Genomic DNA, 69976 nt, shown 5'->3' with positions numbered 1-69976 from the left:
CGCCCATTCACTGACAAGCTTTCCACTGCAGCTGGTGCTGTTGAAGATCTAAAAACATCATAAATATACTTACTCTGCTGACCAAAGGTTGATGAGGTGCCAAACCCCCCTGTTCCTCCACCAAAGGGAGTCCCAAACGACTTGTTGAACATGGTGTTCTCCTAGCAGGGCCGCATACGTTTTCTGCAGCGACAAACAGAATATACAAAAGTAATGAATCAAACGGTTCAGAAGCCCTTTTCACATTCTCTGCATCCTAACTGGTTTTAACTTGTCAGAACACAAATGTCCGACACAGTGGACATTAACCAGTCCTCAGGCTGCTGGCTCCCAGCTGTGAACACACACAGCGTCCATACTTTTGGAAATAACACTGTCCCCAGCAGCACGGTCTGCCGGGACCCGTCCCCTTTCCTGAACCTGCCACAGAGGTGCATGTGTGAATGGGTCAACACAGAACATTCTGAGCGGACTCCACCTGGTGTTCTAGCACATATCAAACAGACAGTATGTGTTCCAAAGAATTCTGTTGTTTATGGCTTTATCTGCACCAATGAAGTAGCATTAAGATTATTTTAATCGTAACAGAGCAGTAATCCACCTTAATCCATCCATTATTCTGCCTCCGTGTGTGTGTGTGTGTGTGTACATAAGAGTTAGTGCTTGTGTGTATTGTTCTTTGATATGCTGCTACTACAACTTAATTTCCCCAGATTAATAAAGTAAATCTTAATCTTAATTATTCATTTATCGAGACTTTTGAATTCTGAGAGGATGTGTTCGAATATAAAAAGTGTTCGTCTGGTCGAGCATCAAAATACAACAAACATGTTGAACACAGAGTTCACAATTATCAGAACCCTGAAAGAGCGGGGCTCGGCTGATCTGAACCGGGGGTCAGGGGGAAACATGACAGCGGCTCAGCTCCACTCTGGGCTCCAGCGCCACGTGCAGCCCACCGGGCCGACCATCACCTGGCCGCGGATCAAAACCAACACAACTTATGTCCGGCTAGTTACGAGTTTAAACTGGTTACTGGTAACTAAAACCGGTACGCGGGGGTTTGAACCAGGCGAGACCAGTTTCAAACCGAAACTCTGGCAGCTAGCACCGACCTGTTGTTAGCGTAATTTCCGCTCCTGCTAGCGGCCTGTTAGCTTAACTCATTCGCAGCACAGTTCACGGTATCAAGAAGCAGACTGTGTTACCGGGCAAAGGGAAAACTAACATCAACACACCTTCTCACTTCTGTCGTGATCACCGTGTTACTGACAGCTGCCACTTACACGTTACGTGCGTCGAGCTACCGTTAGCCAGCCAGCTAGCGCCCCTCCTAGCTAAACGTTAGCAAAACAAAAACAAGTCAGGGGCTGTCTGCGAGTCGGGGGTTCCTTCGCGGACTTTTACCTTTCACGGCGCTGCTTGAGCTTCTCAGTTCGGCCTCCCTCCCTCTGCAGTGAAGCTACGAGTCCAAAGTTTTCAGCAAATCGAAGCTTCGTTAGCTCAACATGAGCGGAGAGCTTTGTGAGCGAGGAGGGAAAGTGTCGACCTGCAGCCGTCACCACGCACTTTCATACGTCATGACGTACAGACGACGAACCCTGTTACAAAATGTTTAGTTCTTCTACTTCTTTATTTTTATTTTGATTATTATATTTTCTTCCGTACACTTTTTGGCTCAGCGCATCTTGGGCATACTTTGTGCTATTGAAACCGTTCAAATGTCAAAATGTTCAGTTATTGAGGACATGATGGGTCAACTTTTAGTTTTTTTCAGCTATTTAAAGTTTTTTAAAATATTCAGCTTTTTCAGAAAGAGAAGTCTATGAGAGAGTTCTTCAGAGTCTTCAGCTTTTAAAAGTTTTCAGCCCTGCATACTTTCAGCTACAGAAACCGTTCATATATCAAAATGTTCAGCTTCTTCTGCTCTTTTCAGCTATTACTTTTCAGAGTTCTGCTGTTTCTAGTTTATAGTTCAAATGGTTAACGGTTTTATACCAAGTGGTTTTGAGGTCTCCTCTGAGTTTAAACCTAATAAATTCTAAACATTAATAGAAGCATGCAAAGCAGCCATATTTGTAGTCTTTATCAGACTTTCTGTCATATTGATCATCCTTCAGCTGTATACTACTTCCACATTAAACTCACACAGCCTGAGCTTCTTATAGTCTCATGGTGTTATTCCACCCTCAGACCTTTCATATGGTATATTCACAGGCTATTCTTTAAGGTCATGACTTCATACTGTTCTTGTCTTCAGCTGTTTCTCTTTCATATCTTCATAATATTAAAACATTTTCTACTTTTCCAGATAAGAGCTTCATCTTTCTAAATTCTTAACTTTCAGCAAATTAAGTTCAGATTGCAGATTCTCCAGCAATTCAGAGCAATCGTTCACATCAGCGTTCAAAGCAATGCTTCAGCTGCGGCAATCAAACTTCCATTTTCTTCAGGAAATGCTTTTCTAGTTATTATTGCCATTAAAAATACTGTAATGTAATATTGTTAATCTGTACTGAAACTGACTTTTTGCATTTAACTGCCCAACAAAACCACGAACAACAGTAAAAAGGTCCTTTTGTGTGTTTGTGTGGATGTTTCTTTTTTATCCTACTTTTCATTTACTTCCTGGTGGAAAATATCTCCTCTCCTGACTCTCATTAAGAAAGTTGGCAGCCTCTCAGGAGTCAACAGGCAGGTGAACTTGTGCCAGTATCTGCAGCAGTTAAGGCCTTTTTGCAGTCCCTTCCATTTAAGGAATCCTTAAAGTGTTTACATACTTAGGAGTGACTGTCACCAAAACCCCAAACGACCTCCTTAAACCGGCAAAGCAAAATCGAGCAAGTCAGTTCTGGAAAACCCTGAATATCCATGGTTGGGAAGAAGAATGCAGCCATGATGATCGCATTGCTCCACTTTCTCCATCTCTTCCAGTCTGTGCTATTATACCTTAAACAGACTGGATTACTATACCTGTCATTTGGAGTTATAAGAATCTCTAAAACACACCATCAAAACTAAAGGATATGGGAGGTTTAGCTTTACCAAAATGTACGTTGTATTATTGGGCTGTGCCCTCCTGGAGACTCCTGCCCTGCATGGTTGTGTACAGAAAGTCACGTGCACCTTGCCCATACCTTATTTCACCTCCACCTCCTGGTCAATGCTAAAAAGTCTCGAGTTTGATAGGTTAGGCTCAGACTGAAGTGGAAATGAAGGGGGAAGTGCGACACTCCCAGGCCACCAATCCACTTTGGGTTTTTGCAGTGTGCTGGGACCTGGGAGCGGTCTATCAGGAAGACTGGCTGACACCTGCTCACCTGATGGTTGCGCTGAGCTGTCAGAGGTCTCTCCTTCCTTTTCCTCAGGATTTTGAGTTTTGTGAGTTTGGTTTGGTTTTGATTTGTTTTACACACAAACACTACACACACTACTGTTCTTTTTCTAACTTCGCTTTTCTAACTTTCACTAGGAAGGGGGCCCGCCGCAAACTCCCAGTGTCCAGGCCACTGGTGCCTTTGTGGGATTTGTTGCTGGTACTGGATGCCCTTTCAAACCACCCTTTTGAGCCTATTGAGGTGGTGGGGTTGAAATGTCTTTCAATTAAAACTGCGTTGCTTCTGGCACTGACCACTGCAAAGAGAGTGAGTGACTTACAGGCTTTGTCAGTCCATCCCTCGTGTCTGCAATTGGCCCCGGGGTGGGCTAAGGCTTGCTTGTGGCCTAACCCTGCTTTTGTGCCTAAAGTAATGGAGTCTTCTTACAGATGTCGAACTTTGGAATTGTTGGCTTTTCATCCTCCTCCATTCTCTTCCAAGGAGGACAAGCGACTTCACACCCTGTGCCCCGTACGGGCTCTGGGGGTGTATGTTGACAGAACAGCTGGGTTTAGGAGAACCGATCAGTTGTTTGTGTCCTGGGCCACTCCTCATAAGGGTAAGCCATTGTCCCGTCAAAGGCTGTCACACTGGATTGTAGAGGCCATTTTGGTTGCTTACTGGTGTAAGGGCTCTCAGCCTCCGTTGGGAGTGCGAGCCCACTCTACCAGAAGCATGGCCTCATCATGGGCCTTATTCAGGGGTGTGTCGGTTCAGGATATTTGCACAGCGGCAAGTTGGGCAATGCCTCACACGTTTGTGCGGTTTTATAGGCTTAATGTTGTGCATCAGTCACTGTCTCAGGCTGTGCTGGAGGCAGGTGTTACTGATCTGCGGTGAAGGTCTCTCTTTAGTCGTCAAGGGTCACGGCGTCAGGGAGCGGATGCAATTCGGGAGTGGGCTATATCTCCCATAGTGAAACACTGAGCGAAGTTAGAAAAAGAACGGAGGGTTACTTGCGTAATCCCTGGTTCTTTGATAACAGAGTTACCTCTCTTTGATAAGAGAGGTGTTTCACCAACACTTCCCTCCTTGCATGACACAGGACGAAATCTGCTTAGAATGAGTAGGAGGGGTTGGTCGGCCGTGTTAATAGAGGGGGCGGGGCCCCCAGTACAGCTCGGCCGGTCTGTCACATACAGACGTGATGTCATTGGAGCTTGCGTAGTTGAAGGCGTTTTCCCATAGAAACACCTCACTCTGTTATCAAAGAACCAGGGATTACGCAAGTAACCCTCCGATCTACTGATCTATGTACTAATGATTTTTCCTGAGTTTGTTTAAATACATTTTCTCAATCAGACACAGTCTTGTGTGGTCTCCGACCTATGAGCCAGGATGTGACGTCTATCACCACCTGATGCAGACCTGAATGACATAGCATCACTGGTTACTGTTTCAGTTTGTCTCAGAGTGGACCTGTTACTGCCTGGAAGTCTAAGAAACAACAAACTGTTGCTTGACATGTGAAGCTGAATACATGGCTTTGTCAGCTACTGCACACAAAGCCTGGATCTTGTAAAATAAATGAAATGGACAATGTCTTTAAATATGCACCACTGACAGTTTTAGAGGACAATCAGGGTGCTATTGCCCGTCCAAAGATGTAAGCATATTGATGTCAGATATCGTTTTGTCCGATCTGCACTCTGTGATGAACATCACTCTCCATTACTGTCCTACAGAGGACATGGTGGCTGATATATATATTAACTAAACCTGTGGTTAGAATCAGAATGGAGAAATGTGTGTGTTTTCTGTTTGGTGTATACATGAGTAACTGATATGGAAATATTGTATTGAATTTCTATGGTGTACTGAGAACAAGTGGGGGTGTAACACACTGGGGCACAATTATCAAGAAATGGCCACAGCTCTCCTCTTGTGCTGTGTGTGCATGCAGGCCAAAGTCTAACCTGGCTGCTCCAACACCAGCCAGCGGCCTACATGCTGCCCTCTTGCTACCCTTCAGCCCCCAGCCTGCCTGCTGGATTTCAGCCCTTGGCCTGCCAGATGCTACCCTCCAGCTATCAGGAATAGGTTGAAACAACCTCCCTGCCTTTGTATGACTATAGAGATTTGTTGTGTAAGTTCTGAAATTTTGTCATCCCTAAAGTACGAAGTGAATCGGGCAAGAAAGCTTTATTTAGGTGTCCAGCACCTACTACCTGCTTGGAATAAATTACAATCTTAACTTCAACTTCAAGCCCTTGTTACATTGAATGAGTTTAAAGCTTTGGTGAAATCCTTCCAGTCGATCACATGTGTATGTAAGTAATTCAAGTGAGCAAGTTATAATGTTTATCGTTTTTTATATAACTATGCTGCTGCCCTCTTGGCCAGGTCTCGCTTGAAAAAGAGTTCTTTGATCTCAAAGGGACTAACCTTGGCAAATGAAAGCTAAACAGAAAATAAATGATTAAAGCTCTGCCCAGAGGCCTTCACTGTTCCTCAGTTTCTGTTCCCCAGTCTCTGAACATTTGTCCCACTCTCACACATGTTACAATCACAGTTCTGGCTGCATCACTTCAGGATGAAGTAAAACAGGCTGACTTTTACTAACAGTATTTATTCAGAGTGTCACAACAAGGTGAACCTGACTATCAGTCTCTTCCTGCTCCATCAGTACAGACAAATAATGCAGACCTCACCAAAACCTCTCGGGTGGGAAAGTCATACATGTCAAACTCGAGGCCTGCGGGCCTAATCTGGCCCACTGCTCATTCTATCTGACCCACACATGATGTCAAAAATATATAAATTTATATAAAAATATATAATTCAGCGTAAATCAGTTTGTAAATGTAAATGTAAATTTTTATTTTCATTTCATATAAACTGAAATCTACTGAATCAAACCACAGTCATACTAACAAAAATAATTTATTTTGAGCAGCAAAACTTACAGCAAAGACCAAAGGTTGGCGCTCACACTCCGGCCGTTGTTGTTGAGAGAGTGCAGCTCCGAAATGTATTTGTTTACGGCTGTGAACAATAAAGGTGTTTCAAACTGAAAAGCAAAGAGGATGGTGAACACAGTCCCAAAGATGGACACAGCAGCAAGTCTTAGGGAGCTCGGTGGAAACAAAGCTGCCTGATGTGTGAAGAAAAAGTCGCCGTCCTGAAGGAAAATTAATCTCTTGTGAGTATTGGACTGAACAAGGAGAACAGGAGGATCAGAGAGACCAGAGGAGACACGAGGCACACAGCTACAGAGGAGGCTGACATGTCAGCACAGTCAACAAGATGCTGATGCAGCAGTTGAAGTAAATTTTGTGATGGTGAGTTAATCACCAAACATGGCCATAGATCAGGACAGGGACAGTGGGGACATGTCCACACTAAGGAGTGGTCCTGGGTCATTTTGAGTTTGACACCGCTGGTTTAAGGAATCCACAGCAGAGATGGTGCATGAGAACAGGTCTGATGGTCTGATCTCTGATGCCATAGATCAGAGAGCACAGACATCTGGGAAACAGGGAAATAAATATATACAATAATATATAAACACGCACAAACACTATCCTTGTTAAAATTCCTGACAGCGCCATGAACAGTGAGGTGAACATAGTTGTAGACAGAATGAGGCAGAGCTGCACCAGATGCAGCAGCAGAGTGTTACGAGCTTTTCTGGCAGAAGCTTTGTCTGTGGAGGCCGACCTGGCTGCAATGATTACACCAAAGTAGGAAAAAGAAATTGCAACACCAGCTGATACAAACAGGACACAAATGAAGGCTCTGTCATAATCTTTAGACCGAGGTCCAAGAAATATGTATACACCAGAGCAGAAGTCCTTCATCTGTAGATTCTCAAGGTCTTTAAAAGGAAATTCTAACAGCAGCAGAACCCGAGTGAGAATATTTAGAGAACCCAAGGCCCAGATTACAAAGATGGCCACACCTGTGTTCCTGATGGTGATGATGGTAGTGTGTCTCAGTGGGTAACACACAGCTACATATCTCTCCAAAGACATCACCAACAGTGTGAGAGGAGAGATGGTAGTGGTGAGACTGGCGAGCAAAATAAGGAAACCACAGACAGGATACGTCAGAATTAACCTACTCGCAGAAATCAAGTACAGTAAATGACCGAGAGCCATCTGAACAGTGTCTGCAAACAGAAGGTTATACAAGAGAACATAACGAGAGGTCTCACAAAACACTGGCTTACTCCTCAGTGTGAACAACATGGTCACATTGATGAAGAGGAACACACAGCACGGCAGCGTTGTCACAACAGCTCCAGTCACTCTCTCCAGTAACTGGACCTGTTGTCCGTCCGTGATGTTAGTCTGAGATCCAGATGTGTCTGACATGACAGAGAAAATCTAAGTCATGACGGTGTCAGTGGAAGACTAAAGCACAATGATGCAGTCAGAACTCCTACAGCAGTTTAGACAAACATCAACAAGAAGTCATGAAAACACAGAGTCCCTGAGCAGACAGCCGGCTGGTTCCACTCACAGCTTGGTTCCATGTGGCAGAGCTGCTCTGCAGGGTTAGATTAACCTTGCATGAGTTATGAAGTCTCTCTTCACTGTTCATTCACGTGACACACCACATGTTCACATGGTTACTGGGCCAATGGTGAATGATGTCACCTCTGTCCTTCTATTATCTAATATGGTGAGTGGTTCCTTGTTACTGTGGCTGTATGACATGATTAACTCTATCACATTAAAACAGCCTTTTTATCTGAAACTGGTGGAACCGTACAGATTTGTTTTTGACACCTATGCCAAAAAACATCACCACAAGCCCGAACATGGCTCTAAATTGCTTAATTGAAATGTCTTTCCACATTCTTAGGCTTCAGTGTCCAAAGAAAAAGGGGCATCAATTGGCCATTGAAGTGCTGCATCGAAAACAGAATCATTTTGTACATATAGCAGCACATTGTCTTTAACCGCTTTAAAGGCTGTCTGAACTACTGCCAACTCGCAACATAGACGCTGATCCATGTTTTGGGTCAGAGCACCCACATGTGCCAGCCTGCACTTGTCACTGATATGCTAAATACCATTCCAACGCTACCTATAAAGCATAGACTGTGTGTTTGTGAAAGAGAGCATGTGTGTGTAGGAAGAGCATGTGTGTTCACTGTTTATTGATCTAATGTTTGTTGATGAAGATTCTCAGTCATCCAGGTCATCATACGTAGAGAAGATTGGTGGAGGTGGAGTCAATGTTCTTGATGCTACTAAAGGTGATGTGACGTGGCTTTAGCAGTAAATCCAAACCTAGGTCCAAGGAAGTTATACAAAAACAAAACGCCTCACTTCGTCAAACGGTCTGGCTGTGGGGCCGTCACGAAGTTGACCCTTCGCCAACGCACAGGAAATAGATATTTTTGTGGCTGTATCTCCCTCATACCTCATCCTATGTGGAACTTTACAGTCATGCTGAACATGTGACTGCACAGACTGATATGCTGATATGCTACAGTCACTGCGCCACCTACTGGCCGGAGGACCTGTCTTTTGTATATGTGTGTTTTGGTGTCCTCTTCTGCCCTGCAGACCACAGCTCGTGCCAGTACCGGGGGAGAGAGGATGCGGACTTTGCTTTTTTGCTCTTCTCAAATTGTCTATTTTGATAAAATGATTTTTAACATGCCTTAATCTTTAATGACATTCAGTGTGAACAGCAAAGTAAGAGTTTCATTGTACAGGGAAACCTGGTTTCGTACTGTGTATATGACGCTTTGAATCTTGAATGAATATATACATATACATACATATATAAGATAAGATAATTCTTTATTAGTCCCCCACAGGAGAAAGTCACAGTGCTACAGCAGGTAAGATAGAAGCACACATTGAAAGAAGATATATATATTGTTTTGTTGCCTAGAGCTCTTTCGACATCAATGTTTATGTTGAGAAACATTAACAGTTAATCAGTTTAGAGCTGCCTAAGTATCTTATTTGTTTAATTATTATTTTAATATTCACTCACTTTACGAACCTTTAGTTTGTCCCCAACAGTTTGCAGCTAAATAAATATATTTAATGTTAGATAAAAACATCATAAAATGAGAGACAAAATCTCTGCAAGTGTTCTGGCGCAGATGTATTAACTATTTGCAAACATGGAAACTGTCAGTTTCCTTTCTGCTTCGTCACTACAGACAAATGATGCAGACCTTAGCAAAATATCTCTGGTTGGTATGAAAAAGGACTCAGTCAACAGCAGATATGAGAGCCGGGCCCCCCCTTAAACAAAGGCCCTCTTCAGTGGGGGACAATTCCAGAAGTGGCCCTGTCTCATTTTGAGTTTGACACCGCTGGTTTAAGGAACCGACAACAGAGATGGTGCATGAGAACAGGTCTGATGGTCTGATCTCTGATGCCATAGATCAGAGAGCACAGACATCTGGGAAACAGGGAAACACATACATACAAAACTGTATAAAGGCGCACAAACACTATCCTTGTTAAAATTCCTGAAAGTGCCATGAGCAGTGGACTGAACATAGTTGAAGACAGAATGAGGCAGAGCTGCACCAGATGCAGCAGCAGAGTGTTACGAGCTTTTCTGGCAGAAGCTTTGTCTGTGGAGGCCGACCTGGCTGCAATGATTACACCAAAGTAGGAAAAAGAAATTGCAACACCAGCTGATACAAACAGGACACAAATGAAGGCTCTGTCATAATCTTTAGACCGAGGTCCAAGACGTATGTATATGCCAGTGCAGAAGTCCTTCATCTGCAGACTCTCAAGGTCTTTAAAAGGAAATTCTAACAGCAGCAGGACCCGAGTGAGAACATTTAGAGAACTGAAGGCCCAGATTACAACGATGGCCACACCTGTGTTCCTGATGGTGATGATGGTAGTGTGTCTCAGTGGGTAACACACAGCTACATATCTCTCCAAAGACATCACCAACAGTGTGAGAGGAGAAATGGTAGTGGTGAGACTGGCGAGTAAAGTGAGGAAACCACAGACAGGATATGTCAGAAATAATCTACAGACAGCGAACAAGTACAGTAAATGACTGAGAGCCATCTGAACAGTGTCTGCAAACAGAAGGTTATACAAGAGAACATAACGAGAGGTCTCACAAAACACTGGCTTACTCCTCAGTGTGAACAACATGGTCACATTGATGAAGAGGAACACACAGCACGGCAGCGTTGTCACAACAGCTCCAGTCACTCTCTCCAGTAACTGGACCTGTTGTCCGTCCGTGATGTTAGTCTGAGATCCAGATGTGTCTGACATGACAGAGAAAATCTAAGTCATGACGGTGTCAGTGGAAGACTAAAGCACAATGATGCAGTCAGAACTCCTACAGCAGTTTAGACAAACATCAACAAGAAGTCATGAAAACACAGAGTCCCTGAGCAGACAGCCGGCTGGTTCCACTCACAGCTTGGTTCCATGTGGCAGAGCTGCTCTGCAGGGTTAGATTAACCTTGCATGAGTTATGAAGTCTCTCTTCACTGTTCATTCACGTGACACACCACATGTTCACATGGTTACTGGGCCAATGGTGAATGATGTCACCTCTGTCCTTCTATTATCTAATATGGTGAGTGGTTCCTTGTTACTGTGGCTGTATGACATGATTAACTCTATCACATTAAAACAGCCTTTTTATCTGAAACTGGTGGAACCGTACAGATTTGTTTTTGACACCTATGCCAAAAAACATCACCACAAGCCTGAACATGGCTCTAAATTGCTTAATTGAAATGTCTTTCCACATTCTTAGGCTTCGGTGTCCAAAGTCCTACTGCCAGCTCGCAACATAGACGCTGATTCCATGTTTTGGGTCAGAGCACCCACGTGTGCCAGCCTGCACTTGTCACTGACATGCTAAATACCATTCCAACGCTACCCATAAAGCATAGACTGTGTGTTTGTGAAAGAGAGCATGTATGTGTAGGAAGAGCATGTGTGTTCACTGTTTATTGATCTAATGTTTGTTGATGAAGATTCTCAGAGAAGATTGAAGCGAGGCGTCTGGACTTGTAGAGTAGTAGTCTAGTCTTGTAGAGTTTTCTTGAAGTTTCGCTGCTCATCCAAGCAGCTTCATCAGTTCTAACTGTTTGGTGGGGAAACATGGTTTATATGTGGTTACAGACCTATGTGGGTGGGTCTGGGTAAAACTTAAAAAAAAAACAGTAGCACTAAATGTTTCCATACTTACCTGTGATGTTCTGGCTGGAACAAGGAGAGAACCAACCTCAAAGTTGGTCAAAATCAAGACCAACGAAGTGGAACGGTTCACAGAACACATCAACGCAGTGAACAACAACATCAAGTTCACTCGGGAGGACACCAGGGACAACAATCTGGCCTTCTTGGACTGCACAGTACATATTGAGAAGGACAGGAGCCTCAATGTGGAAGTGTACAGGAAACCCACACACACGGACCAGTACCTGTTGTTTGATTCACACCACCCACTGGAACACAAACTGGGAGTCATCAGGACCCTGCAGCACAGAGCACAAACTGTACCCACCAGCTCAGAGGGGAAGAAGAAGGAGCAACACCACATCAGGAAGGCCCTGCAGACCTGTGGCTACCCCAAGTGGGCACTCATCAAAGCCACAAAAACAAGACCCCCCAACAAGAAGAAGGACAACAACCGGCGGAGAAAGAACATCTCCATTCCATATGTGTCAGGAGTATCAGAGAAACTCCGCAGGATCTTCAACAACCATGACATCCCGGTCCATTTCAAACCTATGACAACACTGAGACAGAGACTGGTTCACCCGAAGGATAAGATTCCCAGGGAGAAACACAGCAATGTGATATATGCAGTCCAGTGCAGTGAGGAATGCTCTGATCTGTACATTGGAGAAACTAAACAACCACTCCACAGAAGAATGGCTCAGCACAGGAGAGCCACCTCCTCAGGACAAGACTCAGCTGTTCACCTCCACCTCAAAGACAAAGGACACTCCTTTGAGGACAACAACGTTCACATTTTAGACAGGGAGGAAAGGTGGTATGAAAGAGGAGTCAAGGAAGCCATCTATGTTAAGCTGGAAAAACCTTCCCTTAACAGAGGTGGTGGCCTCAGACATCATCTTTCCACCACATACAATGCAGTGATTCCATCCATTCCCAGGAAGTTTGCACATACTCACAGTAAGAACAAAGGGCTGTCAACCAGTCCCCCTCCGGCAGTTTCATAGTCGTTAGCCAGTCGTTAGACACACCTGGCCCAGTCAGCCAGATCAATTCAATTCAATTCAGTTTTATTTATATAGCGCATATTACAATCAGACATTGTCTCAAAGCGCTTCACAGGAACCCCCCTAAGAGCACTGTGGCAAGGAAAAACTCTTTAAGAGGAAGAAACCTTGAGCAGGACCCGTCAACTTAAGGGGGAACCAGTCCTGCTGCTAGTCAGAGAGGATGAGGGAGAGAGAGAGAGAGAGAGAGAGAGAGGATGAAGGAGAAAGAGAGAGAGGGAGAGAGGAGCAAACATGATACAAACATGATACAGTACAGAGCAAACATGACAGCAAGATGAAACAGTGATTATATTGCAATAGATATCTATATATATCGTCGGTCCATAAGTAGGAATAGTAATTTGATAGTAAAGATGAGCAGCAGGGGCTAGTGAAGTCGATGAGCACAGGAGAGACTGCAGGTCAGTATGCAGGTCTTGAGACCTGCAAAGAGAGAGAGCGAGAGCGAGGCACAGAACTACAAGGAAGACAGTTAACACAGATTATGAGACGATATTACCCAGTATGATCCAGACTAAGGAGAGTGGAGGAGAGGTCAGAGGGTGTTCAGAGGATCGTGTTTGTGCCCCCCGACAACGTAGAGCAAGAGAGACTTCACGGGCCGGACTGCAGGTCATCATCCAGGTCTTGAGACCAGTGTGAGCCAGACTAAGGAGAGAAAAGGAGAGGTTAGAGGGTGAGAGGGAAACTGCTCAGTGGATCATGTTTGTGCCCCCCGACAACGTAGGCCTAGAGCAGCATAGCTGTGCTACACACTAGGTCTAAGGCTAACTGTACGCCTTACTAAACAGAAAAGTTTTAAGTCTAGTCTTAAAGGTGGAGGCAGTGTCTGCCTCTCGGACCCAGATTGGTAACTGGTTCCATAATAGCGGTGCCTGATAGCTGAAAGCTCGTCCTCCCATTCTACTTCTATGAATCCTAGGAACTACTAGTAAACCTGCACTCAGAGATCTGAGCGTCCTATTAGGAACATATGGTACAATCAGGTCCTGCAGATACAATGGAGCAAGTCCATGAAGAGCCTTGTAGGTTAGAAGAAGGATCTTGAAGTGTATTCTTGAGTCCACTGGGAGCCAGTGAAGAGACGCTAGGACAGGAGAGATATGATCCCTTTGGCTGCTTCCTGTCAGAACTCTAGCTGCTGCGTTCTGGATCAGCTGCAGACTGTTGATGGAGTAATGTGGACATCCTGACAATAAAGAGTTGCAGTAGTCCAGTCTTGAAGTGACAAAAGCATGGATGAGCTTTTCAGCATCACTCTGAGAGAGGATGCTCCTGATCTTAGTAATATTACGCAGGTGAAAGAAAGCGGTCCTGGAGACCTGCTTAATATGAGAGACAAACGACATGTCTTGATCAAAGATAACTCCAAGGTTCCTCACAGTCGTACTGGAGGCCAGAGTAATTCCATCCAGGGAGAAAGTATTATCTGATAAACTAGTTCTGAGATGTTTCGGTCCAAAAACAATGACCTCAGTCTTGTCCGAGTTTAATAGTAAAAAGTTGGAGGACATCCAGTCCTTTATGTCCTTTAGACACGCCTGTAGTCTGACTAGCGGCTCCGTTTCTTCAGGCTTCATGGATAAATACAGCTGGGTATCATCAGCATAACAATGAAAGTTTATGCCGTGCTTCTGGATGATGTATCCTAGAGGGAGCATGTAGAGGGTGAACAGGATCGGTCCGAGCACAGAACCCTGTGGAACACCGTGGTTAACCCTTGTACCTGTGGAAGAAACATCATTAACATGAACAAAGGGAAATCTGTCAGATAAATATGATTTAAACCAGCGCAGTGCTGTTCCTGTAATCCTGATCTCGTGTTCCAATCTGTGTAGCAGGATGCGATGGTCTACGGTGTCGAAGGCAGCACTGAGATCCAGTAGAACGAGTACAGAGACGAGACCCCGGTCCGATGCCATGAGGAGGTCATTGGTGACTTTAAGCAGTGCTGTTTCTGTGCTGTGATGGGCTCTGAAACCAGACTGGAAAGCATCAAACAGACTGTTACTACACAGGTGGTCGTTTAGCTGACTTACAACAGCTCTTTCGAGTAGTTTGGAGATAAAGGTGAGGTTGGAGATCGGTCTGTAGTTTCCTAAGATGTCCGGGTCCAGTGAAGATTTTTTCAGTATCGGAATGATCACAGCAGTTTTAAAAGCCTGTGGTACATATCCTGTTTCCAGAGACAAGTTGATCTGTCCTAATATAGACTCTCCGATCAGAGGAATAGCATCTTTGAGGAGCCGTGAAGGGATCGGATCCAGAAGACAGGTAGTAGGTTTAGACTTGCTGATGCTGGTGGTCAGCTCAGGGAGGCCGATGGGCGCGAAGCAGTCCAGAGTTAGATCAGGATCCGTTTCCAGAAGTGGCGGTGTGTCCTCAGCGGTCACAGAAAGATTGTGGTTGATTTGTCCTCTAATAGTGGTGATTTTATCGGTGAAGAAGCTCATGAAGTCTTCACTACTAAGAGCTGCAGGAATGCGAGGCTCCACAGAGCTGTGGCTCTTTGTCAGCCTGGCCACGGCGTTAAAGAGAAAGCGCGGGTTGTTCTTGTTTTCTTCTATTAGTGATGAATAGTAGGCTGTCCTGGCTTTACGAAGGGCCTTCTTATACGTCAGCAGACTGTCTCTCCAGATCCTCCGGGAGTCATCTGATTTAGAGGACTGCCACATCCTCTCCATCCTACGTGTAATCCGTTTCAGTGATCGGATGTTTGAGTTGTACCACGGAGCTAGCCTCTTCTGGTTTGTAGTTTTCTTCTTCTTCAGTGGAGCAATCCTGTTTAAGACTGAGTGTAGTGTGTCTGCAGTGTTGTTGACAAAGCGGTCCAGCTCTGCAGGAGTAACATTTAAGTTGGTACCCCCGTCAGTACTTGGGACTGTGGGGAGTACTGGTAGGATTGCTGTCCTAAACTGCTTTACGGCGTCTTCAGACAGACATCTGCTGTAGTAGACCTTTTCCTCAGGTGCTGGTAGGTCTGAAAGAGAGAAGTCAAAAGTTATTAATGAGTGATCTGAAAGAACAGGATTTTGAGACCACACTAGCAGGTTCTCAGCTTCCAGGCCGTAGGTGAGAACCAGGTCGAGGGTGTGACTGTGACAGTGTGTGGGTTCATTTACTAACTGAGAGAACCCAACTGAATCCAAGAGTGAGTTGAAGGCAATCTTCAGACTGTCGGAGTCGACGTCCATATGAATGTTAAAGTCACCCACTATGATGACTTTATCTGTGCTAAGCACTAAACTTGATAAGAAGTCTGAAAACTCCAGCAGGAACTCTGAATAAGCAGCAGCAGGTGGACGATACACTACGACGAGTAAAACAAATTCTGACTTCTTCCAGCTTCCGTGAGACAGGCTGAGAGTGAGACTCTCAAAAGAAGTATGAGTAGACTTAGGTTTAGGATTCATCTGAAGACTGGAGCGGTAGATTGCTGCCACTCCTCCTCCGCGACCTGTAACTCTAGGAACATGACAGTTAATATAACAGGACAGAGTTGATTCATTTAAAGCAACATATTCTTCACCCTGTAACCAAGTCTCAGTGAGACAAAGTATATCAGTGTGATGATCAATAATTAGATCATTAACTAAGAGCGACTTAGAGTGTAGGGATCGTATGTTAAACAATCCACACCTGAGTGTTCTGTTACCTTGTTCTATGTGTTTGTGTGTGTTAGTGTGTATTTTTATGAGGTTATTATGATTAATATATCTTAACTTGTGTGCTTGATGAACTGTGGGAGGACGTGTGACCGTCACCACTTCAATAACATTATTAAGCTTAGTGTTTCTATGTGTATTTGTGTTTAATGTGTTTCTAACTGAGGGCGGCAGTCCTCCAGAAGCAGCAGAGAGGTGTGTAGGACAGCGACTCTGCCTCCTGGCCTCGACCCTGGGTTGTCAGGTTGGTCTAATAAACTTGGCTATGTTGCTAGAAATCAGAGCTGCACCACCCTGGGTGGGATGGATGCCGTCTCTCCTAATAAGGCCAGGTTTCCCCCAGAAAGTTTCCCAGTTATCTATAAAGGCCACGTTATTTTCTGGACACCACCATGACAGCCAGCGACGGAGCGAGGACATGCGGCTAAACATGTCATCACTGGTCTGATTCGGGAGGGGACCAGAGAACGCTACGGAGTCCGACATGGTTTTAGCTAAATTACACACCGACTCAATATTAACTTTAGTGACCTCTGACTGGCGAAGCCGGGTGTCATTAACACCGACGTGAATTATAATCCTACTGTATTTATGCTTATCTCTCGCCAGCAGCTTCAGGCTACCCTCTATGTCGCCCGCTCTGGCCCCCGGGATGCACTTAACTATAGCCGCTGGTGTCGGCTTTACATGCCGCAGAACAGAGTCGCCAATAACCAGGGTCGGCTTCTCAGCGGGTGTGTCGCCGAGTGGGGAAAAACGGTTCGATATGTCAAGCGGCTGGTGGTGAACCACGGGCCTTTGTTTCGGGCTACGCTTCCTTCGAACCGCCACCCAACCTCTCTGACTTCCCGGCTGCTCAGGGGCTGCCGGGGTGCGGATAACATCAGCTAAGGCAGGCTGGTCCGCACAGGCTAACTGCTGCTGGCTAGCTGCTGTGGCTACAGGTCTATTATCTAACATGCGGAGCCGACCCTCTAACTCGCTTAGCCTCGCCTCCAAGACTGTGAATAAGCTACACTTTGTGCACACCTCATGCTCACTAAAGGAGGCAGAGGAGTAACTGAACATGTCACACACCGTGCAGTGAGCAGGAGAGGGAGATGCAGAGCGAGTGGAAGAAGCCATGCTAAGCGCTAATGCTAACCGCTAAGTTACGGTAAGCTTCGCTACAGTGGTAAACGAGAAGGGAACCCAGAAACTGGTGCACTTAACTCTAACACTACGGTGCTTGTGTATTACCACAATAAAAGCAAACACAATATGTCTAATGCAGAAAGTCCGTAGCACCAACAGCGCACACCAAGTGAACAAACAGGACAGTGTCGAAACAGGAAGTGACGCAGTACGTTACCCCAATCACAGGATCATCACAGGTAATTATGGAAACATTAATATTAAAATTAATATTTTTATGGGAGGACATATCTGAAGAGAAGGCCCAGCTCCAACAGGCCGTGGACTGTATAGACCACATGTCCTCTCCTCCTCTGGAGAATACGGAGGTTCGGCGGTTGTGTTCCTACCGCGTCTCACTGCTGCAAAAGCTAGGGGCCCTTTGGAACCAAACATAGAATTTACGGGAGCGTATGAAAGAAATTCTGGTCCTCACTGGTTTTCTGCCCGGACCCAGGAGGGTCCACCTCACCTTCCACGCTGGTCTTCTGCCCAGACCCTGGAGGGTCCGCGTCTCCATCTCTGGTGGACTTCCGCCCAGACCCTGGAGGGTCTGCGACCTTGTATCTGGCGTTCCCCCGCCGTTTCTCTCGACCCTGGGAAATCTCGGCCTTCTCAGCCTCTGGCCTTGCCTTCCAGGCCTGCCTGGCCTGCCCCCCAGACTTCGTCATGCATTGACTTCCCTTTCCTCATGTGTGCACCCTTCCCCCTCGTGTGATTACCTGCTCCACCCTAATGTGCCTCACCTGTGTCCTATTGTCTTCCCGCCCTCCTGTGTATAAAGCCTGTGTGTTTCCTTCCCCTTGTTGCCAGTTCGTTTTGTGAGTCTTCCATGCGACACAGCCGTCCAAGTAGCCTTTCCGCTCTTGTGATTTTCCCTACGTGGTTTCGAGTATGTTTTGGATTCTCTTTTGGATTGGATTTCACTACTGCTTTTTGCCTTTGCCCTTTTGGATACCTCTGCCTTGTGGACTGAACTCCTGTGTACCGAACCTTGCCAGTATTAAAACACTAAGTTGGCTTTCACCTCCGGCTCTGTCTGCATTTGTGTCCGCCAGTTTTACCCAGACCCACCCACTGAGGTCTGCAACCACATATAAACCATGTTTCCCCACCAAACAGTTAGAATTGATGTGTGTTTTCTGTGAGACGAATGTGCGCATGTGTCAAAATAGCGAGTCCAAGCACCCACCAGCAGAAAACATAAATCAGCACCCCAAACCCAAATGAAAAACAAAAGGGGCCAGGCTTAAACAGTTCACAAGAATGCCCAGTCTAAAAAGTCCAGGGTGCGGAACCCCGATTGGGCCAGGGAGAAAGACCACCAGAGACAAGGTTGCTGACCTTGCAATTCCTGCAATACAATGCACAGTGGAACACAGGTACTGTGTCCTTACTGTCCTCCATGTCCACTCTGTCAATTTGGCTACAATAGTCTATTACTCATGAGACGGGACCATAGTACGGACAGGACCCAGTTTATGCATCACTGCCCACTCATGCCCGAGATAATGTTAATCCTGCCTGTTCTCACAAGATTTTGGGTCGTGTGGGAATTCCCGCCCGCTGCAGGTCTCTACTCCCAAAGGTCCCTGTGCTGTGGAAGATGTCCTGCATAGTGCTGGTGCTGAAGACGACGCAGCCCAGTGGTTGCTCGGACTACGGACCAGTGGCACTGACATCACATATCATAAAGACCCTGGAGAGAGTCATTCTGAAACCAATCCAGTCTACTGTTAGGCCTCATCTGGACCCTCTCCAGTTCACCTACCAGCCACAGCTGGGAGTTTTTAACATTACATTAAATTACATCATCTATCTACTGAACTGTGTCTACACCCACCTGGACAAGCCAGTGAACACAGTAAGGGGCATGTTTTTTTTACTTCTCCAATGCCAGCAACACAATCAAGTCATGGATTGTAAACTATCTAACCAGGGTGTCTCTGACACAGTGGTCAGCAGCACCAGGGCCCACAGGAACAGTCCTCTCTTCCTTCCTCTTCACCCTCTATACCTATGACTTCAGCTACCACAACAACACTGGCCTGGTGATGTTGTTGCAGCAGTGTCAGACAGAAGGATGCTGTCTAAACTGTTTTTACTGCACACAGTATTCAAGTTGTTATATATATATATATGACTACAGTTTTGACTACAATTTGTATTATTTTATATTTCTAACCTGTTTCTGAGCATGGAGCACCTGGAATGTGAGCAATGTCTCACTGGGTTTAATAAAGTTTTTGATTCAGAATTGCTGCCATGTTAGTGGCTGCTAGACATTGTCTTGAACATGGAAATTATCTAAAGAGAACAATACTGACATACACAAGTTTATTTCAGTTGTAAGTTTGTACATTTTAACATGGAGGTCTGTGAGGATGGACTCAATTGCAGTTCATGTGTCAATGGTACGAAAAAGGGTTAAACATCCTGCTTGTCTCAAGCCACCAGCCTGCTTGCTGGATTTCAGCCCTTGGCCTGCCAGGTAGCCTTTTGTTCTAGTTGATGAAGCTGACGACTAGCCTTCAGTTTTTCAAACTGAAAAGCAAAGAGGATGGTGAACACAGTTCCAAAGATGGACACAGCAGCAAGTCTTAGGGAGCTCGGTGGAAACAAAGCTGCCTGATGTGTGAAGAAAAAGTCGCTGTGAGTACTGGACTGAACACGGAGAACAGAAGGATCAGAGAGACCAGAGGAGACACGAGGCACACAGCTACAGAGGAGGCTGACATGTCAGCACAGTCAACAAGATGCTGATGCAGCAGTTGAAGTATTTTTTGTGTAGGTTAATCACCAAACATGGCCATAGATCAGGACAGGGACAGTGGGGACATGTCCACATGAATATCCAGTGACCCCTTTGTACATGCTAATGATAGTAAGGAAAATTACAACTTCAAAGAGCTAAAGAGGGGATTACTCAAAATCAGCCCGAGGTGTAGGCCACTTTTCTGTGTTTCACAAAGAGGGTGAGAGAGCTGGGCCCCCCTTAAACAAAGGCCCTCGTCAGTGGAGGACAATGCCCGGAGTGGCCCTGGGTCATTTTGAGTTTGACACCGCTGGTTTAAGGAATCCACAGCAGAGATGGTGCATGAGAACAGGTCTGATGGTCTGATCTCTGATGCCGTAGATCAGAGAGCACAGACATCTGGGAAACAGGGAAACACATACATACAAAACTGTATAAAGGCGCAGAAACATTATCTTTGTTAAAATTCCTGATAGGGCAATGAGAAATGGACTGAAGATAGTTGAGAATAGAATGAGGCAGAGCTGCACCAGATGCAGCAGCAGAGTGTTACGAGCTTTTCTGGCAGAAGCTTTGTCTGTGGAGGCCGACCTGGCTGCAATGATTACACCAAAGTAGGAAAAAGAAATTGCAACACCAGCTGATATAAACAGGACACAAATGAAGGCTCTGTCATAATCATTAGACTGAGGCCCAAGAAGCATGGCAACATCAGAGCAGAAGTCCTTCATCTGCAGACTCTCAAGGTCTTTAAAAGGAAATTCTAACAGCAGCAGGACACGAGTGAGAATATTTAGAGAACCCAAGGCCCAGATTACAACGATGGCCACACCTGTGTTCCTGATGGTGATGATGGTAGTGTGTCTCAGTGGGTAACACACAGCTACATATCTCTCCAAAGACATCACCAACAGTGTGAGAGGAGAGATTGTAGTGGTGAGACTGGCGAGCAAAGTGAGGAAACCACAGACAGGATATGTCAGAAATAATGTACAGACAGCAATAAAGTACAGTAAATGACTGAGAGCCATCTGAACAGTGTCTGCAAACAGAAGGTTATACAAGAGAACATAACGAGAGGTCTCACAAAACACTGGCTTACTCCTCAGTGTGAACAACATGGTCACATTAATGAAGAGGAACACACAGCACGGCAGCGTTGTCACAACAGCTCCAGTCACTCTCTCCAGTAACTGGACCTGTTGTCCGTCCGTGATGTTAGTCTGAGATCCAGATGTGTCTGACATGACAGAGAAAATCTAAGTCATGACGGTGTCAGTGGAAGACTAAAGCACAATGATGCAGTCAGAACTCCTACAGCAGTTTAGACAAACATCAACAAGAAGTCATGAAAACACAGAGTCCCTGAGCAGACAGCCGGCTGGTTCCACTCACAGCTTGGTTCCATGTGGCAGAGCTGCTCTGCAGGGTTAGATTAACCTTGCATGAGTTATGAAGTCTCTCTTCACAGTTCATTCACGTGACACACCACATGTTCACATGGTTACTGGGCCAATGGTGACTGATGTCACCTCTTTCCTTCTATTATCTAATATTGTGAGTGGTTCCTTGTTACTGTGGCTGTATGACATGATTAACTCTATCACATTAAAACAGCCTTTTCCTTTGGACCTACAGTGTATCCCACACATCTGTGTTGTCCATAACAGCAACACTGAACAGTTTCAGATACATTCAGACCAGCCCTTCTAATCCAAGATCCAGGCCTCGCTCAAAATGACTTCAGTCACCTTTCATACCGATTGTGATGAACTGCAGCAGGTCGTCTTGACCACGTCTACATGACTAGAGCCTCTGAATTGCCGCCTGTTTCAGTCGCTCTTTGTTTCTCTCTTACTTCTTGTTGTTTCTGTTTTTTTTATTATATACCATTTGTACACCTGCAAGATTTTAACAGCTTCACTTAAAATGTTGGTTTGGAGAGTCTTTGTTTTTCTTTGGACTCTTGGAGACGATGAGATACTAGCCGTGTCTCCCTCTGTGATTATGGGCAACATGATAGACCAGCAAATAGGGCTAGCCAGGAGCCAGAGTCGACATTGGGAGAGTAGTCTGATGATTTTTCAGAGTCATGGCTACAGGCGGATATTCCGGACAATGTTTCCGTCAAGGGATTTCAGCTGGTTCGAGCTGACAGGGATTGCACAGAGAGCAGTATGCACAAAGGAGGTGGGCTTGCTGTTTTTGTTAACAAAAGATGGTGCAACCCTGATCATGTTACAATCAAGGACTGTATCTGTAGCTCGGACATTGAACTGCTAGTGGTTGGCCTCAGACCATATTATTTGCCCCGTCAGTTCTCACACACCATCGCTGTCGCCGTCTATGTTTCCCAAATTGCTGACCCGACGTCGGCCTGTGATGTCATCCACACGGCAAAACTACAGACTGAACACCCGACTGCTCTCATCATCATCTCTGGTGATTTTAACCACGTCTTCATAGACAAAACACCCCCTAAATTCACTCAGTATGTGACCTGTAAGACCAGTGAGAAGAGGACCCTGGACTTGCTGTATGTTAACGTGGAGGATGCATACAGCTCTACCCCCTCCCCCCTCTTAGAAGATCAGATCACAACTTGGTTCTCGTCGCCCCCTGTTATGTGCCCCTGGTTAAACGTTTGCCTGTGACCACAAGGACAGTGAGGAGATGGTCAGAGGACAGCTGTCTGGCACTGCAGGCTTTGAGGTAACGGACTGGGAGGTACTCTGTGGGCCTCATGGTGAGGACATTGATGGGTTTACAGTGTGCATCACAGACTACATTAATTTCTGTGTAGACTGCAACGTCACAATAAGAACTGTTAAGTGTTACCCAAACAACAAGCAAAAGACATAAAAGCCATCCTAAAAGAGAAAGTATGTAAATAAGTAAGCTTCCAGAAGTGGCAACAGGGAGGAGCAGAGGGCCATTCAGAGAGACCTGAAGGTGAAGATCAGAGAAGCTAAAGAAAACCACAGAAGGAAGAACAACATGAGGGAGGTCTGGAGTGGCATGACAACCATCACATGTTTCAGACCAGCTAGCAGAGGGAGCAATGGTGGAGTGGCCAATGAATGAAACCTGTTCTTATCAGATTTGACACTTTGGTCCTGGTCCCCACTGACTCTCCTGTTGACTGTTGGAATTTATAAATATTTTTTAGGCTTGTTTAAAACACTGTAGGCTATATAGATTATGACTCAGTTCCTGACTAAGAGTTGTATTTATGTGTGCTGTTTTCATTGATTATCGGTTAAACAAAAGGCCTTATTAGATTTATAATATCTACACAATATTTATAAGAGCTGGGATATTAGAGTTATAAAATGTGAAATGATTCAATACAAAGCATAGAATAAAGCTTTTATTTACCACACAGCACTCCCTTTCCTGATCAGTGTAATAATAAAACAATGTACAGTGGAACACAGGTGTTGTGTCCTTACCATCCTCCATGTCCACTATGTCAATTTGGCTACAACAGCCTACTACTCGTGAGACAGGACCATAGACCAGACGGGACCCGATACCTTTATACGTGACTGCCTGCTTCAGACAGAAGGAGGCCTGCGGGCCTAATCCAGCCAACTGCCCCGTTCTATCTGACACACACCCTGATGTCCAGAACATATATAATCCGGCATGAATCTGTTTTGTAAATGTAAGATTTTTATTTTCATTTCATATAAACTGAAACTACCCACAACATTCTACTGAATCAAACCACAGTCATACTAACAAAAATAATTTATTTTCAGCAGAAAAAATTACAGCAAAGATGAAAGGTTGGCGCTCACACTCCGGCCGTTGTTGGTGAGAGAGCGCAGCTCCGAAATGTATTTGTTTACGGCTGTGAACAATAAAGGTGTTTCAAACTGAAAAGCAAAGAGGATGGTGAACACAGTCCCAAAGATGGACACAGCAGCAAGTCTTAGGGAGCTCGGTGGAAACAAAGCTGCCTGATGTGTGAAGAAAAAGTCGGCATCCTAAAGGAAAATGAGAGAGACCAGAGGCACACAGCTACAGAGGAGGCTGACATGTCAGCACAGTCAGCAAGATGCTGATGCAGCAGTTGAAGTAAATTTTGTGATGGTGAGTTAATCACCAAACATGGCCATAGATCAGGACAGGGACAGTGGGGACATGTCCACATGAATATCCAGTGACCCCTTTGTACCTGCTAATGATAGTAAGGAAAATTACAACTTCAAAGAGCTAAAGAGGGGATTACTCAAAATCAGCCCGAGGTGTAGGCCACTTTTCTGTGTTTCCTAAAGAGGGTGAGAGAGCTGGGCCCCCCTTAAACAAAGGCCCTCGTCAGTGGAGGACAATGCCCGGAGTGGCCCTGGGTCATTTTGAGTTTGACACCGCTGGTTTAAGGAATCCACAGCAGAGATGGTGCATGAGAACAGGTCTGATGGTCTGATCTCTGATGCCATAGATCAGAGAGCACAGACATCTGGGAAACAGGGAAACACATACATACAAAACTGTATAAAGGCGCAGAAACACTAACCTTGTTAAAATTCCTGAAAGTGCCATGAGCAATGTACTGAACATAGTTGAAGACAGAATGAGGCAGAGCTGCACCAGATGCAGCAGCAGAGTGTTACGAGCTTTTCTGGCAGAAGCTTTGTCTGTGGAGGCCGACCTGGCTGCAATGATTACACCAAAGTAGGAAAAAGAAATTGCAACACCAGCTGATACAAACAGGACACAAATGAAGGCTCTGGAATAATCATTAGACCGAGGCCCAAGAAGCATGGCAACATCAGAGCAGAAGTCCTCCATCTGCAGACTCTCAAGGTCTTTAAAAGGAAATTCTAACAGCAGCAGGACACGAGTGAGAATATTCAGAGAACCCAAGGCCCAGATTACAACAATAGCCATACCTGTGTTCCTGATGGTGATGATGGTAGTGTGTCTCAGTGGGTAACACACAGCTACATATCTCTCCAAAGACATCACCAACAGTGTGAGAGGAGAGATGGTAGTAGTGAGATTGACGAGAAAATTAAGGAAACCACAGACAGGATATGTCAGAAGTAATGTACAGACAGCGAACAAGTACAGTATATGACCGAGAGCCATCTGAACAGTGTCTGCAAACAGAAGGTTATACAAGAGAACATAACGAGAGGTCTCACAAAACACTGGCTTACTCCTCAGTGTGAACAACATGGTCACATTAATGAAGAGGAACACACAGCATGGCAGCGTTGTCACAACAGCTCCAGTCACTCTCTCCAGTAACTGGACCTGTGGTACATCCGTGATGTTAGTCTGAGATCCAGATGTGTCTGACATGACAGAGAAAATCTAAGTCATGACGGGTTCAGTGGAAGACTAAAGCACAATGATGCAGTCAGAACTCCTACAGCAGTTTAGACAAACATCAACAAGAAGTCATGAAAACACAGTCCCTGAGCAGACAGCCGGCTGGTTCCACTCACAGCTTGGTTCCATGTGGCAGAGCTGCTCTGCAGGGTTAGATTAACCTTGCATGAGTTATGAAGTCTCTCATCACTGTTCATTCACGTGACACACCACATGTTCACATGGTTACTGGGCCAATGGTGACTGATGTCACCTCTGTCCTTCTATTATCTAATATGGTGAGTGGTTCCTTGTTACTGTGGCTGTATGACATGATTAACTCTATCACATTAAAACAGCCTTTTCCTTTGGACCTACAGTGTATCCCACACATCTGTGTGTCCATAACAGCAACACTGAACAGTTTTAGATACATTCAGACCAGCCCTTCTAATCCAAGATCCAGACCTCGTTCAAAATGACTTCAGTCACCTTTCGTACCCATTGTGACGAACTGCAGCAGGTCTGTTATGATAGAGATTGTCTGGACCCAAATGCAGACACAAATGATGATTGAGGTGAACTGAATGAGAGTTTTAATACAAAAACTAAAATCCAATGCACAAAACACAAATCAAAAGAGTAAAAGGAACTAACAAACCAAACACAAAGGAGATCCACTGGAACACACAGGAAACATGACCATGACCATAACTGACAAAAACAAAGACAACACAGGACTTGCATACAAGAGGACAAGGATCAAATTTTGTACCAGGACCTAAACACGCTTATTTCTGCTGGAAGTTCCCATGACCTCTCCTTGGGCCCATATCCCTGCAAGTCAACCCATGGCAGGCTCATGGCGCTTCAGAGGCGCCTCCAGATCTCGATTGGTCCTCTCTGTCTGGCCATTGGTTTGGGGGTGGAAGCCCAAGGAGAGGCTAGCTGTGGAGTCTTCAAAAGTAGCGCTAAACATCTTAGGAGTTAAAGAATTAAAAACACAGAAACAGCGCAAAGGAGCAGCGCTTGTAGAGGGTGCAGGCACAGAGAGGGAGAATAAAAGAAGGTAGATGGCCAGAGAGGAGCGTGCAACTAATTTCAGTTATCTGTCCATCCAATCCATATGACAATACAAGATCCAGGATATGACCTTTTTATTGCGTCTGCTCCAGAACACACCGTCAGCATGAGGTTGAAAGAGTCAATTACATTCAGAAAGTCTCTAACCAGAGGTTTGGTCTCACAGCAGAAATGTACGTAGAAATTACTGACAATCAAGAAGTGATCATATCTAAGTATGACATCCGACACAAAGTGTCCCAAACAAAGTTTCTGTTGAATGTTGGTGGCCAACAGACTACATCCGATAGACTCGTCCCCTTTCCTGAACCTGCCACGGCGGAGGTGCATGTGTGAATGGGTCAACACTGAACATTCTGAGCGGACTCCACCTGGTGTTCTGTGTGTTCTAGCACATTTCAAACAGACAGAACTTGTTTCAAACAATTCTGTTGTTTATTGCTACATAATTATGAAACATCTGCACCAATGAAGTGCGATGAAGTAGCATTAAGATCATTTTAATCGTAACAGAGCAGTAATCCACCTTAATCTTTAAACATCCATATTTGACTGTTAACTTTCGAGACTTTTGAATTCTCGGATGATGTGTTTGAATATAAAATGTGTATTGTTCGTCTGGTCGGCAATCACAATACAACAAACATGTTAAACACAGGAAACACTGGACGACACAGAATTTACAATTATCAGGAGAAAAACCCTGAACAACATGGTCACAAAGTGAATCATAAGATATTGTATTTTAGTTTCACTTCCTACTCCAGGAAAAGAGGCTTTTTGGGATAAGTTAAAACTAAAAGAAAGAAATGACAGAAAATTGTTTCTTGCTTTATGTGGACTACGCAAATGCATTGGGCCCCTTAAACCCCCAGGCGGTCCCAAAGCTGCAGGTTCAGCCTCGTCTGAGGAGAATTGAAATGACCTGTCTTTACCTGTGGCTATCACGTGTTTATATTATCCTTTTTATGCTTAAAAATAGAATATGCATGTTTCTGAGGCATAATTAAATCAAAATCTTTGGACTGTGCTGTGACACCCACACCGCCGACAGGTATGATGTGAATTATTGATAGCTACATCGTTACCATTAACAACATCGTGTCATCAAAAAGAACTTATCGCAGAGGCGTAGAAAAATTGATAAAGGTACGGCATTTATTCACGATGTGGGAGGAAGGTGAATTTTTAACAAGTGTGTTTATACATACTTCTTCCTAGCTAGTCCAGCTAGCCTCAGATAAATGTTGTCTGGGTGGAATATGCTCATGAAACATATATTTTTATTGTTAGTTTGTTTTCATATTTTGCATTCTAAAATAGTTGAATATTTTAATTCAAGGTGTTCAAAATGTAAAGCAAACATTTTTAGTAACACTCAGTATTGGTTTTATTTATTAACTTAAAGAGGATTGTTGTTTTCCTGTTATTATAATGTTTTAGTAGTAAAATACTGAAAAACTACATTCTTCTCATATCCAGACATGACATCCACAAAAATAATAAACTGAGGTGACAATATATTATTTTGTGACCACATCATAACTGTAACATTAGGACATTTTGGCTGATTTGAGCCAGCTGCCCTTTGGGAGTAAGCTAAAGCTGCACAGACAGTTTCACTGAATTAGGCTGTTAATGAGTTCCAAAGATATTCTGAACGTTTGAAAATCACTTTTACAAAAAAGTGACATTCGAATATATAAGGCCTGCATGGACAGGACAGCAAGAGACTGACAAGAACATGGTTAGAAAAGACATTCACCTTAACAACAAGATATCTTGATGTTTCTACAGAAGGTGTGTTTCATTTCTTTAACCAGCTGTGGTAACATTATATTAAAGGGAACCCACAGTGAGCAAGGTTTTTTTTCTGGTTTCTTGTCTGGTGGCTCAGACGTAAACGGACATCTTCAGCTTGTATTTTTCTCAGAGGCCTTTCAGGTGTCTCATCTCTCTGTCACAGCAACAACAGAGAGCTTCAGGCGACAGCACAGATAGTACAGGAGGACAGGTCTGATGGTCTTGTCTCTGATGCCGTAGATAAGAGCGCTCAGACATCTGGGCAGAACGATAATAAACACATACAAAATAATCTGGATGCATATAAGCATGGTCCTCGTGACAACGTTTGAGGCGGCTATCAGTAAGGGGTTGTGTATGGTTGAGGACAGAATGAGGCAGAGCTGCACCAGATGCAGCAGCAGAGTGTTACGAGCTCTTCTGGCAGAAGCTTTGTCTGTGGAGGCCGACCTGGCTGCAATGATTACACCAATGTAAGAGGAAATGACTGACAGACCAGCTGATACAAACAGGAAACAGGTGTAAGCTTTGTCATAGTCAACAGTCACAGGAGTGAGAAACATGAGAAAGGTACTACAAAACTGTTTCATCTGCAAACTCTGTAGCTGCTCAAAAGGAAACTGTAACAGCAGCAGAACCAGGACGCCAGTGTTCAGTGAACAAAAGGCCCAGACTGCCGTGATGGCTGCACCTGTGTTCCTGATGGTGATGATGGTAGTGTGTCTCAGTGGGTAACACACAGCTACATACCTCTCCAAAGACATCACCACCAGTGTGAGAGGAGAGATTTCACTGGTGAGATTGGCAACCATGACAAAAACACCACAGACAGGATACGTCAGCATGATTCTACACGCAGACAGAATGTAGAGTAACTGACTGACTGCAATCTGCACAGTGTCTGCAAACAGGAGGTTATACAGCAGAATGTAACGGCAGGTCTCACGAAACACCGGCCTGCTTCTCAGTGTAAACAACATTATCACATTAATGATTAAGAATATGCAGCATGAAATTGTAGTCAGAGTGACCAGCAGCATTTTCTCCACTAGTCCCATACTATCATCAGTAGTGTTGGTCCAAGCTTGACTAGACATCTCAAAAACTAACCAGCGAACATTAGAGCAAAAAAAGGAGTTTCACCTGTGCAGGTAACAGCAGGCTGCTGCACAGGGTCTACCTGCTGTCCCACTTTTTATATCAGCTTTGACCATGTGACGCGATGGCAGAAGGGTGATGTCATCTAATAAGGTTTACTTTCATTCTTGCTTTTGTTTTGGTTGTATGCAACATTAAAAAAGACATTGTGTTCAGCTTATACTGTTTTTAGGGACTTCTTGTTAACAGTGTCTTTCACAGCTTGCTTTGCTCAGAATCACTTGATTTGCTGGGAAACGGAAAAACCAAGCAAAATGTGAGCTACAATATTCAAATAACGTCAAAGTTAGAGAAATCTGAAAAAGCCCTTGTTAAAGAGAGCACTCTATGAGAGGATAGTCCACCCTCAGCCCATTTTCTAAGGCTGCACACAACAGACTTCTTGTCTGTTTTGAAGTAATTATTGTTATAATGATTTTCCTGTGTATTTAGTCTCGATTTTGACCCACTGAACGTACTCAAAAAGTCACCAAACTTTTCCCAAAATTGTCTCCCAACTAAAGTTCCTACTTGTAATAATATTCAGCACAACTGCTACAGACTTGAAACTTTGTACATGGATGTATCGCCCTCTGACGAGAAAAAAACTCTTTGACAAAAATTCCACTATGTACAGGAAGTCCGCTATTTTGAATAAACGGCATCATGTTCCAATTTGAACTCCCCGCACTTTAACAAACCCCTTCTAGGGGAAATGTCCAAACACCCTCTAAATTGGTCTTAGTCTTAAGGCATTAGGGGCCAAAAGGTATCCAAAAGGCAGCACTTCGTCATATGGTTTGGCTGTGGAGCCACCACAAAGTTGATAAGGTCTGATAGACCTGAGATTTTGTGACCTGGTTCTGCAGACATGGCTGAGCAAAAGTTATCAAAAACGCAGCTCGATGTTACACCATGTGGGCGGGGCAACGCCACAAAGGTGACCTTTCGCCACCATAGAGAAAGCTGCTGTGTTTCTTGATTTATTAATCCTACCTGCCTTTTACTCTATCATGACATCAGCCCCTGTGCACCTTTTCATATCACCTCATCGTCATATGTGGGCATGGCCACATGGCTCAGCAGCGAACTCTAGAATGAGATCTGAGTCCCCGTTTGACCTACAGACATGAAAATCGGTACACATATGTATCACCTCTAGATGAGAAAAAGAGTCTTTTGGAGGTATCCTCTAAAATGCACAGGAAGTCCGCCATTTTGAAAAAAAAGGCACCATTTTTCATTTTTCACTCCCCGCACAAACTCCTCCTAGGGGATTTGTCCAATCCACCTGAAAATCGGTCTGGTTACTCTTAAAGCATTAGGGACCAAAGGTTATCAAAAACGCAGCACTTCATCATACGGTCTGGCTGTGGCACCACCACGAAGTTGACCCTTCGCCAATGCACAGGAAAAAGATGTTTTTGTGGCTGTATCTCTGTGTACTCTTCTGCCCTGCAGACCACAGCTCATGCCGGTACCAGGGAGCGAGAGGACATGAGACAATAGGGGAGGCGGCGGCGGCTGCGAGTTCCAGGGACCGCAAGGAGTACAAGGGCCCGTCATTGCTGCTTGCAGCTTTAATTTCACAATCTAAACAGCGCAAAATCCAGTTAAAACCAGAAGGGTTTCGATCAAAAACCGTTCCGCGGCCAGGATGAAAACGCATAATTCTTCCTGTATCTGAGGTTTAACTATAGGCCGAATTCTCCTCTCCAGTACCCTGGCATAGACTTTACCAGGGAGACTAAAGAATGTTATCCCTCTGTAGTTAAAGCACATTGAAATGTGTCAGCACCACAACATCCAGATACTTAAGGTACTCAGGACGGATCTCATTCACCCCCAGTGGTGCCAGCAAGCTGTTTAACTACCTCGGCAACTTCAGCCTGGGTGATAAACAAGTCCACCACTGAGTCCCCAACCTCTGCTTCCTCAATGGAAATGGTGTTGGTGGGATTGAGGAGATCCTCAAAGAACTCTTTAGTCAAGGTCAACAGTTCCCCACCTCCCCTGTAAACAGTGTTGGTGAAGTACTATTTCCCCTCTCTGAGGCACTGAACAGTTTTGCCAGAATCTGTAGATGATAGTCCCTCTTGATGGCCTCCCGAAACTCCCCCAAGCCAGAGTTTTTGCCTCCATGACTGCCCTATCCACAGCACGCTTGGCCTATCACCTGCTTTAGGGGTCCCACAAGCCAACCATTCTGGATAGGACTTCTTCTTCAAGGGACCACAATGATCAAAGATGCAGGGGGCTCAAGGCAAGGGCCAAAAGAGCACAAAGTTCAGAAGGTTAAGGAAACCGAGCCAAAGGAATAGAACCGATAGCCCTCCAGAGTCCATACCGGAACCCACCCAAGACTGAGACGAGGACCCTCCAGGGTCAGAGCAGAAGGACGCCAAATGGTGAGCTTGAGTGCCCTCCAGAATCCGGGAAGAAGACCACCAGAGACCAGGTCGTGGACCTTCCTGGGTCCGGGCAGAAGCCCACCAGAGACAAGGTTAGAGACCATAAGCAGTCTTGTTGATGACAATGTTTATGCCAAGAAATGGCAGGTGAATAAAAAGGCTGAGGTAAAGAATGGGGTATAGAATTAGACCTTGTGTATAGGTGAAGTGGCAGAGCAACTGACCATTGAGCAGGATGCCGATGCATGCACATGTGAAATTACAATCCTAACTTCAACTTCATGTTCTGCATGTTTTAATGATGTTAATTAGGGCCTGAGCACCGAATGGTGCGAGAGCCCTATTGTATTTCTAGGAGTCAACACTTTGCCAAAAAAAAGCAATATTTGAGTGCCTTAATGAACACCGAACTTCACAAAATTTCCACCACATGTCGGCCCCTGTGAGCATGTTCATATGCCACTGTCTGTTAGGATTCTGTGTTTCTTGAATTGTTTTCTGTTTAGTTTCATTCCGGCCCTGAGTCTGTGATCTGTGTGTTTGCAGTTGTGTCTTGTGTTTCCTGTTTAATTTTGAAAGTTTTGTGTTGCTGTGTTTTACTTCCTTGTGTTTCCCGCCTTTAGGATTGCTTGCCCCGCCCTGATGTGTCTCACCTGTGTCTTGTTACCCTTCTGTATTTAAGTCCTGTGCTCCCCTTTGTTCTTGTTAAGCTGGATCCATACTCCACGAGAACAGAGAACTCCCTCCCCCCTGCAGACATTACGCCCACTAAATGCTGTCATTTCTCTCTCGGACCGCCCATTGTGCAGCTCTCTTGTACACATGGCCTGGGCAGAGCTTTTTCTCTCAAGGCTGTGCGTCAACCATGCTGTGATTGGACAGAATTTATTGTGGGCGTGATGAATGTGTTGAAGCCAAGAGCTTCTTCAGGTGCAGAACACACAGACAGAAGGAGGAAGTACAACGACAATGGACAGTTTAGATGAGCAGCTGGCAAACAGCTCCTGGAAGGAGAAACACGGTGCACAGAGGAGAGCGTCTGTCCACAAGGTGGCGATAAAAATTAATCCCAGTATTGATCACAGCGTTACAGCGGCTGGACGCACATTAAACCCCGGGAGATGGGATGTATTATTGCAGACAGTCATCCACGCGTCCTCACAGACCTCACAGACCAGAGGTCTGCTACAGTCAGCTGCACTGATCTTCTATCTGTTGTCAGCTGTGCGCCCTCTGCCCTGAACATTATCAGCTCGTTAGGCCAGATAACCACGACTGTGCTCACAATTTACAATACAATTGCATTGTCAAGCTTTTGTGTGAGACGTGCGCTGCGTAGGAGGCCGTATGAGGAGTTCTGCACACACACGTCTCGCGGAGTATGGTACCTCCGTGCCGAAAAGAACTTTTTTTTTTTACTCTTACCACCCGTGGAGCGAGTTCTCTGTTTTCGTGGAGTATGAAACAGCCTTAAGTCTGTCCGTTTATCCATGGCGTGTCCCCGTGTGTTCCTCACTTTTAGGTTTGGTTTGTCTTCTACTAGTTTTTTCTTGTTGAAATAGTTAGTTGATTTTACTCCTTTGATTTGTACTTTGTGTTCTGGGATTTTATGTTTAACCTTTAGGCTTTATTAAAAGCTCACTTTTAGTTCACCTCAGCCTTTGTGTCTGCATTTGGGTTCAAACTTCCACATAACACAACACTGTTGCCACGATTGCCCGTGATCAACATGGATTAGCACCGCCAATTTATGACGGGATGTCCGTTGCCGTTCACAGTGACCCGGCGCATGCATGGCTCTGCAAACGGTCCCTAATGCTTTTCTGCAGGGGAGACTGTAACAACCAAAGACAACTGACAATCGAAAGGATGCCAGTGCCCCACTGGCAGCAGGCTTCCTGCACTTCAATGACTTAAGCAAGGTCCCGTGAGGCCAGCTAAACCTCAACGGGTTGAGCACATCGCCCTCGCCCTGACAACCTCTTTGCGTTGGCCAGGGAGCCAAAGGCCACCTGGTTCCTGATGCTCATCTGCACCGGTCACCGATACGGGCCAACCTTGGGAGCAACCGATACGGCTGACAGTATCGCCAAGTGTGTTAGTTGCGCACTGCAGCAACACGCTAAGTGATCTTCTCACCAAGATAAGCCAGCTGAGAGGTCTTCGTAGAAACTTCAGGATGAAGTACAACAGGCTGACTTTTACTAACAGTATTTATTCATAGTGTCACAACAAGGTGAACCTGACTATCAGTCTCTTCCTGCTCCATCAGTACAGACAAATCACCAAAACTTCTTGGAGGGGAAAGTTTTAGTCATACATGTTAAACTTGAGGCCTGCGGGCCTAATCTGGCCCACTGCCCCATTCTCTGACCCACACCCGAAGTCAAAATTATATATAATTCAGCCTAAATCAGTTTTGTAAATGTAAGATTTTTATTTTCATTTCATATAAACTGAAACTACCCACAACATTCTACTGAATCAAACCACAGTCATACTAACAAAAATAATTTATTTTGAGCAGCAAAAATTACAGCAAAGATCAAAGGTTGGCGCTCACACTCCGACCGTTGTTGTTGAGAGAGTGCAGCTCTGAAATGTATTTGTTTACGGCGGTGAACAATAAAGGTGTTTCAAACTGAAAAGCAAAGAGGATGGTGAACACAGTCCCAAAGATGGACACAGCAGCATGTCTTAGGGAGATCGGTGGAAACAAAGCTGCCTGATGTGTGAAGAAAAAGTCGCTGTGAGTACTGGACTGAACACGGAGAACAGAAGGATCAGAGAGACCAGAGGAGACACGAGGCACACAGCTACAGAGGAGGCTGACATGTCAGCACAGTCAACAAGATGCTGATGCAGCAGTAAATTTTGTGATGGTGAGTTAATCACCAAACATAGCCATAGAGCAGGACAGGGACAGTGGGGACATGTCCACATGAATATCCAGTGACCCCTCTGAACCTCCTAATGATAGTAAGGAAAATTACAACTTCAAAGAGCTAAAGAGGGGATTACTCAAAATCAGCCCGAGGTGTAGGCCACTTTTCTGTGTTTCCTAAAGAGGGTGAGAGAGCCGGGCCCCCCTTAAACAAAGGCCCTCGTCAGTGGAGGACAATGCCCGGAGTGGCCCTGGGTCATTTTGAGTTTGACACCGCTGGTTTAAGGAATCCACAGCAGAGATGGTGCATGAGAACAGGTCTGATGGTCTGATCTCTGATGCCATAGATCAGAGAGCTCAGACATCTGGGAAACAGGGAAACACATACATACAAAAATGTATAAAGGCGCAGAAACATTATCTTTGTTAAAATTCCTGAAAGCATCATGAGCAATGTACTGAACATAGTTGAAGACAGAATGAGGCAGAGCTGCACCAGATGCAGCAGCAGAGTGTTAAGAGCTTTTCTGGCAGAAGCTTTGTCTGTGGAGGCCGACCTGGCTGCAATGATTACACCAAAGTAGGAAAAAGAAATTGCAACACCAGCTGATACAAACAGGACACAAATGAAGGCTCTGTCATAATCATTAGACCGAGGTCCAACAAGCATGGCAACATCAGAGCAGAATTCCTTCATCTGCAGACTCTCAAGGTCTTTAAAAGGAAATTCTAACAGCAGCAGAACCCGAGTGAGAACATTTAGAGAACTGAAGGCCCAGATTACAACGATGGCCACACCTGTGTTCCTGATGGTGATGATGGTAGTGTGTCTCAGTGGGTAACACACAGCTACATATCTCTCCAAAGACATCACCAACAGTGTGAGAGGAGAGATTGTAGTATTAAGATTGGTGAGAAAATTAAGGAAACCACAGACAGGATACGTCAGAAATAATGTACAGACAGCAACCAAGTACAATAAATGACCGAGAGCCATCTGAACAGTGTCTGCAAACAGAAGGTTATACAAGAGAACATAACGAGAGGTCTCACAAAACACTGGCTTACTCCTCAGTGTGAACAACATGGTCACATTAATGAAGAGGAACACACAGCACGGCAGTGTTGTCACAACAGCTCCAGTCACTCTCTCCAGGAACTGGACCTGTAGTACATCCGTGATGTTAGTCTGAGATCCAGATGTGTCTGACATGACAGAGAAAATCTAAGTCATGACGGGTTCAGTGGAAGACTAAAGCACAATGATGCAGTCAGAACTCCTACAGCAGTTTAGACAAACATCAACAAGAAGTCATGAAAACACAGAGTCCCTGAGCAGACAGCCGGCTGGTTCTACTCACAACTTGGTTTCATGTGGCAGAGCTGCTCTGCAGGGTTAGATTAACCTTGCATGAGTTATGAAGTCTCTCTTCACTGTTCATTCACGTGACACACCACATGTTCACATGGTTACTGGGCCAATGGTGACTGATGTCACCTCTGTCCTTCTATTATCTAATATGGTGAGTGGTTCCTCGTTACTGTGGCTGTATGACATGATTAACTCTATCACATTAAAACAGCCTTTTCCTTTGGACCTACAGTGTATCCCACACATCTGTGTTGTCCATAACAGCAACACTGAACAGTTTCAGAAACATTCAGACCAGCCCATCTAATCCAGGCCTTGTTCAAAATGACTTCAGTCACCTTTCGTACCCATTGTGACGAACTGCAACAGGTCTGTTATGATAGAGTTTTTCTGGACCCAAATGCAGACACGAATGATGATTGAGGTGAACTGAATGAGAGTTTTAATACAAAAACTAAAATCCAATGCACGAAACACAAATCAAAAGAGTAAAAGGAACTAACAAACCAAACACAAAGGAGATCCACTGGAACACACAAGAAACATGACCATGACCATGACCATGACCATAACTGACAAAAACAAAGGGAAACACAGGACTTACATACAAGAGGACAAGGATCAAATTATGTACCAGGACCTAAACACGCAACACAAAGTGTCTGTTGATGTCACGACCTGGTGTTTGTTTATGGTTTCGTTTTCCTTGTTTTGGGTTTTTAGTTTAATCTGTGTTTAGTTATAGTTATTTTTCCTGTAGTTCTGGTGTTTTGTTTTCCTGGGTTTGTGTTTAGTTGTCTAGTCTTGTCTTGTGTTTCCAGTTTTACTTTGGTAGTCCTGTCCTCCCTGTGTATTGTCTTGTGTTCTACTTCCTGTGTTTTCCCTCCTTGTTGATTACCAGCCCTGCCCTCATGTGTGTCACCTGTGTCTCGTTGTCTTCCCTGGTCCCTTTGTATATAGTCTGTGTCTTCCCCTTTGTCCTTGCTAGTTCGTCTCGTCTGGTGTAGGGTTTTGTTCTGTCCATGTCTTGTCCATGCCATGCCCTGCTCTGTTCCAGGTAGTTTCTTTGTTCTTGTTATGTTTTTCGTTCCTGCCTTTTATGCCATGTGCCTATTTTTCCTTAGTTCTTTCCTGCCACGCAAAGTGTGATTTTTAGTTAGTTATTTTGGTACTTTACCCTTTGACCACGACGAGTGTGATTTTTAGTTTTGCATTGTTTTGCCCTCCTGGCCTTAAATAAAAGACTTTTTGGATTTTAACTGCTCTGCGTCCTGCAACTGTGTCCTCTCCTCACACAAAACCCTGACAGTACGAACTAGCCACTATGGACACAGTAAACGCAGAAGCGATTAGATCGGCTGCTTTTAGCCGTAGCACGGAGTGCGCTCCTTGTGGCTTGGCCACCCTCTGGAGCCAGGTAAACCAGCTCCGGAGGGAGCTCCAGGCAGAGCTGGACTTGATTGATCACCTGCCATCACCTCCCACGGACAGCAAGGAGAGGTGGCAGTGGGCAAACCAACGGATCTCAGTGCTCCAGATGCTGGGGAAGTTATGGAACCTTAAACAACAGCTCAGAGCCCAGATGGACCTAGCGTTGAGCGCTAACCCTTGGCTCCACCTCCATTATACCAGGGTGTTCGCGGATATGGAGGAGTTCCCGGCGCCTGTGGCCCCCATGCTGCCCCCTGGTTTCCCCGCCCAGTCCTCGACCCAGCCCCAACTCCTGAGGGCGGGCTCCAGATGACGCCATCCCTTCCGGTGCCGCCCAGAGGGCGGGCTCCAGATGACGCCATCCCTTCCGGGGCCGCCAGAGGGCGGGCTCCAGATGACGCCATCCCTTCCGGGGCCGCCAGAGGGCGGGCTCCAGATGACGCCATCCCTTCCGGGGCCGCCAGAGGGCGGGCTCCAGATGACGCCATCCCTTCCGGGGCCGCCCAGGGGTGGGCTCCAGATGGCGTCGCTCCTCCCGTCTCGGCCAGAGGGCGGGCTCCAGACGGCGTCGCTCCTCCCGTCTCGGCCAGAGGGCGGGCCCCAGACGGCGCCGCCTGCCCCAGAGACCTCCAGTGCCCCCCGCAGAGGACTTCCTGCCAAGACTGGGGTGGCAGAGACACTGGAGGTCACCTGTCTGGATGCTGGGGGTGCATCCAGCCTTGACCCTGGAGGGTCATCAGATCTGGGTCCATGCCCTGACCCAGAAGGACTCTCAGCCCCAGCGACTGGTCCAGTCACTGGGGAACCCCCAACTCTGGCTTCCAGCCGTGATCTTGAGGGGTCCCCAGCCTTTGGTTCCTGTCTGGACCCTGGAGGGTCTTCTGCTTCGTCTTCGGCTCTGGCTTCCTGTCTGGACCCTGGAGGGTCTTCTGCCTCATCTTCGGCTCTGGCCTCCTGTCTGGACCCTGGAGGGTCTTCTGCCTCGTCTTCGGCTCTGGCTCCCTGTCGGGACCCTGGAGGGTCCCCTGCTCTGGTTTCCTGTCGGGACCCTGGAGGGTCCCCTGCTCTGGTTTCCTGTCGGGACCCTGGAGGGCCCCCTGCTCTGGTTTTCTGTCGGGACCCTGGAGGGCCCCCTGCCTCGTCTTCGGCCCTGGCTTCCTGTCGGGAGCCTGGAGGGCCCCCTGCCTCATCTTCGTCTCTGGCTTCCTGTCGGGACCCTGGAGGGTCCCCTGCTTCGTCTTCGTCTCTGGCTTCCTGTCGGGACCCTGGAGGGTCCCCTGCTTTGTCTCTGGCTTCCTGTCGGGACCCTGGAGGGTCTTCTGCTTCGTCTTCGGCTCTGGCTTCCTGTCTGGACCCTGGAGGGTCTTCTGCTTCGTCTTCGGCGCTGGTGTTCTGCCCGGACCCTGGAGGGTCCGCAGCCTCGCCTTCGCTGGTGTTCTGCCCGGACCCTGGAGGGTCCACAGCCTCTCCATCGCTGGTGGTCTTCCGCCCAGACCCTGGAGGGTCCGCGTCTCCATCGCTGGTGGTCTTCCGCCCGGACCCTGGAGGGTCCGCGTCTCCATCGCTGGTGGGCTTCCGCCTGGACCCTGGAGGGTCCTCAGCTCTGTCCATGCTGGGCTTCCGCCCGGACCCTGGTAGGGTCCTCAGCTCTGTCCATGCTGGGCTTCCACCCAGACCCTGGAGGGTCCTCACCCCTGTCCATGCCGGGCTTTCGCCCGGACCCTGGAGGGTCCCTGTCCCCTCCATTTCTGACTCTGCCCCCCAAGCACCCCAGACTTTGTTTTATGGGACCTCTGTCTCCGTTGCCCCTGTTGGCCCATGGCCGGGGCCTTGTTTCTGAAACTTTGAACTTTGGCTCCCTGTCATTTTGTTTGAACCCTTGTTTTGTGTTTTTTTTTTGTGTTTGTTTCTTGAAGGGGGGTTCTGTCACGACCTGGTGTTTGTTTATGGTTTTGATTTCCTTGTTTTGGGTTTTTAGTTTAATCTGTGTTTAGTTATAGTTATTTTTCCTGTAGTTCTGGTGTTTTGTTTTCCTGGGTTTGTGTTTAGTTGTCTAGTCTTGTCTTGTGTTTCCAGTTTTACTTTGGTAGTCCTGTCCTCCCTGTGTCAATACACAGGGAGGACAGGACTACTCTTGTGTTCTACTTCCTGTGTTTTCCCTCCTTGTTGATTACCAGCCCTGCCCTCATGTGTGTCACCTGTGTCTCGTTGTCTTCCCTGGTCCCTTTGTATATAGTCTGTGTCTTCCCCTTTGTCCTTGCTAGTTCGTCTCGTCTGGTGTAGGGTTTTGTTCTGTCCATGTCTTGTCCATGCCATGCCCTGCTCTGTTCCAGGTAGTTTCTTTGTTCTTGTTATGTTTTTCGTTCCTGCCTTTTATGCCATGTGCCTATTTTTCCTTAGTTCTTTCCTGCCACGCAAAGTGTGATTTTTAGTTAGTTATTTTGGTACTTTACCCTTTGACCACGACGAGTGTGATTTTTAGTTTCGCATTGTTTTGCCCTCCTGGCCTTAAATAAAACACTTTTTTGATTTTAACCGCTCTGCATCCTGCAACTGTGTCCTCTCCTCACACAAAACCCTGACAGTTGAATTTTGGTGGCCACTACATCTACACTACATCCGATCGGCAATCAAAATACAACAAACATGTTAAACACAGGAAACACTGGACGACACAGAATTTACAATTATCAGGAGAAAAACCCTGAAGAACATGGTCACAAAGTGAATCATAAGATATTGTATTTTAGTTTCACTTCCTACTCCAGGAAAAGAGGCAGTACGCCCTTTTTGGGATAAAACTAAAAGAAAGAAATGACAGAAAATTGTTTCTCGCTTTATGTGGACTACGCGAATGCATTGGGCCCCTTAAACCCCCAGGCGGTCCCAAAGCGGCAGGTTCAGCCTCGTCTGAGGAGAATTGAAATGACCTGTCTTTACCTGTGGCTATCACGTGTGTTTATATTATCCTTTTTATGCTTAAAAATAGAATATGCATGTTTCTGAGGCATAATTAAATCAAAATCTTTGGACTGTGCTGTGACACCCACACCACCGACAGGTATGATGTGAATTATTGATAGCTACATCATTACCATTAACAACATCGTGTCATCAAAAAGAACATATCGCAGAGGCGCAGAAAAATTGATAAAGGTACGGCATTTATTCACGATGTGGGAGGAAGGTGGATTTTTAACAAGTGTGTTTATATATACGTCTTCCTAGCTACCGTATTTTCACGACTATAAGGCGCACCTAAAAGTCTAAATTTTTCTCAAAAGTCGGCCGTACGTCTTATAATGCGGTGCGCCTTGTGTATGGGTTGAGTACCAGACACGGGGACATGATACGTAAACTACGTACACTGGCAGCAATTCACCAATCAGCTGAACGCTCTGCCATACGTACACTACGCACGCTAGCAGCGATGAGCTAATCAGATGGATATTACGTCACACGTACCCTACGTACGCTGGCAGCAATTCACCAATCAGCTGAACGCTACGTCATATGTACATTAGAAGACTCGAGCAATGGATTGTTGAACAAAGAACTGCTGGGAGAAGCGTCTCAACGGTCACCATTCGACTGAAGATAGCACAGGACATGGATATCAAACACTTTAATGGAGGTCAGTCTTGGTGCTTTCGTTTTATGAAAAGGCGTCATCTCTCGATCCGCACAAGGACTACAAGGACAACTTCCACCGGATTATAAAGAAAAGCTGGCCAGCTTTCGCGCCTACTGCAGTGGCAAGATTTCTGGTAAAAACATTCAGCCCAGCCACATCATTAACATGGATGAGGTCCCCCTCACTTTCGACATCCCCGTGAACCAAACTGTGGAGAGAACGGGGACCAGCACTGTATCGATACGGACCACGGGGCTCGAGAAGTCAGCGTTCACTGTTGTTCTCGGTTGCCTTGGCAATGGACAGAAACTTCCTCCAATGGTGATTTTTTTAGCGGAAGACGGTGCCTAAAGTTTCCAGTTTCCAGCAGGAGTCGTCATTAAGGCAAATCAAAAGGGCTGGATGGACGAGGAGAAAATGGGAGAGTGGCTCAGGGAAGTTTACGTAAAGAGACCGGGTGGTTTTTTCCACCTATCACCCTCGCTGCTGATCTGCGACTCCATGCGCGCCCATCTCACCGTTGGTTTTAAAAAACCAGGTGAAGCAGATGAATTCGGAGCTTGCTGTTATCCCGGGAGGGTTAACCAAAGAACTTCAACCGCTGGATATCGGAGTAAACAGGGCGTTTAAAGTTAAGTTGCGAGCGGCGTGGGAGCGATGGATGGCAGACGGCGAGCACAGTTTTACCAAGACTGGGAGGCAGCGCCGGGCGAGTTACGCCACCATATGTGCATGGATTGTGGACGCATGGGCTCATGTTTCTGCTTTGACTGTTGTTCGAACTTTTGTGAAAGCCGGCATCATTTCAGAACAGACAGCCGGCAACGACAGTGACTCTGACTCTGACAGCGATGAGAGGGAAGCTGGTATGCAAGCACTCACACAGTTGTTTTATTCTGACACTGAAGATGAGGACTTTGATGGGTTTGTGGGAGAGGATTGATTAAAATGTGAGTGTATTGTACATAGCTGTAATAAAGTTCGACTTAACTTTATGTTTTTGTGGCTGTATCTCCCACATACTTCTTTCTATGTGGAGGAAACTTTACAGTCATGTTGAACATCTGACTCTGCATGCATTGATATGCTGATATACTACAGTCACTGCGCCATCTACTGGCCTGCGGGTCTAATCTGGCCCACCACCCCATTCTATCTGACACACACCCTGATGTCCAAAACATATAAGATCCAGCCTGAATCTGTTTTGTAAATGTAAGACGTTTATTTTCATTTCATATAAACTGAAACTACCCACAACATTCTACTGAATCAAACCACAGTCATACTAACAAAAGAACTTATTTTGAGCAGCAAAAATTACAGCAAAGATCAAAGGCTGGCACTCACACTCCGGCCGTTGTTGGTGAGAGAGTGCAGCTCCGAACTTTATTTGTTTACGGCTGTGAACAATAAAGGTGTTTCAAACTGAAAAGCAAAGAGGATGGTGAACACAGTCCCAAAGATGGACACAGCAGCAAGTCTTAGGGAGCTCGGTGGAAACAAAGCTGCCTGATGTGTGAAGAAAAAGTCGCCGTCCTAAAGGAAAATGAATCTCTTGTGAGTACTCGACTGAACACGGAGAACAGAAGGATCCGAGAGACCAGAGGAGACACGAGGCACACAGCTATAGAGGAGGCTGACATGTCAGCACAGTCAACAAGATGCTGATGCAGCAGTTAAAATAAATTTTGTGATGGTGAGTTAATCACCAAACATGGCCATAGAGCAGGACAGGGACAGTGGGGACATGTCCACATGAATATCCAGTGACCCCTTTGCACCTGCTAATGATAGTAAGGAAAATTACAACTTCAAAGAGCTAAAGAGGGGATTACTCAAAATCAGCCCGAGGTGTAGGCCACTTTTCTGTGTTTCCTAAAGAGAATGAGAGAGCCGGGCACCCCCTTAAACAAAGGCCCTCTTCAGTGGAGGACAATGCCCGGAGTGGTCCTGGGTCATTTTGAGTTTGACACCGCTGGTTTAAGGAATCCACAGCAGAGATGGTGCATGAGAACAGGTCTGATGGTCTGATCTCTGATGCCATAGATCAGAGAGCACAGACATCTGGGAAACAGGGAAATACATACATACAAAACTGTATAAAGGCGCACAAACACTAACCTTGTTAAAATTCCTGAAAGCGCCATGAACAGTGGGTCGAACATGGTTGAAGACAGAATGAGGCAGAGCTGCACCAGATGCAGCAGCAGAGTGTTACGAGCTTTTCTGGCAGAAGCTTTGTCTGTGGAGGCCGACCTGGCTGCAATGATTACACCAAAGTAGGAAAAAGAAATTGCAACACCAGCTGATACAAACAGGACACAAATGAAGGCTCTGTCATAATCTTTAGACCGAGGTCCAAGAAGTACGTATACACCAGAGCAGAATTCCTTCATCTGCAGACTCTCAAGGTCTTTAAAAGGAAATTCTAACAGCAGCAGGACACGAGTAAGAATATTTAGAGAACTGAAGGCCCAGATTACAACGATGGCCACACCTGTGTTCCTGATGGTGATGATGGTAGTGTGTCTCAGTGGGTAACACACAGCTACATATCTCTCCAAAGACATCACCAACAGTGTGAGAGGAGCGATTGTAGTGGTGAAACAAGCGAGCAAAATAAGGAAACCACAGACAGGATACGTCAGAAATAATCTAAAGGCAGCAACCAAGTACAATAAATGACCGAGAGCCATCTGAACAGTGTCTGCAAACAGAAGGTTATACAAGAGAACATAACGAGAGGTCTCACAAAACACTGGCTTACTCCTCAGTGTGAACAACATGGTCACATCAATGAAGAGGAACACACAGCACGGCAGCGTTGTCAAAACAGATCCAGTCACTCTCTCCAGTAACTGGACCTGTTGTCTGTCCGTGATGTTAGTCTGAGATCCAGATGTGTCTGACATGACAGAGAAAATCTAAGTCATGACGGTGTCAGTGGAAGACTAAAGCACAATGATGCAGTCAGAACTCCTACAGCAGTTTAGACAAACATCAACAAGAAGTCATGAAAACACAGAGTCCCTGAGCAGACAGCCGGCTGGTTCTACTCACAGCTTGGTTCCATGTGGCAGAGCTGCTCTGCAGGGTTAGATTAACCTTGCATGAGTTATGAAGTCTCTCTTCACAGTTCATTCACGTGACACACCACATGTTCACATGGTTACTGGGCCAATGGTGACTGATGTCACCTCTTTCCCTCCACTACCTAATATGGTAAGCTGTTCCTTGTTGTTACTGTGGCTGTATGACATGATTAACTCTATCACATTAAAACAGCCTTTTCCTTTGGACCTACAGTGTATCCCACACATCTGTGTTGTCCATAACAGCAACACTGAACAGTTTCAGAAACATTCAGACCAGCCCTTCTAATCCAAGATCCAGACCTCGTTCAAAATGACTTCAGTCACCTTTCGTACCCATTGTGACGAACTGCAGCAGGTCGTCTTGACCACGTGTATGTGACTAGATCCACTGAATTGCTGCCATGTTGTTGGCTGTGAAAACATGGAAATGATCTAAAGAGATCAACATTGTTTATGTACCAGTATCTAAACAAGTTTACTTTGCTGGATGTTGGCAGAGTGTTTGGATAGCCTCAAATGTGATTCATGTTTCAATGGTAGAAAAGGGTTGAAGAATAGTAATGTAGTCTGAGACATTAGCAAAGGATCAAAAACTGAAGATCAAACACTAGAAAAACTACCAAGGGATAAAGCAACATTAAATATCCAAGAACAGGCAACGTCGTGTCTAGAAGTAAAAAGAACACTAGAAAAATACAGCTGTAACACTCGGCAAGATGATCTGGAGGGGAGTAAAGGGAAAAGCTCAGGGAAAATCTCTCCACTCCATTAAATATTCCTGCAGACCACAGTTGGTGCCAGTACCGGGGGGAGACAGGACGTGGGCCGATAGGGGAGGTGGCGGCTGCTGGTCCCGTGGACCGCAAGGAGTGCGAGGGCCCATCATTGCTGCTTGCAGCTTTAATTTCTTACTTGGGTTTATCTTGGTTTTAGTTTGGTATTTTTTGGAGTTGTGTTGATTGGCACTTGTCTCCAAGTGGCTTAGAGCTTTGGTTACATTATAACCCGAGCATTCTCTATCGCCTCTCCACTCCGTTACATGTTCCATATGTACAGGGTAGATCTTTAAGACACTCCACGAGGATACAGTGCAACCCATAGCCCAGTGCATGCCGCAACAGTAGTTTCTTACAGATGTACACTGCAATCCGCTAACCTGGCAGAGGCCTACCAAAGCCTGCGTGAGGAGCAGGGGCCAAACCCAAGCAGCCTGCACTTAGTCGTGCAGTCGTGCGTTCTGTCCGTGCCGATGGCAAAAGGCCGGGGGTAGGAAGGTAGGACGCGCTTAGGACATCTGGGAGAAAACTGTAGCGAGTTCCATATGCCAACAGCGCATGGAATCCCTTTATGCAGCTGGCAGTGTCGCAGCCAACAGGAAGGCAGTTTAACAAAGAGGCTTCCCAGGTCAGCCTCTGCTAACGACCCAAACGGGGTATGCCAGGAGGAACTGAGAACCACATCCAGGTCCCATGGCAGAGTCATAGACACAGCGTTGTGTCCTGTGAGTCTCCAAGCACCCTTAGGTGCACTCTCTTCTGCCAATTAAGGCACTGTCACAGCGCATTTGACCAATGCGGACTCAATAGAGTCCATAGAGACAGCAGTGTTGCTGTCAGTCTATCGGCATTGGCTGATGGACTGACAGCAACACTGCAGGGGACATGCACAACGACATGTTAGGCGGAGATTGCGTATAGATCCACATGGCAAGCTGCACGCCGGTTAATGAATACTGCAAGGCTGCTAAGAGAGGCCAGCCCTTGTAGGTGGTACTGTTGCCTCCTGTATGACACTAGTCATGGCGACTTCTGTGCTAGCAGCCCAGTGCTAGCAGTGGCCAGGCCATCACCACCATCCTGCCAGGAGCAGGTGGAACATGCTTGAATCAGCAGGTCTCGCCAGGGGGGAAGCCTACATGGGGCCCCACCGAAGGGGAGCAGGGGAGAAGAGAAGTGAAGGAGAAAAGACAAATGACAGCGTGTGGACTCTCCAGCGGCAACAGGTATCAGGGCACCCCTGAACCGAACCAGGTCTGTCCCGCTACATGGGGGCAAGACCACCATACACCCCCCCCCCCCCCCCCCCCCGACAGGATGTCCCGTTGCCGTTCACAGTGACCCGGCGCATGCATGGCTCTGCAAACGGTCCCTAATGCTTTCCTGCAGGGGAGACTGTAATAACCAAAGACAACTGACAATCGAAAGGATGCCAGTGCCCCACCGACAGCAGTCTTCCTGCACTTCAATGACTTAAGCAAGGTCCCGTGAGGCCAGCTAAACCTCAAAGGGGTGAGCGCATCGCCCTCGCCCTGATAACCTCTTTGCGTTGGCCAGGGAGCCAAAGGCCACCTGGTCCCTGACACTCATCTGCACCAGTCACCGATACGGGCCAACCTTGGGAGCAACCGATACGGCTGACAGTATCGCCAAGTGTGTTAGCTGCGCACTGCAGCAACACACTAAGTGATCTTCTCACCAAGATAATCCAGCTGAGAGGTCTTCGTAGAAACAGCTGGTTGACTGACTGCTATCAGTCAGCCAGGTAACGCCCAGTTAACGTATCGCAGCAGTACACTAGTGGCCGGCCATCAAGGTACACCTGGTAGTTAGAAATCAGCTGATCGTGAAATGCCTGCAGGCCTGGTCCCTAGTCCAGAAGGATGGGCACCCGAGATGGCAGGGGCTCGCCTCACAGCGTAATTCCCCAAGGGGGATGCAACTGAATCCACCATGATACAGCCAAAGAGCACTCGGCGTGTAAGTTGAGCATTGCGGTAACACGCTAAGGAAGTCACAGACGTAAACCAGCTGGGGGGTTGAGAAACAGCGGATTGTCTGACTTGCTAGGAGCCCACCACATAAGCACAGCACATTAGCTGCGCACTGCAGCAATGCGTTGAGGACCTAGTTACTGCAATATAGCCGGGAGTAGCAATGCATAGGCAGGCTACTGCTGCTCCCTCTCCTGTGTGTGTGCTTTCTGTTTGTGTTCTGGAGGAAGGAAACCGCATCCAGTGCGTCAGCTTGTGACCCCACAAGCAATACACTTGCAGCACCAAGCAGTGTGGGGGCTTTCAAGCAGTCCGGCTGGTACCCATGGACAGAGTATCATCCGGTAGCACAGCATAGTGGTTGGACAGATTCAGATGCAGCAGAGAAGGAACCTTCTCCACGGGTCTCTTGCGGACCTGAATGACCACTTCAGACCAGGACGGCTTTGGCGTCAAACACTCAGGGAGCAGTGGGCAGGTGGTGGGGTTCCACTAGACCATGTCTTGGAGGGCAGAATGGAGCTTTCAAAATGGAGCTTTGACTGAGTGACAACTATGTCCATGAAACCCGACAGGAAGGAAAATCACTTAAGTGGCAGAGCAACTGACCATTAAGCAGGACGCTGATGTGTATGTATGTGTGAAAACACAATCCTAACTTCAACTTCAAGCCCTTGTTACATTAAATGAGTTAAAAGCTTTGGTGAAATCCTTCCTACCTAACGTCGACCTCATGTGTGTGCTAATGATTCAGTGAACAAGTTTTAATGTTGATAATTTTATTCGTTGTTTATTGTTTTCAATGTAACTTGAAAAAGAGTTCTTTGACCTCAAAGGGGCTAACCTTGGCAAATGAAAGCTAAACAGAAAATAAATGATTAAAGCTCTGCCCAGAGGCCTTCACTGTTCCTCAGTTTCTGTTCCCCAGTCTCTGAACATTTGTCCCACTCTCACACATGTTACAATCACAGTTCTGGCTGCATCACTTCAGGATGAAGTAAAACAGGCTGACTTTTACTAACAGTATTTATTCAGAGTGTCACAACAAGGTGAACCTGACTATCAGTCTCTTCCTGCTCCATCAGTACAGACAAATAATGCAGACCTCACCAAAACCTCTCGGGGGGGGGAGTCATACATGTCAAACTCGAGGCCTGCGGGCCTAATCTGGCCCACTGCTCATTCTCTGACCCACACATGATGTCAAAAATATATATAATTCAGCCTGACTCAGTTTTGTAAATGCAAGATTTTTATTTTCATTTCATATAAACTGAAACTACCCACAACATTCTACTGAATCAAACCACAGTCATACTAACAAACTTATTTTGAGCAGCAAAAATGACAGCAAAGATCAAAGGCTGGCGCTCACACTCCGGCCGTTGTTGTTGAGAGAGCGCAGCTCTGAAATGTATTTGTTTACAGCTGTGAACAATAAAGGTGTTTCAAACTGAAAAGCAAAGAGGATGGTGAACACAGTTCCAAAGATGGACACAGCAGCAAGTCTTAGGGAGCTCGGTGGAAACAAAGCTGCCTGATGTGTGAAGAAAAAGTCGCTGTGAGTACTTGACTGAACACGGAGAACAGAAGGATCAGAGAGACCAGAGGAGACACGAGGCACACAGCTACAGAGGAGGCTGACATGTCAGCACAGTCAACAAAATGCTGATGCAGCAGTTGAAGTAAATTTTGTGATGGTGAGTTAATCACCATTCATGGACATAGAGCAGGACAGGGACAGCGGGGACATGTCCACATGAATATCCAGTGACCCCTTTGTACATGCTAATGATAGTAAGGAAAATTACAACTTCAAAGAGCTAAAGAGGGGATTACTCAAAATCAGCCCGAGGTGTAGGCCAGTTTTCTGTGTTTCCTAAAGACGGTGAGAGAGCCGGGCCCCCCTTAAACAAAGGCCCTCGTCAGTGGAGGACAATGCCCGGAGTGGCCCTGGGTCATTTTGAGTTTGACACCGCTGGTTTAAGGAATCCACAGCAGAGATGTTGCATGAGAACAGGTCTGATGGTCTGATCTCTGATGCCATAGATCAGAGAGCACAGACATCTGGGAAACAGGGAAATAAATATATACAAAACTCTGTAGAGGCGCACAAACACTATCCTTGTTAAAATTCCTGATAGTGCCATGAACAGTGGGTCGAACATGGTTGAAGACAGAATGAGGCAGAGCTGCACCAGATGCAGCAGCAGAGTGTTAAGAGCTTTTCTGGCAGAAGCTTTGTCTGTGGAGGCCGACCTGGCTGCAATGATTACACCAAAGTAGGAAAAAGAAATTGCAACACCAGCTGATACAAACAGGACACAAATGAAGGCTCTGTCATAATCTTTAGACCGAGGTCCAAGAAGTACGTATACACCAGAGCAGAATTCCTTCATCTGCAGACTCTCAAGGTCTTTAAAAGGAAATTCTAACAGCAGCAGGACACGAGTGAGAATATTTAGAGAACTGAAGGCCCAGATTACAACGATGGCCACACCTGTGTTCCTGATGGTGATGATGGTAGTGTGTCTCAGTGGGTAACACACAGCTACATATCTCTCCAAAGACATCACCAACAGTGTGAGAGGAGCGATTGTAGTGGTGAAACAAGCGAGCAAAATAAGTAAACCACAGACAGGATATGTTAGAAATAACCTACAGGCAGCGAACAAGTACAATAAATGACCGAGAGCCATCTGAACAGTGTCTGCAAACAGAAGGTTATACAAGAGAACATAACGAGAGGTCTCACAAAACACTGGCTTACTCCTCAGTGTGAACAACATGGTCACATTGATGAAGAGGAACACACAGCACGGCAGCGTTGTCACAACGGCTACACTTACTCTCTCCAGTAACTGGACCTGTTGTCCGTCCGTGATGTTAGTCTGAGATCCAGATGTGTCTGACATGACAGAGAAAATCTAAGTCATGACGGTGTCAGTGGAAGACTAAAGCACAATGATGCAGTCAGAACTCCTACAGCAGTTTAGACAAACATCAACAAGAAGTCATGAAAACACAGAGTCCCTGAGCAGACAGCCGGCTGGTTCCACTCACAGCTTGGTTCCATGTGGCAGAGCTGCTCTGCAGGGTTAGATTAACCTTGCATGAGTTATGAAGTCTCTCTTCACAGTTCATTCACGTGACACACCACATGTTCACATGGTTACTGGGCCAATGGTGACTGATGTCACCTCTGTCCTTCTATTATCTAATATGGTGAGTGGTTCCTTGTTACTGTGGCTGTATGACATGATTAACTCTATCACATTAAAACAGCCTTTTTATCTGAAACTGGTGGAACCGTACAGATTTGTTTTTTACACCTATGCCAAAAAACATCACCACAAGCCTGAACAAATTGCTTAATTGAAATGTCTTTCCACATTCTTAGGCTTCAGTGTCCAAAGAAAAAGGGGCATCAATTGGCCATTGAAGTGCTGCATCGAAAACAGAATCATTTTGTACATATAGCAGCACATTGTCTTTAACCGCTTTAAAGGCTGTCTGAACTACTGCCAGCTCGCAACATAGACGCTGATCCATGTTTTGGGTCAGACCACCTACGTGTGCCAGCCTGCATTTGTCACTGATATGCTAAATACCATTCCAACGCTACCTATAAAGCATAGACTGTGTGTTTGTGAAGGAGAGCATGTGTGTGTAGGAAGAGCATGTGTGTTCACTGTTTATTGATCTAATGTGTTTACTGTGAGACGAATGTGCGCATGTGTCAAAATAGCAACGAGTCCAAGCACCCACCAGCAGAAAACATAAATCAGCACCCCAAACCCAAATGAAAAACAAAAGGAGCCAGGCTTAAACAGTTCACAAGAATACCCAGTCTAAAAAGTCCAGGGTGCGGAACCCCAATTGGGCCAGGGAGAAAAACCACCAGAGACAAGGTTGCTGACCGTCGAGGGTCCGGAACGGAACTCAGGTACACTGACCCACCAGGGTCAGTACTGAAACTTAGGAACGGAGGCCCACCAGGACTGTAACAGGAATCCATGAGCTTAGGCCCACTAAGGCTGGAACAGGAACAGGAACCTCTGTCAATAGACAGAGACCCAGACCCTCCGGGACCCAAACAGAGACCACCGGACCACCAGCTAGGTTCCCCTACTGGCCAGAAATCTTTCGGGGAGAACTCAGCCAGCCAGGCAGAGCCCACAGAAACAGTGGCCCGCTTGGTGGTTTGTGAGGTGGGCCAAGCTAGTTAAGGGGGAGGGCACCAACTTTTCAAGCCGGTCCTGGGACTGGGGAAGCAGCCAGGGCTTAATGTCCAGAAGGTTGTTAATTATGTCTCTTTTCTATACTTTATTGGTAGTCTATTTTATAATGTATATATCTTTTCTTAACTTATCCTTTGCTGTCTGTATCTTCTGTTGCAAAAATGCAATTTCCCCATTGTGGGACTAATAAAGGTTTCTTAATCTTAATCTTAATGTCAAACAGCACCTGCACTCCTCCAGTTCCTGGTATACTTCCACTTTCATGGAAAACCAGGTCTCAGAAGCCTGTCCACCATGTCTATTTCCGGAGGTTAGACTTCTCCTGCGCCACCCACAGTTTGAAACTCTTAGATTTGACTTCAAGAGGTAAGTGAAGCAGGACACTTGGATTGTAAGCCAAGTAGTTTCCTGAGTTGGTCCACTAGTAACTTGGCTTCTTTCAGTGTGCACACACTTCTGTCTACATAGAAGCTGTTCTGGACTTGCTATTCGAATGTTCTTAGAGGTTCTTCAACCCTCAGATCACGCCATAAGAACCAAAGTAAAGGTTGAGAGAAGGTGCACCTGGTGAAACATCCCTTTTATGTTCCCACTGACTACTATCGGTTGCTCACAGAATCTTTTTTTGTTATTTAAATTTTTATTAAGTTTTAAGAAAAATATACAAATGAACATAGGGTCACAATACAACAATTAGGTTTTGTTTTTGGTGTAGACTATCTCTGACATATAACAATAAAAATAAGAGTAAACATGTAAAGCAAATTTCACATAAAGAAATCCACCTCCTGGAAATCCAGTCCATTAAGTAAAGTGCAAGAGAGTGTTGCTTTTAGCCTCTAATTCCAGTGTTTTTATCAGTCTTTGCATATTTCCAAAAATGTTCCCAAGGACACGTCCTTTCCTCCATGTTGTCCTTTAGTCTACAACACATAGACTCATAGGATGCTGTCTCCACCATTGCATCCATCCAGTCCTTCAAACTGGGGGAGACTGCTGTTTTCCAGTGTCTTAGAATTACTCTCGAAGCTGCTCACAGAATCTTAGCAAAAAGTGTTGGTGCAGGTAATAAGTACTGGTTAAGGGTCTGGCCAAGACAGTGGTGAGAGCAGTTGAAAACCATCCAATCCTTCCTATTGTGGCTAACGAGGTGATGAGGGATGTACCAGCTGTCTTTGGAAGAGGCCTTCTGGGTAAGCTTCTCGCTGCCTGGGTTTTTTCAGGGAACACCTCTCAGTGCCACATAGCAAAGGCATGACTGATTCTTTAGGTGCATGCAACAAAGTTAGCCTGCAAAGCTGGGCCCTGGTATTGACACACGTCAACTCTCAGAGACTGAGCTATATCTATCAGTACCTTGATTTTTCTTTTCGTTCATTGAGCTCTGTTATACCAGTCGGCAGTGTCTCAAGCAACCCTTTTCCTCTTGGATGTTTTTTTTATATCTGCATGATGATGGAAGCCTGGGTCTGGGTTCTGCAGGTATGGAGATTAATGGGTAAGCAGGAACTCACTATCTGTAGAGCTTATCTGGATAAAACCTGGGGCTATCTTAGTCTCGTAAGGGGCAGCATTCCCAAGTAAGATACTGGAAGAAGGCTTAGGCGGTGATGTTAGGGCTTAGTCCTCCCAAGACGGGGCCTCGTTTCAGGAGTAGGAGAACGTATTAGATCCTGCGTAAACACATCCCTGTGAGAACATCCCACATAGACGCTATTCACACTGGAGAAAGCCAACCCAGCTAGAGTGGTATTGAATCCACATAGCCTTTAAGCTGGATGCATTCAGACCTATTTTCGGATCTGGCCAGCACACACACGTCCACGCTCAATCCAGCTTAACCCAGTTTCTTTGTTGTCCTCCAAACTGCTAGGTGGCACCTCGTAAAATTCATAGTCTGTTTTTTTCCTGTGTTGCTCGTTCGTTGTTTTTGTTTTTTTGGTTCAAAGCACAGTTTATTTCTTTGTAGCACTGTTGAAAATAAACTCAGGGCAAAGCTGTAGTAGTGCAACGGATGTTTGCACACAGATTTTGTACTCGACCCGGACACTGTCCCTGTGAACCATGAAGTATGCGGTCGCTAGCGAGATTCACTAGCCGCATTTGTGTTCAGACCTGAACCAGATCTAAGCCAATCCGGGTGGAGCCAGCTCGGAGAGGTGGATTGAAATCAATCCAGATGTATCTCGATTTGCTTTGTTTAGACCCAGAGAAAAAACTATCCGGATATGACCCGAATCCTGTTCTAGCTGAATTAATTTCCCCAGGGTGAACAGGGTCATAGTCCAATCTCAAACTCCCGAAATCTGGCTAGTCGAAACATCTGCCATTTAGACCTCACGTCTAGATACTTCAAGCCTTCATCTTGTGAGGACCCATCAAGGTGTCACTCAACACTGTTTTTTCAGCACAATAACACTACAAACCATTCATCATTGATGATTATTATTCATGATTATTCAGAAACACTGAGAGCATTTTATCAGCACGCCCATTCACTGACAAGCTTTCCACTGCAGCTGGTGCTGTTGAAGATCTAAAAACATCATAAATATACTTAGTCTGCTGACCAAAGGTTGATGAGCTGCCAAACCCCCCTGTTCCTTCACCAAAGGGAGTCCCAAACGACTTGTTGAACATGGTGGTCTGCTAGTAGGCCAAACACAATTTACAAAAGTAATGAATCAAACGGTTCAGAAGCCCTTTTCACATTCTCTGCATCTTAACTGGGTTTAACTTGTCAGAACACAAATGCACAACACAGTGGACATTAACCAGTCTTCACTTTTGAATTCTGGGATGATGTGTTTGACTATAAAATGTGTATTGACCGTCTGGTCGACAATCAAAATGTCAAAACACAGGAAACATTGGTTGACACAGAATTTATAATTATCAGGACAAAAAACTTGAAGAACACGGTCACAAAGTGAATCATAAGATATTGTATTTTATTCTCAAAAAAAATATATGACGTGGGATGGATAGAGGAAGGTGACTTTTTAACAAGTCATTCAGTGGAAGCTAAGTGTCTCAGAGTTTTGTCACTTAACATTACTTTAGATTAGTTATTAGTTTATTAGGATTAGTGCACATTTTATGGGCCACTAATTTGAAGTTTGATACTGCTTAGTAAATAAGCAAATCAAAGTGACAAATAAACATTTGGCCTGTTGCTAATTATTGGAACAAACAGTGTGAAAATAAAAGTGTTTAATAACAGACATATATATATATATATACATATAAGAGAGATTATGAATTTCTGTATTAGTGCAGTTATTAAAAAAGAGAAAAACAAGCTTATGATCTATTTGGTTTGGTAACCTAAGGAGCTTTGTCTTTGCAGGTGCAATCCTGAAATATTTTTGGTCCAGTCACTGAAGCAGAGGGGAGCTTCTCAAAGCTGAAGCTCATCAAGATCTACTTTAGGTCATCCATGGGACAGGACTGTCTCAGTGGTCTTGCCATAATCGGCATCAACCATGAGATATGGAAGCAGCTGTCATTGAGGACATCATAAATCAACTTTGCAAGAAAAAAAGCCAGGAAGCAGATATTTTAAGGAGACTTGACGTTGAATATACAGCTTTTTAAATATAGTCAAGTATTCTTTTTATTGTTAGTTTGTTTTCATATATTTCACTCTAATATAGTTGCTTATTGTATTTTTATTCAAAGTGTTTAAAACGTAACTCTAAATGTAATGCAACACAACAATGTAACATTTTTAGTAACACTCAGTATCGATTTTATTTATTAACTTAAAGAGGATTGTTGTTTCCCTTTTATTATAATGTTTTAGTAGTAAAATACTGAAAAACTACATTCTTCTCATATCCAGACATGACATCCACAAAAATAATAAACTGAGGTGACAATATATTATTTTGTGACCACATCATAACTGTAACATTAGGACATTTTGGCTGATTTGAGCCAGCTGCCCTTTGGGACTAAGCTAAAGCTGCACAGACAGTTTCACTGAATTAGGCTGTTAATGAGTTCCAAAGATATTCTGAACGTTTGAAAATCACTTTTACAAAAAAGTGACATTCGAATATATAAGGCCTGCATGGACAGGACAGCAAGAGACTGACAAGAACATGGTTAGAAAAGACATTTACCTTAACAACAAGATATCTTGATGTTTCTACAGAAGGTGTGTTTCATTTCTTTAACCAGCTGTGGTAACATTATATTAAAGGGAACCCACGGTGAGCAAGGTTTTTTTTCTGGTTTCTTGTCTGGTGGCTCAGACGTAAACGGACATCTTCAGCTTGTATTTTTCTCAGAGGCCTTTCAGGTGTCTCATCTCTCTGTCACAGTAACAACAGAGAGCTTCAGGCGACAGCACAGATAGTACAGGAGGACAGGTCTGATGGTCTTGTCTCTGATGCCGTAGATAAGAGCGCTCAGACATCTGGGCAGAACGATAATAAACACATACAAAATATTCTGGATGCGTATAAGCATGGTCCTCGTGACAACGTTTGAGGCGGCTATCAGTAAGGGGTTGTGTATGGTTGAGGACAGAATGAGGCAGAGCTGCACCAGATGCAGCAGCAGAGTGTTACGAGCTCTTCTGGCAGAAGCTTTGTCTGTGGAGGCCGACCTGGCTGCAATGATTACACCAATGTAAGAGGAAATGACTGACAGACCAGCTGATACAAACAGGAAACAGGTGTAAGCTTTGTCATAGTCAACAGTCACAGGAGTGAGAAACATGAGAAAGGTACTACAAAACTGTTTCATCTGCAAACTCTGTAGCTGCTCAAAAGGAAACTGTAACAGCAGCAGAACCCGGACGCCAGTGTTCAGTGAACAAAAGGCCCAGACTGCCGTGATGGCTGCACCTGTGTTCCTGATGGTGATGATGGTAGTGTGTCTCAGTGGGTAACACACAGCTACATACCTCTCCAAAGACATCACCACCAGTGTGAGAGGAGAGATTTCACTGGTGAGATTGGCAACCATGACAAAAACACCACAGACAGGATACGTCAGCATGATTCTACACACAGACAGAATGTAGAGTAACTGACTGACTGCAATCTGCACAGTGTCTGCAAACAGGAGGTTATACAGCAGAATGTAACGGCAGGTCTCACGAAACACCGGCCTGCTTCTCAGTGTAAACAACATTATCACATTAATGATTAAGAATATGCAGCATGAAATTGTAGTCAGAGTGACCAGCAGCATTTTCTCCACTAGTCCCATACTATCATCAGTAGTGTTGGTCCAAGCTTGACTAGACATCTCAAAAACTAACCAGCGAACATTAGAGCAAAAAAAGGAGTTTCACCTGTGCAGGTAACAGCAGGCTGCTGCACAGGGTCTACCTGCTGTCCCACTTTTTATATCAGCTTTGACCATGTGACGCGATGGCAGAAGGGTGATGTCATCTAGCGAGGTTTACTTTCATTCTTGCTTTTGTTTTGGTTGTATGCAACATTAAAAAAGACATTGTGTTCAGCTTATACTGTTTTTAGGGACTTCTTGTTAACAGTGTCTTTCATAGATGTCTACGGTTCGGCCAAACGTTCCCAACAGACTCACACAATTCGCTTGGGGCTGCCAGGTCTGTCCAGCTTCTTACCCTGCCAACAGATCCAACTCACCATCAGATGATCAGTTGACAGCTCAGCTGCTCTCTTCACCTGAGTGTGACTACAAAATCAGTTATTGACTTCAAGGCTATGGTGTCTTTGTGCCAGTTCTTGTTTTTCAAGTTTTTGAAAAAAAACAATATTTTAAAAAAACGCACACAAAGAATATCCACGTGACAGTTTCTAAAAGCACAATGACTAGTGAGTGGTAAATGCATGATTGGTGAGACGTGAACTCAAAAATCCAAAGTTTCTTACAAGGTAAAAGTACAACAGGAAACAGGTAGGATTTTCAAAATAAGAAAACCTGGCTCGAAGCATGGACCTGACATAAATAACTTAGCTGGTGAAGGGGTGGCACCACAATGTGAGGTTTTATTCCTTGATTTAGGAGCCTGGAAAAAAGTCATATCTACTCCATGCACTGTATGTGAGAACCAGAAATAATGCACATTTATGTATATAACTTTAAATATTCTACACTGTTTAAAAAACTAAAGGGAACACTTAACCAACACAACGTAACTCCAAGTCAATCACACTTCTGTCAAATCAACCTGTCCAGTTAAGAAGCAACACAAAGGACAGGTTCTGGAGTCCCCATTCAGTGGTAAGGCTCAAGAATTAATCAAAGTTATCAATGGCATGCAAGTACACAGGCATTAGCAATAGGATGGTGACTCCGCTTCATGGGGCAGTCTCTGTTCAGATGGGGTTTCTGATTATTTTATAATGATTTGATTGGCAGTTGGCATTTAAAAGACCAACAAAAAACATTCTGAATCCCAGAATAGATATGTCAATAATGACTAAATGATCAAATATTTGGCCCAGCTGTTTAACTTAGGGCCCCTCACCTACAGATGTTATGGATGGCATGTTTGATCACAGAGTAAGTTGTGCTTACTTAAGCTGTGCGTATATGGATAAAAAGTATGATGGTGAGCTTATATTGGCACAGGATGTTTATAAGGATGTTACTGTAGTTACTCATTATCTTCTGGATTTCATATAAATGACCCGTACTTGTTCAAGTAAAGATCTTCGAAGATCTTTACTTGAACAGAAAGATCTTTGTTTGGCCCCCAGTCCCAGCCTTTCAAAGACTGAACAGACACAGCAGGCATCAGAACTGACCGTTCTAAAACATGTTCAAGTGAATAAAGTTTTCTCTTTGCACTTTTTCTCTGGCTGAACTTCGGCAGAGGTGAGCATCATCCCACAGGACAGTTGTTCATGTCAACATCACCGACAGCATTAATGGGACTGTAAGTTTGAATATTTAATGACTCTAAATGAGTCGTCAGGAGACCAGGTCAGAAGGGAAGGATTCCTCTCTGTGCCCTCAGCACCTAAAAAACATTGTGTAAATTATGGGCAGAAATGTGTCTTCTGAGGTCACCGTGACATTTGAGCTTTGATAAACTCGTAACTGGTCATCGTTGAATGTTTGTTTTTTTTTTGTTGTTGTTTAACCCACACGGTGACCAGTTCTAAAGCTAAAGTACATTTGGAGTTTAAATGCTTTTTAACAGTGCAAACATGAAGTTTTAAAGATCTACTAATATCTCTAAAATACATGTTTCAGTCTCATGCAGTGAGTCTCTGCTAGAGCCCCAGTTTAGGCTTCAAAGAGCTTTACCTCTGTGAAAGAGTTTGATGTGAGAAAGATTTACAGAATATACAGCGTCACAGTTATGATTTCAGACATTTATGCTGAAAAGAAAGTTTCCATCAGTTACTTTGGACTTTGTGTCTGCAGTACTTTGTCTCTCCAGAGACATACAGCAACCCTTTCCCACTAAGACTACCAGTAATCACAGGAGCCATTAATTATCTCACTGTTTACTGAAAACATTCATCACCATTGATGAGGGTTTGAATATTAAATGTGTCTAAATGAGGTATCAGGGGACTCTGAGACACCACAGAGTGTTGCATCACACTAACAACAATATTTCAACATTAACAATAACATGCAGCAAAGTTTAATGATCAAGTTGTTTCAACAGTCCAGTATTGATACAACCAGATCAACATTCAAAGGCCTTGGGCGTGCAGATATCTCAGGAGTCGAATTGACCCCTGGAACTTCTGCATCGATTTGTCGCAATTTACTACTGGAGTGTTAGGGTTAGGTTATATTTAAAATAGAAGATATCGTTAGCATTCACAACCATAATCATAGTCAACAACAATGTTTTAGAAAGATTTCAGAACATTTAGACATGATCTGCCTACTTCCTCTGTCCGCATCCATCAATCCTCACTCCAGAACCTCAAGGTCCCTAACACTCATCCTAAAACCCAGGAAGACCGGTCCTTTCAGACTGTGGCCCCCAGACTTTGGAGTGTTAGAATTGGCTTACTTTTGAGATAGAAGATATCTTTGTTTTCTTTTTTTGAATATCGTTAGTGTTTATAACCATAATCATAGTCAACAACAAGTTTTTAGGTAAGGCGCAGGAGTGCCCAGTCTGACAGTAGACATTTAAAAGCTCGAAAATCGAAAGAACAGGGTTTAACAAAAGGTGAGCTTTTAATTAAGGCCAAAGACCAAAACACAAAACTCCAAAAACCACAACATACAAAGGAAGAGACAAAGGGAAACGAAACTGAAAAACAAACCATTCAGCTCATTTTTATTCAGAAGGTTGAAGCAAGGCAACTGGACTTAGAATTTCCTTGAAGACGTTTCGCTGCTCTTCCAAGCAGCACAGACTGCAACATGTTGTGCGCTCTGCTAAGAAAGTGATCGGCTGCAGCCTCTTATCTCTCCAAGATCTGCACATCTCCAGGCGTGCGGGTCAAATCACAGCTGACCCCTCTCACCCTGGTCATGGACTCTTTAAACTACTCCCTTCAGACAGAAGGTTGCAATCCATTCGGACCAGAACCAGAAATTGGAGGTCATCCAGACAACATGCCTTGTTCCTGTGCCCAAGACCAAACATCCAAGCACACACAGCGACTACAGACCAGTTGCTCTGACTTCACATGTGATGAAGTCTCTGGAGAGGCTGGTCCTGAAACACCTGCGTGCTGTTGTGGAACCATCGCTGGACCCCCTGCAGTTTGCTTACCAGCCCCATATTGGAGTGGAGGACGCCATCATCTACCTGCTGCACAGAGCACACACCTACTTGGAGGAGGCAGGTAACACTGTTAGAATCATGTTCTTTGATTTTTCCAGTGCGTTTAACACCGTGCAGCCTGCCCTTTTGAATAGGAAGCTCCTGGACATGCAGGTAGAGACCCCACTGGTCACCTGGATCACTAACTATCTTACAGGTCGACCACAATTTGTGAGGCTGAGGAACACCGTCTCGGACACGATAGTGAGCAGCACGGGGGCACCCCAGGGCACGGTACTGTCTCCATTCCTGTTCACACTCTATACATCGGACTTCAGACACTGCTCACAGTCCTGCCACCTGCAGAAGTTCTCGGATGACTCTGCCATTGTGGGCTGTACCAGCAGAGGTCGGGAGGCGGAGTATATGAGTGTGGTGGACAGCTTTGTGGAGTGGTGCGGACAGAACCACCTGCAGCTGAATGTCACAAAGACAAGAGAGCTGGTGTTGGACTTCAGGAAGCACCAGACACTCCCTAACCCGGTCAGCATCAAAGGTACCAACGTGGACATTGTGGACAGCTACAAATACCTGGGTGTCCACATTGACCACAAACTGGACTGGTCCACAAACGCAGAGGCAATATACAGGAAGGGACAGAGTCGCCTGTATCTACTGAGGAGACTCAGGTCCTTTAACGTCTGCCAGACCATGCTGCAGATGTTTTACCACTCGGTGGTCTCCAGCGTCATCTTCTACGCTGTAGTGTGCTGGGGCAGCAGGATGAAGACGGCCGACACCAACAGACTCAACAAGCTCATTAGGAAGGCTGGCTCGGTGCTGGGAGTGGAGCTAGAGTCTGTGGTGGAGGTGACGGAGAGGAGGATACTGAGGAAACTCCTCAGTATTCGTAACAACACGTCTCACCCCCTGCACGACACACTGCTGTCCTACAGGAGCACATTCAGTGGTAGACTGAGACTACGAGGAGCAGCACAGAACGCCACAGGAGCTCCTTCCTGCCAGTGGCCATCAGACTGTATAACTCCTCCCCTTTCTGTAGGAGAGGAGCTAGATAATCATGTCAGGCATCACTGTCATTCCCTCCACTGGTCTATATTTATGTTTACTTAGTACCTTACATCTCCATATTTGTATCCATGTATCATATATTGTGCTCATACTGCGTACTGTACTCTTATTTTGGATTATAGTGACACTTATACTCTTATACTCTGTACTTAACTGCATTTAATGTAACTTGATACCTCTGGCACAAGAATTTCCTTTGGGATTAATAAAGTTTTATCTTATCTTATCTTATCTTATGTCCTTTAGACATGCCTGTAGTCTGACTAACAGCTCTGTTTCTTCAGTTTTAATGGATAAATACAGCTGGGTATCATCAGCATAACAATAAGAGTTTATACTGTGCTTTTGAATATTTTGCATTAAATGTAGGTTAAAATAAGTACACATAACAATACACAAATCCACACTGTACTCTGAATGTATATTGCATGTTGAAGTTATTATGAGCTTTTGAGTGGCATGTTTAAATGCCTTAAAGACACCATAGAGGTTACAGTTAGGGCTGGGCGATATGGCCATTTACTAATATCCTAATATCTAGGCCTGGTCAGGATATATATATATATATCACTATTTTGTCTTAGCCTTGAAATAACAGTTTGATGCATCATGCCAGCATGATCTATGTCTCTAACAACATTGTTGTTCATACTGCTTTAACATATGCTGACATTTTATCGATTAATTTGAATTTGCTCTTTCATTGTACCTTTCACTGCTGAGACACATCCCTTTGCTCCCATAGTTCAAAGTGGGTTCAGACCTCCCCCACCCATATCCGACAGATACTTAAACAACATGGCAGCTGGCGGAGAAGAGCTCGCCCCTAAATAAGGCAGTTTGGAAGTGGTTCCGTTTTGCTGCATCAGAGCCAGAAGCAAGCGTGCCCTTCAAACTTGTTTCTATCACCTAACCTCACGGTGCTTCAAAGATCTTTAATAATACTGATGTCCCACTCTCTCCCGATTACCCGCGTCACTGCGTGTTTGAGTGTGTATGTAGCTCTTACCATTAATGTAATACCTTTAAACAACACAGAAGTTTTTGGGCCATGTTAATAAACAATTAACCATTCTTTCTTCCTACAATGGCTTGTGGGTTAGAGCCTACTAGAGGATAAGGCACGTCCTGACCCAGCTATGGTGAAATAACCCAGGGAAAAAAGGTTTTGTGATGAATGGCTGCGTGAATTTATCTGGCTTTGCTGTGCTGTTATGTTAAAGGTCGGGTAGGAGATTTCCTTCTGATGCACTTTTTGTTAAATGAGTGTAACTTCTCTTTACAATCCGATAGCAACTGATGAGTTCAGCAGTTTCACTTTAAAACGAAGAATATGAATCATCTGTGGAAGTTATAAACCGCTAAAAACATCTTCCTGCTCTGCACACATCAGAGAGGTACGTGCATGATGGCCGAATTCACAGACTGGTTGGGAGACATGGCTTTGGGGTGAGCTCCGAGAGAAAGGGGCATGTGTCTACTTTCCAAAAAAAGTTTTCAAAATCTCCTACCCTACCTTTAATGCTGTGGTACACAATAAAATTTATATATAAATTTAAAACAGCTCATGGTACCTCCTGCTTTTATTATCACATTATTTGGTAACACTGGAAATAAGCTGAAATGTGAATTTTTGCATTGCCTGTTGTTTTCATTTGCTCTGTAACATATGATGTTTGCTGCATGTTTGTTCCTTGAGTGTTAAAATGTAGTTTATTTATGGTCAACTGATGGACCTGACCTGTCGGTTGTTCTTGCTTCTCACTACAGACAAATAATAAAGGCCTCATCAAACCCTCTCAGCCAATGGTTGCTACACTTTAGGAGTCAGTCGACAGCAGAGATGGTGCATGAGAACAGGTCTGATGGTCTGATCTCTGATGCCATAGATCAGAGAGCTCAGACATCTGGGAAACAGGGAAACACATATATACAAACATGTATAAAAGCGCACAAACACTATCCTTGTTAAAATTCCTGAAAGCGCCATGAGCAGTGGACTGAAGATAGTTGAGAGTAGAATGAGACAGAGCTGCACCAGATGCAGCAGCAGAGTGTTACGAGCTTTTCTGGCAGAAGCTTTGTCTGTGGAGGCCGACCTGGCTGCAATGATTACACCAATGTAGGAAAAAGATATTGCAACACCTGCTGATACAAACAGGACACAAATGAAGGCTCTGTCAAAATCATTAGACCGAGGTCCAATAGACATGGTTCTGTCAGAGCAGAAGTCCTTCATCTGCAGACTCTCAAGGTCTTTAAAAGGAAATTCTAACAGCAGCAGGACACGAGTGAGAATATTTAGAGAACCCAAGGCCCAGATTACAACGATGGCCACACCTGTGTTCCTGATGGTGATGATGGTAGTGTGTCTCAGTGGGTAACACACAGCTACATATCTCTCCAAAGACATCACCAACAGTGTAAGAGGAGCGATTGTAGTGGTGAGACTGGCGAGTAAAGTGAGGAAACCACAGACAGGATATGTCAGAATTAACCTAGAGGCAGCAATCAAGTACAATAACTGACTGAGAGCCATCTGAACAGTGTCTGCAAACAGAAGGTTATACAAGAGAACATAACGAGAGGTCTCACAAAACACTGGCTTACTCCTCAGTGTGAACAACATGGTCACATTGATGAAGAGGAACACACAGCATGGCAGCGTTGTCACAGCAGAAAACACCATTCTCTCTAGTATCCCCTGATTGACATCCACAGTTACATTGGTCATAAACTGATTTGTGACTGACATTTTAGAGAAGAAATTAAACTGTGAATAGAACTAAGGCACAATGATGCAGTCAGAACTCCTACAGCAGTTTAGACAAACATCAACAAGAAGTCATGAAAACACAGAGTCCCTGAGCAGACAGCCGGCTGGTTCCACTCACAGCTTGGTTCCATGTGGCAGAGCTGCTCTGCAGGGTTAGATTAACCTTGCATGAGTTATGAAGTCTCTCTTCACTGTTCATTCACGTGACACACCACATGTTCACATGGTTACTGGGCCAATGGTGAATGATGTCACCTCTGTCCTTCTATTATCTAATATGGCGAGTGGTTCCTTGTTACTGTGGCTGTATGACATGATTAACTCTATCACATTAAAACAGCCTTTTCCTTTGGACCTACAGTGTATCCCACACATCTGTGTTGTCCATAACAGCAACACTGAACAGTTTCAGAAACATTCAGACCAGCCCTTCTAATCCAAGATCCAGGACTCGTTTTAAATGACTTCAGTCACCTTTCATACCCATTGTGACGAACTGCAGCAGGTCATCTTGACCACGTCTACGTGACTTGATCCACTGAATTGCTGCCATGTTGTTGGCTGTGAAAAGTTCAGATCTCAAACATGGAAATGATCTAAAGAGATCTAAAGAGATCAACAGTTTATGTACCAGGACCTGAACAAATTTACTCTGGAAGTTGGTACATTTTAACATGTCTGTGGGGATGGACTGTTTTAAAGCTAGACTTAAGTGGCCACTTGAAGAACTGCAGTTTTTGAAACATCCATCTTGTGCTGTTTCTATTTTTCTCATGGTAATCAGTTCCAAGCAAATGATGAATAAACTCTTTTTGTAGTTCTTCATTCAGACTACTGAAATAAATATGATCTGAATTTTAGTCTTCTTCAGTTAACATCAGATGAAGGAAGGGAGAGTGTCCATCACTGAATCACACCAGAGAATCACACCATGTGAGATGATTCATTCCCTCCTGCTACCCCCAGCCCCCAGCCTACCGTCTACCCTGCCTGCCAGATAGTCTTTCTTCTAGTTGTTGAACCTGCTAGCATCCAGCTATCACAAATTGGTGGAAACCATTGACAGTAAAAAGTATGGACAGAGCTTCCATGACGTCACCCATTTGTTTCTGAAGATTTTGAGGCTCGGTGGGAGGCTCCGGGATGTGCTGACCGCCGCCATGTTGGCAGCGTCATGTGCGCCAAAACTCCAAATAATGACAAAGTAAACATTTTTGCTGTGAATTTGGCCATTTTAACATGGGAGTCTATGGGAAATTACTCGCTTTTGGAGCCAGCCCCCAGCAGTTGCGGCATGAACAAGTTTTGACACTTCCGCATGGGCTTCAAGTTTGAGGCCCGCAGGTTGCCGGTCAGTGGAAACACACTCCCTGCCCTTGAATGACTATAGAGATTTGATGTATAACCAGTGACAACCAGTGATGCTGTTTCCACAGCACTCCACACAGCTCTCACCCACCTGGAAAATAAAGACTCATACGTTCGAATGCTGTTCATAGACTTCAGCTCAGCATTCAACACCATCATCCCACAGCAGCTCATCAACAAACTGGACCAGCTGGGGCTGAGCTCCTTGCTGTGCAACTGGCTGCTGGACTTCCTCACCGGGAGACCTCAGACAGTGCGGGTCGGCAGAAACACATCCAGCACCATCACAATGAACACCGGGGCTCCCCAAGGATGTGTGCTGAGCCCCCTCCTCTTCACTCTGCTGACCCATGACTGGACGCCAACAGACAACACCAACATCTTTGTGAAGTTTGCGGACGACACAACTGTGGTGGGTCTCATCTCCGGTGGAGATGAAACACAATACAGGAATGAGGTGCACCTTCTGGCCGGGTGGTGCAGAGACCACAACCTCTCCCTGAATGTGGAGAAGACAAAGGAGATGGTTGTGGACTACAGGAGAGCACACAGTCAGCACACCCCTCTGACCATCGACGGTGCTGCTGTGGAGCAGGTGAGCAGCACCAAGTTCCTGGGTGTGCACATCACTGAGGACCTCTCCTGGACTAACAACACTGCATCCCTGACCAAGAAGGCACAGCAGCGCCTCTACTTCCTCCACAAGCTCAAAAGAGCCAGAGCCCCTCCCTCCATCCTGTGCACCTTCTACAGAGGGGCTGTTGAGAGCATCCTGTCCAGCTGCATCACTGTGTGGTACGGAGCCTGCACCGCCACCTGCAGGAAGACGCTTCATCGCATAGTGAGAGCAGCTGAGAGGATCATCGGCGTCCCTCTCCCCTCCCTCCAAGACCGCTACGACAGCCGTCTCACCCGAAAGGCCCTCCGCATCACAGGAGACCCCACCCACCCTTCACACCGCTTCTTTAGTCTGCTGCCATCAGGAAAGAGACTGAAGCCTCCGGGCCAGGACCAGCAGACTGAGGGACAGCTTCATCCACCAGGCTGTCAGGAAGCTGAACTCTCTCCCTGCTGCGCCCCACTTTCTCCCCCTTCCCTGACACCACCCCCCACCCCACCCCACCCCACCCCCTACCCCTACCACCATCCCCCCACCCCTACCACCACCCCACCACCCAGGATAGGAAATCTTTGTACCAGCCACTTTACCCTGTGCATTCTCTTGCACCTTAGTCATGTAATACCAGTCTCATATAAGCTGCTATAACTTAAACTATTCCTGGACTGTTTACATTATGCCAACTGCACTGTCTTGCACCATTACATCTTTTGCACTCTCATACCAGTCTCAATAAGCTGTTATAAGTTAAACCACTCCTGTTTATATTATGCCAACTGCACTGTCTAAAGGTTTCTTAATTAATTAATGCTGAAGTACAGCGACCATGGACAGTTTAGATGAGCAGCTGGCAAACAGCTCCTGGAAAGAGAAACACGGCGCACAGAGGAGAGCGTCTGTCCGAAAGGTGGCGATATAAAAACTAATCCCAGTATTGATCACGGCGTTACAGTGGCTCGCGCACATTAAACACTGGGAGACGGGATGTATTATTGCAGACAGTCATCCACACGTTCACAGAATTAAACTCACACAGACCAGAGGTCTGCTACAGTCAGCTACACTGATCTTCTATCTATTGTCATGCTATATGCCCTCTTCCTTGAACATGATCAGCTCGTTAGGCCAGGTAACCACGACTGTGCACACAATTTGCAACACAACTGCATTGTCAACACATTTAGTGTGTGACCTGCGCTGCGTAGGAGGGCCGTATGAGGAGTTCTGCACACACACACGTCTCGCGGGGTATGGTACCTCCATGCCGAAACGAATTTTTTTTTACTCTTACCACCCGTGGAGCAAGTTCTAGGTTCTCTGTTCTCATGGAGTATGGAACAGCCTTTAGTGAGCACAGCTCTGAGTTATAGAGTCGGATGGCAGACGGCAGGAATGACTTCTTGTATCGTTCCTTAGAGCAGCGGGGCAGCAGGAGTCTGTTGCTGAAGTTGCTTCTCAGCATGTCCACAGTATTGTGGAGAGGGTGGGAGGGACTGTTCATGATTGACAGCAGTTTAGCCAGCACGCTTTCCCTCACCACCTCCTCCAGGTCGGCAAGCTTAAAGCCAACAACAGACCCCGCCTTTTTGATGAGTTTGTCCAGTCTGTTGGCGTCCTTTGCTTTAATTCCTGATCCCCAGCACACCACAGCAAAAAAGATGGTGCTCGCCATGACAGACTGGTAGAACATGTGGAGCATCCTGCTGCAGACACTGAAGGACCTGAATCTCCTCAGGAACTACAGTGCTCATGCCCCTCTTGTACACAGCCTCAGTGTTTGTTCACCACTCCAGTTTATTGTCCAGTTGGACCCCCAGGAACTTGTAAGATGGGACTATGTCCACATCTTTCCCACTGATACAGACTGGGGAGGGCAGGGGCTTATCCCTGCTGTAGTCCACCACCATCTCCTTCATCTTGGCCACATTCAGCTGCAGGTCATTCTCTCCACACCACCTGACAAAACACTCCACAAGGCCTCTGTACTCCTCCCGTCCGTTCTCCACACAACCAACTATGGCTGTGTCATCCGAGTACTTCTGAAGGTGACACGTCTCAGAGCGGTACTGGACATCAGCTGTGTAGGTGGTAAATAGTAATGGAGACAGCACAGTTCCTTGAGGGGCCCCAGTGTTGCTGGTCAGGGTGTCAGACACACAGCTCTGCAGTCTCACAAACTGTGGTCAGCCTGTCAGGTAGTCCTCAATCCACGAGACTAAGGGAGCATCCACCTGCATCTTCTCTATCTTAGTCCTCAACAGTCTCGGCTGGATGGTGTTGAAGGCAGAAGAGAAGTCAAAGAAAATGACCCGCACTGTGGTGTTAAGTCTGTCCAGAGAGAAGTAAGCCCTCTGCAGGAGATATGTCACTGCATCATCAACCCCGACCTCAGGCTGATATGCAAACTGCAGTGGGTCTTGGAAGGGGCTAACCAGGGGTCTGAGGTGAGACAGCACCAGCCACTCCCTGACCTTCATAACATGTGAGGTCAGTGCTATTGGCCTGTATTTGGTGCCACAGGATGGTTTTTCTTTGGCAATGGGACCAGGCAGGATGTCTTCCATAGCACTGGAATCCTCTGAAGATGAAGGCTCTGGTTAAACAGGTGCTGCATTACTCCACAAAGCTGGCTGGAACAGTTCTTCTGCACCCATGGACTGATGCTGTCAGGACCAGAGGCCTTTCCCTGTTTGAGTCTTTCCAGCTGTCTCCTCACCTGGCTGGGAGTGATCTGTAGTCCTGTCTGGGGGGTGGGGGACATGGTGGAGTCAGTGTTTGGATTCAGCAGGGGGGAGGGGGAGGGAGACGATGGGAGGTGTGAAGGAGTCCTTTGGTCTCTCTGAGGAGAAGTGGGGGGACAGCTGGGGGAGGGGAAGCTGGAGTCAAACCTGTTAAAAAACTGGTTCAACTCACTGGCGTGATCCACAGTCCCTTCTGCTGTACATCTTCCTTTCCTCTGGAAGCCAGTGATTGCTCTCATCCCACTCCACACATTCCTGGTCTGGTTTCTCTCCAGACCAGGGATGTGTGTATGATGGGGAGGTGTGTATGATGGGGAGAGCAGGACGAGGTTATGGTCAGACTTGCCCAGAGGAGGAGGAGCAGTGGAAGTGTATGCATTGGTGAAGTCCCCTGTGATGAAGTTGCACCACCCCTCCTTTCTTCTTAAAGGCCGCAGCGGTGTCTCGGTCCGCTTGCACTGTCTGGAAGCCAGGGATGGTATTGTTCGAGTCCGGTATCAGACTGTGCAGCCACGTCTCCATGAAACACATGATACTGGCCTCTCGGTACACCTCCTGGGTCCGTGCGAGCGCCTCCAGCTCGTCTATCTTATTAGCCAGATACCTGACGTTCCCCGTGAGGATCGCGGGGACACAGGGTTTAAAACATTGCTGATGAACTTTTCTTCATCCGTCGTTTAACTCCTGCCTTGCATCCACGTCTCCTCCTCCTCAGCTCGTCCGGTATTTGAGGCTTCTCTCCGACCACAAAGGATGGTGGTCTTAGAGCCAACAGCTGATCGCGAGTGTAAACAATGTCTACTGCATGTGTGTGCGCATATTTTGTAAATGTAAGATTTTCATTTTCATTTCATATGAACTGAAACTACCCACAACATTCTACCAGTGTTAATTTTGTTGACGAATCATTTTCGTCATAGTTTGCGTTAACAACCTTTTTTTGCTGATAAAAATGAGACGAAATGTATTGACACTTTCGTCAACGAATAAAAACGAGACGGAATTATTGATGGAGACGAGATCCAATCAGAGCAAATTTTGTTTGTGGAAGGGCGGGATGAATCAGGAGATGGCGACAGAGAGCCAATCAGAAGTGATCTCTCTGCGTAAGGACGTTACCCCGCGATGCTGGAAGAAGGCGTACTCATGCATGGTAACACAACACAGGAGAAGAACAGACACACGGACACGTTTGATGTCAAGACAAACAAGACGGTTTGCAAACCGCGTGGAGCGACTATCAGCGGTAAAAACACAATGAACATGAAGCGACATTTGCAGACGAGTCATCTTCACTTTAAAAGTTGTCACTGAAGTATTT

General features: G+C 45.6%; 11 protein-coding genes across 12 annotated transcripts in view; all 11 read right to left on the bottom strand.

Moving 5' to 3' along the window:
• nup98 (nucleoporin 98 and 96 precursor) overlaps positions 1 to 1571 on the bottom strand; it is a 12583-nt gene extending 11012 nt beyond the window's left edge. For both annotated transcript variants that reach the window (XM_028420997.1, XM_028420998.1), the window contains exons 1-2: positions 1408 to 1571; positions 74 to 183 (exon numbers count right to left, since the gene is read on the bottom strand). In XM_028420997.1, coding sequence (XP_028276798.1) covers positions 74 to 152 — 79 coding nt within the window. In that variant the 5' untranslated portion in view covers positions 153 to 183; positions 1408 to 1571. The remainder of the gene's footprint in view (positions 1 to 73; positions 184 to 1407) is intronic.
• Positions 1572 to 4241: 2670 nt separating this feature from the next.
• On the bottom strand, positions 4242 to 7693 carry LOC114446443 (odorant receptor 131-2-like). The gene is made up of 3 exons (XM_028422086.1): positions 6769 to 7693; positions 4495 to 4560; positions 4242 to 4300 (listed from the first exon to the last, which is right to left on the bottom strand). The coding sequence occupies exons 1-3, from the start codon at positions 7691 to 7693 to the stop codon at positions 4242 to 4244; spliced, it is 1050 nt and encodes a 349-aa protein (XP_028277887.1).
• A 1950-nt stretch (positions 7694 to 9643) lies between these two features.
• On the bottom strand, positions 9644 to 10600 carry LOC114446439 (odorant receptor 131-2-like). Its single transcript, XM_028422080.1, has one exon. It carries the CDS (start codon positions 10598 to 10600, stop codon positions 9644 to 9646), a length of 957 nt encoding a protein of 318 aa, XP_028277881.1.
• A 9877-nt stretch (positions 10601 to 20477) lies between these two features.
• On the bottom strand, positions 20478 to 21434 carry LOC114446438 (odorant receptor 131-2-like). The gene has a single exon (XM_028422079.1). It carries the CDS (start codon positions 21432 to 21434, stop codon positions 20478 to 20480), a length of 957 nt encoding a protein of 318 aa, XP_028277880.1.
• Positions 21435 to 24543: 3109 nt separating this feature from the next.
• LOC114446437 (odorant receptor 131-2-like) lies at positions 24544 to 25500 on the bottom strand. The gene has a single exon (XM_028422078.1). The coding sequence runs from the start codon at positions 25498 to 25500 to the stop codon at positions 24544 to 24546; it is 957 nt and encodes a 318-aa protein (XP_028277879.1).
• A 3041-nt stretch (positions 25501 to 28541) lies between these two features.
• On the bottom strand, positions 28542 to 29492 carry LOC114446436 (odorant receptor 131-2-like). Its single transcript, XM_028422076.1, has one exon. The coding sequence runs from the start codon at positions 29490 to 29492 to the stop codon at positions 28542 to 28544; it is 951 nt and encodes a 316-aa protein (XP_028277877.1).
• Positions 29493 to 35083: 5591 nt separating this feature from the next.
• On the bottom strand, positions 35084 to 36550 carry LOC114446435 (odorant receptor 131-2-like). The gene is made up of 2 exons (XM_028422075.1): positions 36547 to 36550; positions 35084 to 36033 (listed from the first exon to the last, which is right to left on the bottom strand). Exons 1-2 carry the CDS (start codon positions 36548 to 36550, stop codon positions 35084 to 35086), a joined length of 954 nt encoding a protein of 317 aa, XP_028277876.1.
• Positions 36551 to 43222: 6672 nt separating this feature from the next.
• On the bottom strand, positions 43223 to 44179 carry LOC114446434 (odorant receptor 131-2-like). The gene has a single exon (XM_028422074.1). The coding sequence runs from the start codon at positions 44177 to 44179 to the stop codon at positions 43223 to 43225; it is 957 nt and encodes a 318-aa protein (XP_028277875.1).
• Positions 44180 to 49090: 4911 nt separating this feature from the next.
• LOC114446433 (odorant receptor 131-2-like) lies at positions 49091 to 50047 on the bottom strand. Its single transcript, XM_028422073.1, has one exon. It carries the CDS (start codon positions 50045 to 50047, stop codon positions 49091 to 49093), a length of 957 nt encoding a protein of 318 aa, XP_028277874.1.
• A 5637-nt stretch (positions 50048 to 55684) lies between these two features.
• On the bottom strand, positions 55685 to 56635 carry LOC114446432 (odorant receptor 131-2-like). Its single transcript, XM_028422072.1, has one exon. The coding sequence runs from the start codon at positions 56633 to 56635 to the stop codon at positions 55685 to 55687; it is 951 nt and encodes a 316-aa protein (XP_028277873.1).
• Positions 56636 to 62964: 6329 nt separating this feature from the next.
• On the bottom strand, positions 62965 to 63906 carry LOC114446431 (odorant receptor 131-2-like). Its single transcript, XM_028422071.1, has one exon. The coding sequence runs from the start codon at positions 63904 to 63906 to the stop codon at positions 62965 to 62967; it is 942 nt and encodes a 313-aa protein (XP_028277872.1).
• Positions 63907 to 69976: the final 6070 nt, after the last annotated feature.

Source organism: Parambassis ranga, chromosome 14, assembly GCF_900634625.1.
Source record: "Parambassis ranga chromosome 14, fParRan2.1, whole genome shotgun sequence".
NCBI lineage: Eukaryota > Metazoa > Chordata > Actinopteri > Ambassidae > Parambassis > Parambassis ranga.
Note: the sequence above shows the minus strand (reverse complement) of the source record. Positions and strands in the feature narration are given on the sequence as shown.

Coding starts and splice junctions, on each gene's coding strand:
- LOC114446431 (XM_028422071.1), bottom strand. CDS start 63,906: ATGTCAGTCACAAATCAGTTTATGACCAATGTAACTGTGGATGTCAAT.
- LOC114446443 (XM_028422086.1), bottom strand. CDS start 7,693: ATGTCAGACACATCTGGATCTCAGACTAACATCACGGACGGACAACAG. Junction 4,561..6,768: donor GCACCATCTCTGCTGTGGAT/TCCTTAAACCAG, acceptor GGTGTTTCTATG/GGAAAACGCCTTCAACTACG. Junction 4,301..4,494: donor TGTGACAGACCGGCCGAGCT/GTACTGGGGGCC, acceptor AACTTCGCTCAG/TGTTTCACTATGGGAGATAT.
- LOC114446438 (XM_028422079.1), bottom strand. CDS start 21,434: ATGTCAGACACATCTGGATCTCAGACTAACATCACGGACGGACAACAG.
- LOC114446434 (XM_028422074.1), bottom strand. CDS start 44,179: ATGTCAGACACATCTGGATCTCAGACTAACATCACGGACAGACAACAG.
- LOC114446433 (XM_028422073.1), bottom strand. CDS start 50,047: ATGTCAGACACATCTGGATCTCAGACTAACATCACGGACGGACAACAG.
- LOC114446437 (XM_028422078.1), bottom strand. CDS start 25,500: ATGTCAGACACATCTGGATCTCAGACTAACATCACGGATGTACCACAG.
- LOC114446436 (XM_028422076.1), bottom strand. CDS start 29,492: ATGTCTAGTCAAGCTTGGACCAACACTACTGATGATAGTATGGGACTA.
- LOC114446432 (XM_028422072.1), bottom strand. CDS start 56,635: ATGTCTAGTCAAGCTTGGACCAACACTACTGATGATAGTATGGGACTA.
- LOC114446439 (XM_028422080.1), bottom strand. CDS start 10,600: ATGTCAGACACATCTGGATCTCAGACTAACATCACGGACGGACAACAG.